Here is a 72,089-nt window from a genome sequence, read left to right as displayed (position 1 = left end):
TGCTTTAGATTCTTGGGATCGTCCTGTTGTACCCGTCTCTTTCGGGAACTCGGTACTGGAAGAGATAACACAGAGAACCAGGGATGTGAGGGAGGAGCTTCAATCAATAATGTGGGATTACGTGGGAATTTTAAGGTCCACTAGTCGACTGAAGATGGCAGAGCAAAGGATTGGAGAGCTAGAGGCTGAATGGGAAGAGTATCTGTTTCAGAAAGGGTGGGAAGTGTCGATGGTGGGACTTGAAGCAGGTGAAATGAGAAATCTGTTTTGTTGCGCGAAGTTAGTTGTCAGCAGTGCACTATCACGGCACGAGAGTCGTGGGCTTCACTTTACTATCGATTTTCCTCATTTAGAGGAGAGCAAGAGACGGCCTACAATCATCTTCCCTTGTTCGCCAGTAAAGGGTAGATGGAGTTCTCAACAACCACACAAACAACTTCATGGTTGAAATTAGCTGCGAAGGTAAAAGAAAGAAAGCAAAACGAAATTGTATTTGAATCATATACACATCTCATTCTTATAGTTTACCCATTTAATCATTTAAAAGCACAAAACTATTATTGGAAGCAAAACTGTAATTGAAATAACAGTAAAAATTGGAGCCATGGTTATCTTCATCTCACAGGACTATGAGCATACTGTTCATGGTTTTGTCACATGCTGGCTGCTGCATCGTTTTTTCTTAACAATGATGAAATCGCTTTTCAGTGGGCATGGAGTTAAAAATCTTATCCACGGTGCATCAATTATCACTCAATCAAAATTTTGTTTTCTTTCTTAACACTGGTACATTACAAGGCCCGCCCTTCAGGTAAAAGGTCTCTGGTCCCTTTATTAGGAGACCAAAATAAAGAATAAGTCACAGAGATGGAGTTTTACAGTCTCTCTAAATCTTTGGCGTGGCCTAATAGGCTTGGCACTTGAACTCTCCAGCCATCAGTTGTTGGTAGATGCATATTTTTTCCATCTATAAGATAGCGGCATACCACCAAATGTATTTTCACTTCCCTACTCTTGGATTGGCCTTCCACCATGAGACTTTACCCAATTATCAGGCATACCCATTGACCGAGGAACTCGCATAAGATTGCAAATTTTTGGTGCACAAGAACGGGATTGTTTGCTCCCTTCACAGCAAAGAATTTAAAAAAAAAGTAAAAAATGAAGCAATGAGAGTGGGATGCTGAAAAGGAAGAAGAAAGAAACAAAAAAAGACAATACGACCACAAGAAGTTACACCCAAAAATTAACATAGTTGGTTTAAGAAATAACACGAGCTGGTATTAGAGCATCTCCAACAGAGGGTTGAGAGTTTGTTTTTTTTGACACAGAATTTTAGAACCTCATTTAGATTAAATCCATCTCCAACAGTAGGTCTTATTTAGAAAAGGGTGTAAAAATAAATATGAAGGTCTTAAAGAAAGTCTTATTTAGACCTTGCGAATGACCTCCATGTCATCTTTTTGGCTATTTTTTTTATTAGTTATTATGTTTTAATAAAATTTTCCAAACTAATAGAAAAAAATGAATCACTTTTATCTTTATCCAAAAAAAATAATCCTAAAACCAAGAATCCACACTACTGGAAATGGTTCATGAAAAAAACATTACTATTTTCGCTACATATATATAACCCCACAAATAAGGATCAAAATAAAAACTCCACGTAAAACTTGTAGCACCCAATGCTCTTAGAAAGACAAAAATAACAACATTCAGGAATAAATGGAAATGTGGTTTTTGATGTGGGTTGCGAAAAATGTACTATTCCCAAATAAGGACGATATTGTTTTGAGAATCTGGCTAAGGATATTTGAGATCTGAATATACTTCATGCTTACTATTGGGATTTAGTCATTTGTGGTTGTATATTATGGAGTTTGAATACGGGAGTAAAGCAAGATAAGAGTGACCTTAAGTTATTCTGGTATCTATTAACAATAAACATATTAAATTATTTTTTTCATTATTGTTGGACGCTTGATCAATAGTCGTCAATAATTTTTAAGTGTTTATGGTTTTGTCCTTGTTTTTTGTGGTATTTCGGATGTCTATTCCCAAACATAATATAGATTTAAGCAAGGAAGATTTTCATCCTTTCACCAGACGGTCGGTTATATGATGAGAAATAAAGACAGAAGGAAGAGGTGAGCAATGTGATATTGCTACTCATTAAATGTCAGCGGTTCGTAACCAAATGGACAACTAACCCATCTTTCAAACAACATGATCATGTGGTTGAGAAGTCGATGGAAATATAAAAAAGAGGCGGTACATGCAAAATGCATCTCCTAATGACATAAAGTGTTTTTTGATCCACTTGACAACAATACTGTGTGTACTTATGAGAACTGTGTCTCAGAAAAGTTGCTGAATTACAGCAGTAATCACCAGATACGCTGATATACATTGTTGCCAACTAATTTTACGCTAAATATGAATCTTATACTTTAAAAATACAAAGAGGTATACGATGCGGAGTACTCAGAGTGGTGGAGTCGAAAATCTGTTGGAACCCCGAGATTGTTAAACATGAAGGAAAGGAGATGTGTGTGTCACAAGATCCCAATGCTTATGTTCATCGCTCATCAAGATACATTGATCCACTCCCCCTTACATAATGCTTTGGAAAACCATATGCTGTGGTAGAATACTACTAAATAATTCTCCACATTTTTGTCAACAAGATTGATAAAGGCGAAAAACAAGGATCGTAATGAATTAAAACAAAAGAATTATCAAGATTAGAGAACACATACCAGCTTTTATTACGATTTCACCATGTAAATTCAGTTTCATCAAGGGGATATATAGGTACAAGCACACCTACAATTCCACAGCCGCACTCGCCACAAATATATGACAGGTAAGCACATGTTCAAATTGAACTCTCCCCCATTTGATGTCATCCCCAAAATAACTACATGAGCAAACTTTCTCTAATCAAAAAAGAAAGATTTTATTTGGAATTAAAAAAATTTACTGGCAAGTTGCGAACAAAGTAGATCCGTATCCAATATTTTTCTCTCTTCTCGACAATTTCGAACAAATAAGTTAAACATAACGAGCATAATGTTAGAGGCACCAAAATACATTATTTTCATGTGAAATAATCATCGACACAAATTATTCTCTATCCAGTTACAAACAAAGAGGACAATTTATTATCATATATGGATGTAGAGATTAAAATTATCGATCTTATTCCCCGGCCTTTACACATTCAAGGAGGAAATGCGAGAACTGCGACCATGTTACGAAGTACATGCAACATATTCACAAAAGTGTAATCGTGGGAAGATTAATATTGCAATTATCAACATAGTTTACTCCTCTTTTAGCCAGTGATGAACACAAAGAGTTAAGAGCTTAACCTATGAGAACATATGAGGTATCAGTTCTAATCACCAGGAATATGATAGCAAAGAAGTAAGTATTGACTAAACGGGAGAACATATCACCGTAGTATTGCTTCAAAGTTGTGGTGCAATTGAACTTTGAGGAAGGTAACAATACTATGTTTTTGGTATAACAACCATTGAGTTCATTTATTTTACCACTCTAGAATAATCGGTTAGAGCTACTCAGGAATACTCGTTTAGAACTACTCGGGATTATTTTCATAAGTTGTTAACACTGTGGACCTTCAACAACAATGCAGCTGAAATGATCATATGCAGAACCATAGAAGAAATTGGAGAACAAATATTTCCAGACGATGTTGAAGAACCAAGGAAATCAAGCATAATGGATGTTGAGCTGAAATATCGATTTGTTTTGGATCCATCGGTATTGATAGTTTTGTCACTAAAATAGATAAAGGGGGGATCCTTAGAGCACTGCTCGATCAAACTCGCAAAAGTTGTTATCTCAATCTTGTTGTCAATATTAAATGCACAAAACTATACTTTGATTTCTATTCTACTTAAGTCAAGTCTCGGACTATGCTTGAATATGGTAGTTGAGTATCATACATCATTGAATAACCCTCGAAGATTGGACATCAAACAAAGATATTTGGAGAACTTCATCAACAAAGACGTATGTGAAGAATGAACCAATTATATCTATATGAGACTATGTTGGATGACTTATAGTAGATATTGCAAAGAAGAAGTTTCAAGTCAAGCTTGTCTTGTTAAACACCTCAAAATATGATTCAAGCAATGGATGTTCATAGGTTCTTAGGAATCTTAGAAACAATTTATTGTTCAAGAACTACATTTATGGATCATTTGAAAATTTTCCAAGCAATCATATCTATATATATGACGATTGGGAATATTTCAAATATCTAAAAGAGAGTTTTCAGGCCTAATGAAAATATGGACTTAGGGTAAATACGCATACCCAGTATTCGTACCATGGATATCTGAAATTCCAAAATATATGCAGGTAACATACCTAGTATGGCACCGTCGTGTTCTAAATTCGTGAATGAGAGAGGTACGCATACCCAGTACGTGTACCTCAAGAGTCTGAGTTCTTAAATATCCTTAGGGTACGTATACCTAGTACGTGTACCTTGGCCATCTGAGTTGACGAACTGGTTCATAGGTACGCGCACCCTTTCGCATACCTATGATGAGGTGTCAAACTCACAAAAAAATATGTTCCTTACTTTCTTACACTAATGAATAGCACAATGATAAGCAGGTTCTTTCCTAAGTGATAGTTGAGATAAAATTACCGATTTAATTTCTGAAAATATGAATAATGCAAAAACTACAAAACAAATATGGATGTGAACAATGAGAATGAGAATGATTAGGGGGTATTTCTCTACTAGTGAACATGAATCTTCTTCAAAATACGTTTATTAACAATCCTAGACAAGTTATACGTTCAACAAGTCCATTAAACTCCAAAGTCACTTTGTAGAATAAGTTCTCTACTCGTGTCTAGTCAATCAAGCCACTTTGAATAAGCTCTCTAATGTAACTTAACTAACCGGTATGTTCTATGAACCAGATTGATCTTAACCACATGCTCATAAGTTCGACATGTTAACTTAGGGTTGTCTAGTACACATCAAAGCCCACAAAATCCCATTGCAATGTTGATGCTTTGCTACTTATGATTATGTCATCTTAACAATTACGGATTAAGACTCCAAAATCTAGCATTAGCATTGCAAGCAAGTTATCTAATTGGCCATTCAAACAACTTGAAAACAATCCATGGTCATAAACGCGGTAAAAGACAAGCAATAAAATAATATAGAGAAGAAAGATTAACTCATAAATTCAAGTCAAGTAGTTTCGAAATAATCCCTAACCAAACAAGTATTTAGCTACTGGAGTTCATGGTAAACAGCGAAACACAAATTCTAAACCAATTAAGCAAACCCAATTAAATAGTAGGTGGACTGGTGGAATGGTGACAGCGAAGTAAGAACTGCTACTGACTTGGTGCTGTAGTGATGATCTATGAATTAATGTTGCTGTAGTTGGTGACTGCGAAGGTGTTGTAGCTCTCTGAAGGATCGGATGATGGTATGGAACTCGCAGCAAACTTGGTGATTGTGTAGCTAGTGGTATGCAGGTGATAATGGAATGCAAACTGCAGGTGTGAAGTGATCTGTGGATGTAGGAGATAGTGATGGGAAAAGGGTGTTATGGAGGCGGATGTGGTGGAGATGTGCAAGTGGTGGATGAATGAAAACTGGTAGATGTATGCAGGTGAGATGGTTGTATGCTGCGAAATGTGAGGAGGGTTTTGGAGAGGAAGGGGGTATGTAGCTCCTTTTATATCTCTTTAAGTCCTACAAATATGAATCGGGTAAAGACCCAACTTTCCTTATCACACACGAATTCTAAAACCTCTCTTGGAGCACATTCATTCATCCATAATATTCAACGGCTACAGTTTTCCTTTCACGGCCGCAGATTCATTCACTGGCGGCAGAAAAATCTTCCATGTCTTGTCGGCTAACTCAAACCATTGATAAGTTAAACTCACCTCAATCTCTTCCGGCAGCAACTCACTTCTTGCTGTCCTGTTTTCTTGCTGCCAAAACTGACCCAAAACCTCCTCAAACTCGTACCCAATCTCCGCGTGTTTCTTAGTTTCTAAATCCAGTCTTAACCCATTGTACTGCGGCATCACCTCAGTTGAATTTTTGCTTGAACTGCAACCTAAACTCGAGCCGCTTCTCCTTGGAACAAAGCCAGCAAACCCATGGATAATACTGCACATACCGGACAAACTTATAAAGAGCTTCAGTAAGTATAGTGGACAATCTATAAACTATGAGATATCAGGTATGGCATTCTCTTCTAAGATGAATAGTCATGTCAAAAGTCAGATTAGTAGTATTCTAAACATTAAGACTCTTGGGCTTAAAAATAAATATCTAGGAGTCCCTATTCTGATTAAAAAAAATGGAAACTTTTGGGCATTTACCAGATAGGTTTATGGATAGGCTTGCCATTTGGAAAGGTAAAAACATGAATCAGCCAACTAGAACTGTTATGGTTCAATCTGTGCTAGGTACTTTAGCTTCACACCATTTGGATGCCTTCCCAATGCCAAAGAAACTTACTGATAAATTAAATGGGATTCAAAGAAATTTTTAGTGGAACAAAAAACAAGGTGGCAAAGGTTTTTTTTCCTAAAAAGTGGGAAGTTGTAGCTAAACCCAAAGCATTAAGAGGCCTCAATATTTAAAAAAGCAGCTGAGTTAAATAATGCTCTTCTTGCAAAACTAGCATGGAGAATGCTTACTGAAAATGATGCTGAAATATTACCCAAATATCAATCCTCTTCATGCCTGTAGTAACAATGGATAGTTGGGTCTGGAAAGGTATCTGTAAAGGCCTTGAGATAATTAAAAGCAGTACTGTTGGGAAGTAGGAACTAGAAAAAGTATTTCTATTTGGAAAGATGTTTGGGTTGCAACCATTGTAGGAACTCTTCCGTCTAGGTTTATGTCTAGAAACATGGAAACTGTGGATCAATTAATGATGCCTAATAGCAACAGTTGGAATGTTGATTTGTTGAATACTTTGTATGATAGTAATGTAGTTACTGAGATTTATAAAATAAGAATACCTCTAAGTGGTGAAGACAGATTAATTTGGAAACCATCTGATAATGGTATTTTCTCAGTTAAAACTGCTTACAGAGTTGTTGATGTTGCAGGCAATACTGTTACTCCATCTGATGCTCCACCCAACTTCCCTTGGAGGATGTTCTGGAAACTGAATATTCCTCAAAGGATTTTTCATTTTCTTTGGAAGTGTGTCCATAAATGTTTACCAGTTAGGGAAAGATTGACCAGATATATGCATGATATTGACTCAATTTTTCCTCCATGTAATAGGGAAATAGAGTCCATGAATCATTTGTTTTTAGAATTCCATTTGACAAAACAAGTTTGGGATGGGATGGAAATAAACATTTCTGGTAGAAATGTAGGTCAAAATGTGGTAGAATGGATTAATAGTTGGATTAACAATAACAGTGGTCATAATGCTTCACATGTTCATGCTAATCTGGTTTGCTTTGCTCATGTTTTGTGGCACATTTGGAAAATGAGGTGTGCAGTAGTATTTGATAACATGCAGATTCAGGTAAATGTAACAGTTTAACGGATCAAGAAAGCTATTCTTGAATGGAATGAGAATTTGGCTACAGTGAAAGCAAATAAGAACCAAGTAAACAATACCAGACTTTCAGTCCAATGGACAGTTCCAGCTAAAGGATTCAATAAAATCAATTTTGATGCTTCTTTCTGTAAGGAAAGTAAATGTATGGGGTCTGGACTAATTATGCTTAATGATGCAGTGTATTCAAAGAGGCTTGGTGTATCCCAGCAGTAGCAGAAGATGCAAAACAAGCAGAGGCATTGACATTACTTGAAGAAGTTCAAATAACAAGAAGTAATGGACTGACTAAGGTCCATCTGGAAAGAGATTGTATCAATGTAATAAATGCACTAAATGGAAGCATCGGAACGGTTAAGTGGAAAAACAATGCAATATTTTTTTTCTTAACAATGAAATTTTATTAATAAACAAAGAATTTTCAAATTACAACAAAAGGAACTTAAAATGAAAAGCATAAGGAAAACACTCCTAGAAGATTGTTAACAAAATCTAAAATACACTTGAGCTGTGTTTTCTAGATCATTCAAAAAATATAGTTTTCTTTCATATACTCTTTGTTCACCTCTGCCTAAAAGAGCACCTCTCTTTGCAACTTTATCAGCAGAGAAATTTACTTCTCTTTAGCTATGCTTAAAGCTCCAAGAGATTACTTTAAAGCATATATTCTCCTATCTTGTGACTGCAAACCAAGGAAGATTGTTACTTTGAAATGCATTAATGACTGCTTGTGAATCTGTTCAGAACACCAGGTCTTTAAATCCATGATGAATGTGCCACTCTCCTGCCATTAATATTGCAAAAATATCTTCATAATAATTAGTTGATATACCCAGTCCACATGAAATAACAATTACAAAATCACCAGTACCGAGTCTTCCCACAAATCCATAACCAGCATACCCTGGATTTTCTCTAGATTCACCATCACAACACAGTAGTAACTTACCATGTTCTGACAACTGAAAGAACACTTCTTTAATGACCATAATTTTCACACTCCTTGTCTTCAGGCCAAAATGTTTGAAAACTTGTAGATCATATTGCTTGTTCCACATATTAGCTTTCAGTCTTAGATCACTGTCAACTATTGCTTGTTGAATTTTCTTCTTGATGACGTTCTGATCACACTTCCCATTCCCATAAGTACACTCATTTCTCAGAAACCATATTTCCTTCATAGTTATAAATGAACTCAACAACCATATTTATTTCACAGCAGGGCTATGGTTTTTAGCCCATTGACAGATGTCTTCAAATGATCTTGGATTTTTAAAGTTAACAATGCCACCAAGCCAGCTCCAAATGATCTCACTGAAGTTACAATACCAAAGAATATTCTCTCTAGTTTCCTCCTCCCTTCTACAAAATATGCATCTAGATACCATATTAAATTTTCTCTTTTTCATATTATCATCAGTTGCACATATATTTCTCACTAGTTTCCAAACATTACTGGATATACTAGGATGAACAGATTTGTGCCATACCTTTTTAGTCCAATGCAGAGAGGGGAGTTTGTCTCTAATTGTTTCGACAACAGAAGCAACTGTGAATTTTCCTGTTATTGTTCCAGTCCAGATTCTCTTGTCTCTGCCACCACCAACCACTGGTAAATCATTTACATTTATCATCTCCGATAATTCAGTTGGCACAATCCATTCACCATCAAGAATGAAATTAAACACTTTCATTTCTGGGAATTGTAGAATATATGCATTGTCTAGAAACATTTCTTGAAGATATTTGTCCAACACCCATTTATCCTTCCAAGCAGAGATATTGCTTCCATCACCTACAATCCATCTACTGTGTTCCTCTACTTCACCAATTACCCATTTTATTCCTGGACAAATTGAAGACTTTCTGTAATATGTAATCCATTCACCATTTTTATTATTATATTTTGCTTGAATTTTTTTTGACCAATCATCATTTCCATTTTGAATCCTCCATAGTAGTTTCATTAAAAGAGCTTTATTGATGATCTCCAACCTTCTCAGACCAAGACCACCTTCACTTATTGGAAAACATGTTTTATTCCATTTCAGTGTAATCATTTTTCTATTTGCAGGGTCACCTGACCATAAAAAATTCCTTATTATTCTTTCACACTCCTTTATTACCCTCTTTGGCCACTTATATACTGACATTGAGTAGATAGGTAAGCTGCTTAGCACAAATTTGACTAGAATTAGTTTTTCTTGAAAAGACAGAATCTTACCTTTCCATCCAGCCAACCTCTCTTGCATCATATCCACCACACTCCATACATGATGATCTTTCACACTTCCTTGTACTAACATCATACCCAAATATTCGTCCGGAAAGTCAGCCAAAGCTACATTGCACTCTTCTGAAAGTTGTATTCTTCTATTCTGACTTGTACCACCAATGAAGCACTTGCTTTTTTCCAGATTTATTTGTTTTCCAGAAGCAGCTTGATATATGTTTAAAAGATTCATTAATTTTCTTGCATTCCTCTTTTCACCATTACAGGATACGAAGATGTCATCTGCAAAAAATATGTGTGAAGGCTGTGTTCCCCCTCTGTTTACCGTTGCTTTCAAACTGCCATCTTGAATCATTTTTGATATGTTTCTACTCAGTACATCTTCAACAATTACAAAGAGCAAGGGGGATAATGGATCCCCCTGTCTTAAACCTCTCCCAACTTGGAAATAGCCTTCTGGACCACCATTGACTAATATTGATATTCTTGGTGATTGAAGTAATACTTACAGCCAGTGTACACTTTGATCTGAAAACCCAAAGTTTTTTAGTACTTGAAATAAGAATATCCAGCTAAGGGAATTATATGCCTGAGTAATATCCAGTTTTAAACCAAAGTTTCCTCCTCTCCTTTTTATTTCAATCTCATTAATCATTTCAGATGCTAAAAAAATTTGCTCTTGAATTGTTCTGCCTTTTATGAATGCTCCTTGCTGAGGTGAAACTATTTTGTTTATTATCTTCTCCAACCTTGTAGCCCATATTTTTGTAAAGATCTTGAAGCTAAAATTCATGAGACCAATTGGTCTGAATTGCTTTGCCTTTTTTGCATTATTCACCTTTGGAAATAACTTTAGAAAGTTTGCATTTAGACCATTTGGAATAAAACCTTTGCTCTAGCATAATCATGTTGCTCTTGTTAACTCAGCACCAATTATCTCCCATGAGAATCTATAAAACCATCCTGCAAAACCATCAGGACCAGGAGCACTTTCTGGATTCAATTCAAACACTGCTACTTTAATCTCTTCGTCAGATGGTATCGCATTTATCATGACATTGTCTTCAATTGTAATCACTTTAGGTATATTTGCAAGTATACTCTCATCAAATTAACATCTTTGTATTTAAATTTTTCTTCAAAATGATTGACTACTCACTTGCAATTTCTTTTTGCTCTGTGATGATTACTCCTGAATCATTTTCCAGTTCTGTTATCATATTTTGAGCTTGTCTTAATCTCATATGTACATGAAAGTATTTAGAGTTTGAAGCTCCATCCTTTAACCACATCACTCTTGATTTCTGCTGGACTATTTCTTTCTGTTGTTGAATAAGTACTTATTGTTTTCCCTTTTGCAGTTATAAGATTGTTAAGTAATGAAGTATCCGAAGGACTATTATCTGAAAGGGATGTGGCTTTTATTATTTCATCTTATAATTGCTTCAGTTTCTTGTTAACGTCACCAAAAACAGACCAGTTATATTCCTTTAAATCAATTCTAAGTCTTTTCATCTTTCTCATGTACACAAATATTGGATTACCTTCCATATTTTTCTCCCAAGACTTTGTAATAATGTTCAAGAAATCAGGATGGGTTTTCCAAACTTTTAATGCTCTGAAAGGTGTATTTTTAGGTCTTGGTATATCAGCATTCCCTCCATATAAAGTACTGTGATCTGAAATTCCTCTACTTCCAACTTTATACCCCCATCTTGAAAATTTGTCTAACCATTTATCATTAAATACATATCTATCAAGATTGCAGACAATTCTCCTTCTACCAGCTCTATTATTGCACCAAGAAAAGTCCAGTCCAGTTTTTGGTGCTTGAATCAAACCACAACTATGCAAGCAATTGTTAAATTCTAACATGGATATGAACAAAGGTTTCAGTCCTCCCTTCTTTTCATCTTCTCTCATAATAGTACTGAAATCCCCCATTACTAGCCATGGTTTATTCAAATAGCTAATATCTACCAAATCCTTCCATAAACTTCTTCTATTAACTGTTAATGATGCAGCATGAATTTCAGTTATTAAGGTATCTCCCACTTCAATTGTTATTGATTGATCAGATAAAAACACAATGTTTGGCTTTTGAATTGAAGAATTCCACAAAATCCAAATGTTACCTTTCTTACCATTTTTTTGAATTGTGAAGAATAATGTACTTTTGGTTCTGCAATAATTACTAAAGAAGGATTAGAAGATTTTACTAAATTCCTAAGTTTATCTTTGGCCTGAAATCTTCTCAGGCCTCTGATATTCCAAAAGACTACTTTCATTTAGGACTTTGAGCTTGAGAAGAGTTTCTTCTCTATAATTCTCTTTTACCACCATTTACCACTAAACGTGCTGCTTTTTGTCTTGTAGTAACCAAACTTTCTGTTTTACTTTTGGTGCATTTTCATTTGAAGCTTTCTTTCCAATTGGTGGAATAATTGTGTTGGACTTATTGATAGAAGAAGCACTAGTAGCTTCATTCAATAATATTTCTACTGATAGAGCAGGAAATTCTATATTTGAATTAAAAACTTCTTCATTCAATTCCTCTAATATATGAAATTTACCTGAATTGTTTGTTTTTTTCCAGAGGAGTTTCTAAAATCTGTAAAGATGAAGTACTTGGAATTTCTTGATCAACAGGAGGACATATATCAAATCCAATCTGAGGTTGTGGCTTCTTTTTTGTTACTCTCCTCCAAATTTGTTTAGGGGCTTTAGGAACCTCATTAACATCTTTTGAAAAACAACGCAATAATCAGATATTGTGCTGAATTATTAAAAGGTTTCAATAAATGGGTAATTAGTTATGTATCCAGAGGAACAAACTGTGCTGCAAATTTGTTAGCAAAAGATGCAATTAGTATGACATCTATTTCTTATTGGATTAATGAAGCCCCTATAGGGCTAGATTCTCTTATTAAAGAGAAACTCTATGTACAAGACTTTAAATTTTAATGAAACTACCTTTTCTATTAAAAAAAAAAGACCAGACCCTAGCCACTACAAACAATTCATCGGACCTGGTGCAATGGAAATAGACTTGCATTTGTACTCCCTTATATCTGGCATCCCTTAAACCATTGTAAATTACACGACACATGAACTCAAAACCCAAATCTGTGTACTGTCTCACCATTTGCGATGGTTTCAAAATTCCCTTAAAACTCAGTGCCACGAATCCTTGGTTGTTGGCTGTGAGAACTAGCTGAAACTGAAGTTGAGGCTGTGAATAATTAATCGTTCAGCTCTTTTGACAAACACATTGTGCGCCTGAATCTGGTAAACCAATGACATGCCTTTGCTGTTTATATCTAATCCATTTCATCTCCTTCCCTGCAGCAATGTCACATTCATACACAACCCATGTTCTTAATTCATTCACAACTCTAAAACACTTCGAAATCTCATTCATTCATTGATTTAAACATCGCCACAAGCATCACATCCTTTTGCTTATTTCGGGGGGTTCAAAACTCTGTTTAACCTCAAATTCGTACCATCAATTCTCTGTAACTTGAATCTTCACAAGCCCATGTTTCCATTTCTTCTCAAATCTCTTGTAGATCTTCGACAACGACATTTCAATGGCAGCAGCTTGTGTTTCTTCTCTTCTCTGTAGTTCCAGTGATAAACCAAACCAAACAAAAACTCTCATATTTTCCCTGGTTCGTATTCTTAACTTCAAATCATGTCCTAACCCATTGAGCATTTCACGAACCATGGTTGGATGGCGGCAGGACTTGGTGCAGCTGCAAAGAATAATCGACCAACACAACGCTGGTAGTGTAGTCGGCCAGGCTGTTAGGTTAAATGAGAGGGGAGGTGTCCCTGAGAGAGTGAGCAGCCTGTCCTTAACAATTTTCATAAGCACATCACTGGCAGTCCCTATTACTGGTTGTCTGGTGCTCCAGTAATTCTTTATTTTCGACATACTATAGTGTTGTGTCTTTACACGATTCGTATCCGTCAATTCCAAGTTCGCCAATGCATAAGGTTCCCAAAAAGCAAATTGAGATCCTTTTTCTCTTCTTTCTTATCACATGACTTCAAAATACCTACAAAATGCAAAACAAGCATAATATCCGAAAATACAAGAGAAAATAGCTAAGAAAAGCATAAGAAAGTGATACTCAAATGATATATTTTAGACACTTATCAACCTACCAAGTACGAATTAAGCAGATGTTCATGAACTATTTTCAAAATGTATTTAGCATTGTTATAACTCTAGTGGACATTCTAAGACATTTTTGATCACTAAAACACCTTGTGTATGTACATCATGATTCAAGTCTTAAGTTTTTAAAGGAACACGGTTATTGCTTATTAGTTCTTAAGGCATGCTTGCCATGACCTATGACTATATACGGTTCCGATACTCCGGACCATTGTCTATATTCTTCTATGTAATTTTAAGATGAATTTTTAATGCTTACATGAAATCCTAACAATAGTTTCATCTAAACTAAGAAAGTGTTTGCTTGAATCTCAAGTTATCTTAGCTTGAATTTTAAGCAACTCTAGTATTGAAAGTCTATAAATAGAGAGACTCAAACCACAAGGAAATTAAATCTCTGACACTTCTATATCCTAGTTGTTTGCTAGAGTCGTCCTCTATGAACCTATGTTTCCTTTGAGAAACATAATTAGGTTACAACTTAAATACTTCACTTAGGGATTCGCGAAGCCAGGTCCGATTATTTTTACATTGATAGTTTTTGTATCCTAATCTTGCTCTTTCTGTTATTGAGGTTTTAATAATCTCTTTCTGGAACGAGATAAATACAAATCACAGTTCTCTTTGTCTCAGACTTTGCGATTCCTCAAGATATATATCTAAAAGTCTTCTTTGTTGATCGGTTTAAGATTGTTCTTGAGAGGTGATTAATAAACTAGGTTTCTCAGCTAATTGAGTGTAAGTGTTCCGGATTTGTGAGGTTTGCTAGCATTTTTTGTTGCAACCAGATTTCCAAGCCTTGATGTATTCGATCTAAAGTAAAATTAAATAGGCTTATATGTTAGAGGCAGATTGGTATTTGAAATTACGAGGGTACCCAAATACAACACGCTTTTTCGTTTCAACTTATAAGTCTGATACCAAGTGTGATTGTCTATGGACAAAGTCGAGACAATACAACTACAAGGTATTCACTTGATAATAGTTAAGGTTCAAAACCGATTTACTATAGGATCAAAATCAAGTGATTAGGATTTAACATACTAGTGTATTTACTTTCAATTATAGTAAGATAATTATAATTGCGGAAAGTAAAAGTAAATCACACAACAATATTTTGTTAACGAGGAAACCGCAAATGCAGAAAAACCCCGGGACCTAGTCCACTTTTGATTACTCTCATAATTAAGTCGTTATACAAAGACCAAAGCCAACTTCGTATAGTTGAGACTAAGTAATCTAGCCATAGTTACTTAGTTCCCTCAGTATCCCTGCGTCTACGACCGTCTGGTCACGCAGGTGAATCCTAAGAAAGAAAATCACTATCTTGAGTTTTTTTATCGATGTAAAGTCTTAAGCACTCAACTCCTTTTGATCGTCTTCCAAACAGTAAAAGAACAAAGTTTTTTGGCAACTACTCTAGTAATCTTTTAGAAAAAGATTCGTTGAGTTTTGACAAAGGCTCTTCTGTTTAAACAAGTAAACTCCCTTGTCGGGTAAGATCAATCTAAATCAATAACTTAGATTCGGATTCGCAATTATCAGATTCAGATAGTTGTCGATCTAAACGATTATATGATCAAATCTATCAAAGATCAATCAGATCTAAGTCGGATCTCATCCGATCAAGATGTGTGCACAAATCATGAGATACGAAAACCAATAAGAAAATTATTTTTATCTTCAAATCTTCAATTTTCTTCTTTTGCACTTGCACAACACAAACTTGAATCCATTTATGACCGATCACACACATAACAGAGTCTGTTAACAACGGATGATCACAAGTTGTCTTCAGATCTAACAACAGTTATAAATATCCCGTCAATACTTTGAACTAGTTTGAGTGACCCTTATGTCAAAAGAGAAGGATCTCAAGAATAATCAAACTAGGTGCAATCAAAGTTTCAACAACAGTTTTTCAATCCAATCAATAATCAAAAACTAAAATAACAATGCAGTTACCTAGTTTCCCACCAACAATACTCGTAGAGATTCTTGATCCCACAGAAGTATTTAAACGAGAGGTTGCAAGAGATTTCACCTAATTAGGGTACTTTCCTCTCCGAATAGACGACTCCACCAGAAACAACACAAATGAAGTTTGTCTGGCTCTTAGGATAGTTTGCAAGAAATGCAAACTCAACTATTTATAGACCAAGGTTGTTTAGACAACAAGGAAATTCCAAAACCGAAAATATTCTCAAGATAAGCAATATATACCTAATTTAGATTTTCATATTTCCAACTAATATCCAACCTGTAATTCTGAAATCTCTCATTAGAAAATATCTAGTATTAGTTTAACACTTAACTAGTCTAACTTTCCAAGAGATATTTTTTGATTTGCTGGAAAATCAAAAGTATATAACCGAAAATCTTAATTCAAAGATTCTAAATATTTTGGATTAGGATCACCTCGAGTATCAAGGAATATCTTTGGACAATAAAGGAAAAGAATTATATTCATGTCCAAATTACATTGACATCCAGAACTTTCCTATTTAGCATACCCTAATTGCAAACTCACACAAAATTATAAAGTAATATGTGAATATAGAGGATTGGTTTTGCTCTTGGGACTGGTTCTACCATGACTCATAACATAGGTTAAGATCGGCTCTACCAAGTCTCCAAATATAAGTAGGGATCGGTTCTACCATGACTCCCAACAAAAGATAAGATCGGTTCTACCAAGTATCCCAATATAGGTAAGGATCGGTTTTACCAAGACACTCAGCATAAGTCAAGATCGGTTCTACCGCATATCCCAAACTAGGTAAAGATCGGTTGTATGATAACTCTCAACATAAGTCAAGATCGGTTTTATCGCATATCCAAAACTAGTTAAAGATCGGTTCTACTGTAGCATTTAACATAAGTCAAGATCGGTTCTACCATAGTTATTACCTACGTTCGAACTGCTCATTCAAAAGATCTTCAATGAAAACCAGACTAAAATGCTTATTGATTTCCTTTTACTTCCTTTAAACATATATAATCAAACATAGTTTCCTATGATGAAATCACACATATATCCAATATACAATTAAGTAACGAGTTACATAAATTATGTCGATGTCACATTTACGAAGTTCAAAAGATAAACATTATTCTTTTTAATCAAATATTCATCTTTGACCCTTCGATCATAATAAAATGACCAAGTATAATACTAGATTATTAAAGATAACCTTGCATGTTATGTTTTCAGTCTTAAACGACTTGAAAGTAACGATATGAATGGAAACAAGTTAAGTCAGTATCATTATACCTCAAGTGGAAGGATGATGTCTTCACTGTAGTCGATACGTCTTCACAATCTTCAAGGTAATACTTGTATGTCTCGACATTTGTAGACTTTTTAGTCTAACCTAAACGAAGTTGACTCTAGTCCGTTTAATCAAGAGACTCTAATTGAGTTTTGATACTAAAATATGACAACGAAAACTTGTTAGAGCATTGCTCGGTCGAACTCGCATGCGTTGCTATCTCAAGCATGTTTGTCAATGTTAGTGATCAAAACTATAAGTCCTGATTTCTAGTCTATTATAGCTAAGTCTCGGACTAGAATAGAAATTGTAGTTGAGCTCAAGGACTTCATGGCGATTCATCATACAAGTAGAAGAACTACTCAAGGAATCGGTGGAACTTCTCGACAAAAAGGTATGTGAAGACTTGAACTTATCTATCACTCAAAAGTCTATCTACTCTATCTCCTACTCTTTGAGACAAGAAGTCGTATGCTATATATATAGACTTTGATTATACATATTTGGTATTTCGAGCCGAGTATACCTCGCCTATCTACATCTCGAAATATGAGTTGGTAAGCTTTTAGATTTAACCAAGTTTATCTTTACCATGTGACGAAAGTCATGATATGTTTCAATCATCTTGAAAATTTCTTTGACGAGAAATGGTGTAGCAACTATATAACGTCCTCTAAGAATGTTTCAATGATTGAAATTAGAGTTTAGATTACATATCCAATGGTGGAAATAAGCATTATTATGGAAACACATTTATGTATAAGTCTTATTCCTTGAACCAAAGTTTGCGAACTTTGTTGATCAACAGAACCGGAAGAATGGCGTGAGCCAAGTCCGCGAACTCAGTCCGCGAAACGCCTAAGTTCTCAAACCCGAGAATTTCTGCTAGAGTTGACAAACTACTTGCGTGAAACTAAGTCCGCGAACCTAGTCCGTGAACCGGCGAAGTTCTCATACCCGAGAATTTCTGCTGGAGTTTGTAAACTCTGCCCGGTAACTTAGTCCGCGAACCTAGTCTGCGAACTTGAGAAGGTTATATACCTGAAGATGATTTCTGAACTTAAACTTAAAAAAGACTAAGGAATGCAATTTTCAAACCATCGCTATAAAAGTTCATGAACTGATTCAAGTGAATCAAATCATCTTTGCTTCAATTGTGTCTTGTGTAGTACATGAGATTTCCTTGCAATTGAACAACTCTCTAACTAGTTCATTTGAAATCATTTGAACTAGTTATGGTGAAGAAGAACGTGGTTGATATGGAATGCTCATATGGCTAACCTTTTTGGTAACTATTGTTGAACCAATAAGTGCATATGTTTGGGTACGGTTAACAAACCTAGAAGCATGCATTGTCAAGTGTGTGTAACAAGCTAAGTTTTCGATCCAACGGTTGAGAAATATTAGCTTGAATCTAAATCAGGTTTTCATCTAACGGTGGATATTGATTGCTTTATTACCAAGGTAACTTAATTGCAAACCCTGATTTGAAAGACTATATAAGGGGAACTCTAGTATCTGTTCAAAACTAATCCCCACACCTTACTGTGATACTAGTTTGCGTGCTAGAGTCGGTTTTCCTTTAACCTTTGGTTTTCTTCTTCCAAAACCAGGTTAACGACTTAAAGACTTCATTGGGATTGTGAAGCCATACCGATACTACTTTTATCGTAGTTGTGTGATCTGATCTTGCATCTTTTATCGTACGAGTACAATCAGATTGATTGGCTTGAGATTCATATCTCCGATAGGCAACATATAAAAAGTAATCAAAAACATCTTCGTCTCATTGTTTGTGATTCTGCAACATCTTGTTTCGCTATTAAGATTGTTGTGAGGTGATTGATAACTCAAGGCTGTTCTTCGGGAATATAAGACCCGATTATCAATTGGTTCCTGTTCACCTTGGTTATTATCAAAAGACGTAACAAAACCTTTTAGGGTTTATCTGTGGGAGACAGATTGATCCTTTGATAGACTTGTCTGTGTGAGACAGATTTGTTTATTGTCAAGTCTTCGACTTTGGGTCGTAGCAACTCTTAGTTGTGGGTGAGATCAGCTAAGGGAATCAAGTGCGCAGTATCCTGCTGGGATCAGAGGCGTAGGGAGTGCAACTATTCCTTGGATCAGTGGGAGACTGATTGGGGTTTAACTACAGTCCAGTCCGAAGTTAGCTTGGAGTAGGCTAGTATCTGTAGCGACTTAATACAATGTGTGTTCAATCTGTACTAGGTCCCGGGGTTATTCTGCATTTTCGGTTTCCTCGTTAACAAAATTTATGGTGTTTGTGTTATTTCTATTTCTCATTATATTTGTTTATATAATTGAAATAATACAGGTTGTGCGTTTGAATCAACCAATTGGAAATCCGACCTTCGGTTGTTGATTGATATTGATTGATCCTTGGATATTGGTCTTTAGTACCATCCAAGTTATTCCTTGTATTTGATTAGAACTCGCAGTTCTTGCTTGAGTAAATCAAATCAAAAAAGAGATATAAACTCGTTGATATACTTTTAATTGATTGAGTCTTGTTGATTCTCATAAAAGTATATTCGAGTTTGTCCATACAGATTGCTAAGCGAAATATTGGGTGGTGTTGTTAGACCCCCGCTTTTTCAATTGGTATCAGAGCAAGCAAACACGTTTAAGACCTTACAAGTCTGTGTTTGAAGCGATCTGACTCTATGGACAGAGGTGTTATCTCTATTAACGTACCACCAGTCTTCGATGGCTCTAATTACTTACGGTGGAAATTGCTATGCGATATTTTCTTCAAGCACGTGATTTTCAATCATGGATATATGTTGTTAATGGCTATGATGCTCCCGTTATGGCAGTTGGATATGTAAACGTTCTCAAGAATATTGGTGAATACAGTCCTGCCGAGATACTTGCTGCAAAGCAAAATTACGACGGTTTGAATGTCATCATACATGCCATTACCCCAAATCTTCAGTACCATGTATCAAATCCTTAATTTTGATTGGGAGAACCTTTGTATAGCAGATGAAGATACATTTGATGAGTTTAATCACATAGTGTCTGAAATTGTTAATTCATCTTTTGCATTGGGTAAGACTATTCCTGAAAAGGACATTGTGATGAAAATTCTCAGATCGCTGCCAACTAGATACAAGTCTAAGAAGCATGCATCGTTGAGGCAAATAACCTTGATAATGTTTCCAAAAATACATTGGTTAGAAATCTAAAGATCTTTGATCATGAGCATACATCCAAAATCGTAAAGGATGTTGCCTTTAAAGCACAGAAGAACACTAAATTACTTGATAAAAAAAGTGTTTATGTCTCTGAGGATGATCAATCTGAGGGTGATTTTTCGGATGGAGATCTTGACAAATCAGTCTCCTTGATCACAAGACAGTTTAGGGATCTTCTATTGAAGAGAAGTAAACGGTTTTCAAGAGATAAACCTAGGTCATCAGATAAACCTCACAATCGCGTTCCTCCTAAAAATAAGGATGCTGACGAGGCTGATGACGAGGATATTCCACAATGCTTTAAGTGTAAAGGTTTTGGTCATTTTGCAAACGAGTTCTCAAATCGTAGAAAATACACTGGGAACAAAGGTCTTATTGTAACACTTGATGAGATGTCTGAGATCTATGATTCTGATGAAGATAGGAAATCAAGTGTTGGTCTTCTATGTGAAAACATTGATTTTGATAATTGTAGCAATACATATATCAACCTTGATGGTTTCAGTGAAGAATAGAATCCAATCAAGCTGGAAGAATAAATTGACCCATCCTTTGGAAACTCTGTCTGTAATGTTTCAGGATCTACTATGTGTCTAGCTGCTTTCACACCACAGATGCCTGAATACTATCCAAGATTGACGTGCTCGTTTTGTTTTCAGAAGGGTCATGAACTAACAAGATGTTACAAGTACAAACATCAAGTGAGGCACGCCAACAAACTTCAACAAAGAGCAAATCGATTAGCAAGGAAGCTTAAACTTGCTCAGAAGACTGCTGAGGTATGTAGGATTTTATCTTCGTCTAAGAAGTTGGTTTCCAAAGACAAAATGAGTCCATTAGAGAAGAAGTTATGGTCAAATCGCTTTGATAGACAGAAGTCATAGGATTCCTCTCAAGAGGAAAATGGTGGACAAATTGTTGTTCACAACAACACAAATTAATTGTGTTGTTTGGTAAATCTTGTCTCATGTGCCTGATCAAAAGAGATAAGATTGTGTACCGCTCAGGCTTTAGGAAAAGTTTTTTCTTAGGTTTGTGTTTCATGTCTATCAAATAAAATAAAGGGTTATTATCGATAATTCTACTCTTTATAGGGTTTAGAGTTTGACGTCCACAAACCTATTTAAAGGTTGCGAACCCTACATTCCTTTTTCCTCTCTGATATCCTTTATATCTTAAGACTGCTTGATGAGATTGTGAATTCCACTCACAAAAACCAGTTGTTTATAACTGTTCTCTAAGCATCATGTCTTTGGATGGAAAAAATGTCAACATGATTGTTAAGCCATCAATCAAGGAAAAAGGGAAATCTCCAGTAACTCCGTCCTTAAAAAGAAAGAGGAGGAATACAGGAAAGCCAAGGGCTGTCCCTTCTAACTCTCAGAAGTTTTCCGATATTCTTGATGAGTTGAAGGAAGTAAGAAAGGAGATTCGTGAAATACAGGCTTGCGTTTTAAGATCTTTGGAAATTCAGAAAGCCCTGGTTCGACATCATCAGCCAAGACGGTTTGTTGATATTAACTCCTATCTCCACGAACCTTATGTTCCAATGGTTGTTGACGACAAGGAGTTCAGGAATGATAAAGAATTTCTCAAAGATATTGTTGCCTAGTATGTCTTCTTTTTTGGCTTAGTTGAAAGAATAACTAGTGCTTTGAATAACAATGATTGTGACTACACATAGCTATTATTTTTCATCTTCTTGTTTTTTTTAGGTTTATTGGTTTAAATTTTAAAAACTATTTGGAAGATGATGTTTTTGCAGTATTAATCTTTATGATTTGTTATATTGCAATTCGTTATGGGATATTGGTGTTTACGTCCGTGAACTATGTTTGTCCCATACTTTATCAAAAGTAAAGTCGTTCGTGATCGGTATTCATGTATTGATAAAAGAATGAATGGACTTTTGACAAATACAAAAGTTAAGCCTATATTGTCAACTTTTTATGGAAGATAGGTTAAAATCTTTTGTTTTCAAGGATTATGTCTATTAAATATCGTTATGCAAATAGTGATGGAAAATAGAATGAATCTTTGTGTATTCCGCTGTATTGATCATCCCTGATCCATATTTTATGTATTACTGTGAGGCTCCGTAGTGTATCTTATGTTGAGCACTATACAACCAAGTTTATTTTTTAGCTTAGTTGTTGTTCCGTGAGATATGTTATGTCGAGCATATTGAACTAAATTAATCATCTTGTTTGGTTATTTAGTTATTGCTCTGTAAGTTTTCTTATGTCGAGCAAAACAAATGACAATTAAATTGATTACTTTTGTGATTAGTTTGGTTGTGTATTCCAATTAGATTAATTATGGGTTCTCTTGTAATTAATCTAGTTGAGTATCTTCGTGTCTCCATAAGTTCTTTTATGTTGAGCATAATCAATTGAATTGATCACTTTTTGTGTTTAATTTGATTGCATATTACGATTAAATTAATCATGGGTTTACTTGTGAATAATTTGATTGAGTTTTTGGATATAGGAAATCATTCTCATGGTTTTTTGTGTCCAATAAAAATCCTTATTTTCCTTCGAAATTAAGGTCGCTCTTGTTGTTCCTTCGGGAATGACATCAAATGAGGGAGACTTCCTTTGAACTTGTGCTTAATGGTCATATCTTGAGGGGTGTGCGGCTGTGGAATTTTAGAGGGGTTATCTTATATCTTTAAACTCCTTGATGAATGCATTTAGCTTCGGCTTTATGATTGCATCTAAATTAGTTGGTATGTATTTTTTTTTCTTTTTGTCATGAAATGTCTCTCTCGAAAATTTCATTATGATCCTGTTCTTGTACCTTTGCCAATTTTATTGACAAAAAGGGGGAGAATTAATATGTAGTTCATACTACAAATACATATGATTTTCGGATCATTGTGTAAGGGGGAGTGGTTTCCATGTGAGATGGAGTATTGACTAAGGGGTAGTGATACATATCACCATAGTATTATTGTTGAAGTTGTGGTAAAATTGAACTTTGATGCTGTGTAATAATACTATGACATTGTATAACAATGATCGAGAACTATGTTTTCTCATTGTTATAGCTACGGATCTTCAACAACGGTGATGCTAAACTTACAACATTTGGGATCATTGGAGTACTTGGAAGTGACGAATATTTCGAGGAATGTTGAATATTAGACATGTGGAATAGGAGCTACTAAAGTTTCTTTATCTTTTTTGCATTCCATATGTATTGATAGTTTTGTCACTAAAATTAACAAAGGGGGAGATTGTTAGAGCATTGCTCGGTCGAACTCGCATGCGTTGCTATCTCAAGCATGTTTGTCAATGTTAGTGATCAAAACTATAAGTCTTGATTTCTAGTCTATTATAGCTAAGTCTCTGACTAGGATAGAAAGTGTAGTTGAGATCAAGGACTTCATGGCGATTCATCATACAAGTAGAAGAACTACTCAAGGAACCTGTACTTCTCGACAAAAAGGTGTGTGAATACTTGAACTTATCTATCACTCAAAAGTCTATCTACTCTATCTCCTACTCTTTGATACGAGAAGTCGTATGCTATATATATATATACTTTGATTATACACATTTGGTATTTCGAGCTGAGTATACCTCGCCTATCTATATCTCGAAATATGAGTTGGTAAGCTTTTCGCTTTAACCAAATTTATCTTTGCCATATGACGAAAGTCATGATATGTTACAATCATCCTGAAAATTGCTTTGACGAGAAATGGTGTAACAACTGTATAACGTCCTCCAAGAATGTTTCAATGATTGAAATGAGAGTTTAGATTACATAACCAATGGTGGACATAAGCATTGTTGTGAAAACACATTTATGTATAAGTCCATTCCTTGAACCAAAGTTTGCGAATTTTGCTGATCAAGAGAACCAGAAGAATGGCATGAGCCAAGTCCGCGAACTCAGTCTACGAACCGCCGAAGTTCTCAAACCCGAGAATCTCTGATGGAGTTAACAAACTACTTGCGTGAAACTAAGTCCGCGAACTCAGTCCGCGAACCTGTGTCTCATACCCGAGAATTTCTGCTGGAGTTTGTAAACTCTGCCCGGTAACTTAAGTCCGCGAACCTAGTCTGCGAACTTGAGAAGGTTATATATCTAAAGATAATTTCTGAACTTATACTTAAAAAAGATTAAGGAATGTAGTTTGCAAACCGTGGCCATAAAAGTTCATGAACCGGTTCAAGTGAATCAAATCATCTTTGCTTCAATTGTGTCTTGTGTAGTACATGATATTTCCTTGCAATTGAACAACTCTCTAACTAGTTCATTTGAACTAGTTATGGTGAAGAAGAACGTGGTTGATATGGAATTCTCATATGGCTAACCTTTTGGTTAACTATTTTTGAACCAACAAGTGCATACGTTCGGGTACGGTTAACAAACCTAGAAGCGTGCATTGTCAACTGTGTGTACCAAGCTAAGTTTTCGATCTAACGGTTGAGAAATATTAGCTTGAATCTAAATCAGGTTTTCATCTAACGGTGGATATTGATTGCTTTGTTACCAAGGTAACTTAGTTGCAAACCCTGATTTGAAAGACTATATAAGGGGAACTCTAGTATCTGTCCAAAGTTAATCCCCACACCTCATGTGTGATACTAGTTTGCGTGCTAGAGTCGGTTCTCCCTTAACCTTTGGTTTTCTTCTTCTAAAACCAGGTTAACGACTTAAAGACTTCATTGGGATTGTGAAGCCAGACCGATATTACTTTTATCGTAGTTGTGTGATCTGATCTTGCATCTTCTATCGTACGAGTACAATAAGATTGATTGGCTTGAGATTGATATCTTCGATTGGCAAGATATGAAAAGTAATCACAAAAATCTTCGTCTCATTGTTTGTGATTCGCAACATCTTGTTTCGCTACGATACGATTAAGATTGTTGTGAGGTGATTGATAACTCTAGGCTGTTCTTCGGGAATATAAGACCGAATTATCAATTGGTTCTTGTTCACCTTGATTATTATCAAAATACGGAACTAAACCTTTTAGGGTTTATCTGTGGGAGACAGATTGATCCGTTGATAGACTTGTCTGTGCGAGACAGATTTGTTTATTGTCAAGTCTTCGACTTTGGGTCGTAGAAACTCTTAGTTGTGGGTGAGATCAGCTAAGGAAATCATGTGCGCAGTATCCTGCTGGGATCAGAGGCGTAGGTAGTACAACTGTACCTTGGATCAGTGGGAGACTGATTGGGGTTCAACTACAGTCCAGTCCGAAGTTAGCTTGGAGTAGGCTAGTGTCTGTAGCGGCTTAATACAGTGTGTGTTCAATCTGGACTAGGTACCGGGGTTTTTATGCATTTGCAGTTTCCTCGTTAACAAAATTTCTGGTGTCTGTGTTATTTCTATTTCCGCATTATATTTGTTTATATAATTGAAATAATACAGGTTGTGCGTTTTCATCAATCAATTGGAAATACGACCTTCAGTTGTTGATTGATATTGATTGATCCTTGGATATTGGTCTTTGGTACCATCCAAGTTATTCCTTGTATTTGATTAGAACTCGCAGTTCTTGCTTGAGTAAATCAAATCAACAAGAGAGATATAAACTCGTTGATATACTTTTAATTGATTGAGTCTTGTTGAATCTCTTAAAAGTATATTTGAGTTTTTCCATACAGATTGCTAAGAGAAATATTGGGTGGTGTTGTTAGACCCCTGCTTTTTCAACACTTGATATATACTAACGCTTGGTGGGTTCAACCGACCAATGCTCTAACATATGTAATCAAACATAGTTTCTATGGATGAAATCACACCTATATCCAATACACAATCAAGTACGAGTTACATAAATTATGTCGATGTCACATTTACGAACTTCAAAAGATAAATGTTATACTTCGTAATAAATTTTGAAAAGACGAGGGTAATCGAATACACCACAATCTTTTGTTTATTAACCTATAAGTCCTCTACCGAATGTGATCGTCTATGGACAGAGTCGAGACAATACAACAATGCGGTTCATACTTCGTGTGATCGTCTATGGATACGAGATCGAGATAATACAACAACAAGATCACTTGTGTGATTGAATATGGATACAAGATCGAGATGATATGACAACAAAGTGTGTACTTGATAATAGGTTAGGAAATAACTAAAACTGCAAAGGATCAATATCAAGTATTACGGAGTTAATGTACTTGTGTATTTTACTTAATTATAATAGCAATTATAATGCGGAAAAAAAAGACACAACAAGATTTTGTTAACGAGGAAACTGCAAATGCAAAAAAAAAAAAAAACGGGACCTAGTCCAGTTTTAAATACTCTCAGAATTAAGCCGCTATACAAAATCAAATACCAACCTCGTATAGTGAGACCAAGCAGACTACCCCTAGCTACTAAGTTCCCTCAGTATCCCTGCGCTTTTGACTTCTAGAGCCACACACGTGAATAGCAAGTCCTTTGGATCGTATTCCAAACAGTAACGGAATAATCAATATTGCTAGAATATATATAAGTCCAGGACAAAGGCTCTTATGTTTAATCTAATAAAATCCTTTGTCTGGTTAGATCAATCTATCCAATAACTACCAAAATAGTCAAGTATGGATTTGCACTCAATCGTTATAGATCTCAAAGATAAACTATAGAGAATGCCGATCTCACGCAACTAAACAATCAGATATATCAAAGATAAACTGATTCTAGTTGGATCCCAGCCGATCAAGGTTTGTGCACTAAATACCCAAGATACGAAAACTAATAAGAATTGTTCTTCGTCTTTAAATCTTCTATTGCCTTCAAATACCTGCACAACAACACTTGAATCCTCCTGTGATCAATCACACACAGAACGGAGTCTGTTAACATGGATTATCACAAGATGTCTTTAGATCTAACAATAGTTCTAAAGATCTCGTTGATACTTTGATCTAGTCTGAGTGAATCTTATATCAGGAAAAAAGATTCTCAAGAATAAAAAAACTAGGTGCAATCAAAGTTTTAACAACCGTTAGTCAATCAAATCAAATCGAAAACTAATAACACTGCAATTATTTAGTTTCCCACCAACGGTACTCGTGGAGCTTCTTGATCTCATGGAAGTCTTTAAACGAGCGGTCATACGAGATTTCACCTAATTAGGATATTTTCCTCTCCAAATAGACGGCTCACCAGAAATAACAAGAAATGAAGTTTGTCTGGCTCTAAGGATAGTTTGATAGAAATGCAAACTTAGGTATCTATAAACCAAGGATGTTTGGAAACCAAAGAATTTCCTAAACCGAAAATATACTTAAGATATGCAATGAATGCCCAAATTTGGTTTTCCTAATTCCAATAATGCAGTCCAATGTTTTCCAAAATTTCTCATAGAAAATCTCCAATTAGTAAATGCACATTACTAATTTTTATTCTCTAGAGCTATGCATTAATTGCTGGTAATTAAAGCATATAAAACCAAAAACCTTAATTGAAAGATTCTTAATTTATTTCGGTAACAGGATCACCTTGAGTACCGAAGAATATCTTTGGTCAATAAATGATAAGAGTTAATGCTCGTGTTCAAAGTATGTTGACATCTTTACAAACAAAAAACCCTAATTCTGAAACTACTCAAGTTCATGAAGAAAATATGTGACTGATGGAAAATCGGATTTGCATCTTGGAAACGGTTCTACCACACTTCCAAACAAGTTTAGAATTGGTTCTACCAGAACTCCAAGACTACTATGTGATCGTTTATACCAAGTCACAATGTTGTGATCGGTCATACCAAGTCATAATGGTTAGTTGTTTTCGGTCCTACCAAGTCACATACATGAGTTCAGATCGGTTATACCAACCACATGGATCGGTTCTACCTATACAAGGTACCTACTTTAGATCGGTCTTACTAGTCACTAGGATCAGTCACACAACCTCTTATGATCAGTCACACGAATTACCAGAATCGGTCACACAAATTATAAGGATCGATCATACTATCTCATGGTGATTACTTAGGATCGGTTACACCAATTACCAGGACCGGTCATACCAAATCATAAGTCTAGGTATTGTGATCGGTTATAAAAGATACATAACCTAAGTTAAGATCGGTTCTACCAACTCACACATATTGGTCATCAAAGAATATACAATGAATAGCCTGACCAATATACTTTTTGATTTCCCTTTCGATTCATGAAACAAGTTCACGAACTCACTTCCTTTAAACAAATGTAAAACATTTTCCTAGGATGAAATCTTCACCATACACCCATACACATAATCACCAAACGATATACAAGATTATGTCGATGTCATATCTACAAAGTACAAAAAGATAAGCATTATACTTCATAATCTAATTCCTTAGTACTACGACCATATTATTATGATCATGTCTCTCCACTAGAGTATTATATACAATATATACAGCTTCCCATGTTATGTTTTTAATATAGCACGACTTGAAAGATATGTTAGGAATTTAAACAAGTTCAAGTCAATATTACTAACCTCAAGTGGAAGGATGATGTCATCGTTGTAGTCATTACTTCTTCTCAATCTTCAGGTCTTCGGAGTAATACTTGTATGTTTCAATATTCTTAGACTTTCTAGTGTAACCTAAACGAAGTTGAATCTAGTATTTAATCAAGCGACTCTAGACAAATAAACTTGACATACCAACGCTTGGTTAGTTCAACCGATCTATGCTTTAATAATCTCCCCGTTTGTCAATTTTAGTGACGAAACTCTATTTACATATGGAGCTAACCGAATTACGAAATAACTCATTCTTCATATGCTTGATTCCAAGTTTCAAAAGCATAATAACCTGCATATATTCAATCAATAAATGTTGTTGACATTTGAATAACAAAATCTTTTATTCCCCCTTAAGGCAAGCTAGGTAAATATTCAATCTGAACATCTTTGTTATTCCCCTTGTAGTATGAAATACTACACAACAACATGATATGTTTCTCCCTCTTTAATGCATTACTCTTTCTTTAGATATAACGTTTAAGCCCAATTGTCCTTTCCTAGTGATTAAAAATAACTTATTTACTCCATATATTTCTCCTCCTGTTTGTCACAAAATGATAAAGGTTCGAGCAAATAAAGGACAAACCGAAAGGATCATCAGGGCATTGAAATATCACCAGGCTCTAATTATTCAGACAATAACTTAGACCTTTCCCTTTAGAAAAGAAAAACACTATGTTAGTTAACTAGATTTTCTTGTCAAGGCATTCAATTAGACTTGAATAACCGAATCCTCCAATTGATAAGTCGAACTAAGATCAGAATTAACTTAGTTTCTCTTATCCGGAATCAATTGGACTAAACAAATGATCCCGTAATTTGGTTAAGCAAAAAACAATAATACAAACCAAACAATTGACTTGCAAAATTATTTTCTTTAACCGGAAGCAACTAAAACAAATATATACATTACAGCACTGCAATTGCACCGAATTTTGTTAAGCAAAAACACTTGATATCCAACAATAAAGAAGATACCAAACCATAAGTCAGATAAATTGACACAGTTTTTCTTAACCAGAAACAATTGAATCAAATAAACAATCCATACCCAAAATGGAACATATCAATTGTACCGACATTTTGTTAAGCAAAATAAAAATACATGCAATATAAATAGGCTTTTCTTAAACAAGAAAAAACGATTAACTAACAAATAAAATTGTTACCTCAATTTCCGCAGCCACTTCTCCCCAGAAAGGTATATCATTAAACGCAAGTTTAAAGAATAAATCCCCCTTGTGTGTTGTCATCCTCTCGCAAGAATAAAAGAACAACAAAAAAATCAACCTTTACCAGAGAAAGGTTGAATCGGTTTTAACTAATGCGTTCCAATAACAAGAGTCTAAAACCCAAACACATACGTTATGCTAAACACAACTTATGTAAACAAAAATTGATATCAACATATTGTGACTTTTCACATATGAGTTTCAATCGGAACACCTTACGATCCTTTGATAAATCCTACCAACATGAGATAGAACTTAGTCCCCCTAAATGAAAAAGGCACACAAATTATAAGGACTCAATTCTGTGAGACTAGAAATTAGGGTTTTGTGAAAAACCGAAATACATCTCATAAACTCAATTTGCAATACACCATAAATATTCAACAGAAAATCACATATTGCAATTACCCCAGTCTTGAAGGAATTTAAATTAAGAAACCAACACAAAAAGAATGAGGTCATTCCGAGTTCGGACGAAGAAGTTATAGGCAAAACGATTTTACACTCCTTCGTATGGGCCAATCACATGGTTCCTCACCGTGATTACTTGTGATGGGTCACAACATGAATACACACACGAAACTGTTTTAGATATAACTTTTGCATACAATGTCCGAATTCAGTGATTTTTGGCTCGATTTAATCGTAAAAACAAGAGCCACACATATATGACATGTAATATCAACATCTAAACTAAAAACTTCTGCTTCTATCAAATGCTCAAATATAGATAGAGAAGATATGAGTATATAAGGAAAAAAAATCCTTGAAGGTTTTAAATAGTCATATAATAACCGAGAGGTCATGTGCTAAGTTTCATGTGCTTCCTCACCTATCATAAGATTGAGCACATAGGTGAGCATGCTCATTCCAACACAACTAGGTTGTGTTGAGTTGAGCCTTGTCTTGTATGTCACAAGTGACTAAGACGGAATCATTCTTGACCTCTTGATTGGTTTGCTTATTCTTGTTCCATCTCTTGTTTTTCTTATTTGACTTGTGATGAAGAGTGTCATTATCACAACATTCATTCGTCCAAGAGACTTTAGACAACAAGGAGTCTTTCCTTAGTCTTTCAAGAAGACTCTCAACATTTATTAATCGAGTGACATTCTTGTGACTAACTTTTCGTCCCTCTTTGGACATGTAGGACTTCAGGCCCCATTTGTAGATGGGTTTCGCATGAGCGGCTTTATCCTTCATACCATTAGGAAAATTTCCCTTTTGGATACTTTGCGAAACATCCTTTCCCTAATTAGGAACATAAGATCTTATCTTCGCATTTGCAAAGTCATCTCTCTTTATATATTCGGCTATTTTATAAGATGACCTTGTCGAATGATAGGTAAAATTTGAAATATCATTATAATAATTCTTTTGTTTAAACTTAGGACAATAAATATCTGAGTTCTTTCGGGGAGCAAACTTAGTCAATTCGTTTGATACAAAAGAAAGTGCATCTTGCATCTTACGAACTTTGCATCCCCATTGCAAGTGTCCTTTATTACCGCAAAAATAACAATACCTAGTAACATTGTTGCTTTCTTGATATTAGCAGAAGTATTTTCTTTGATAAGGAGTATGAGTTTTGATGTTACCTTTTTGTGGATCCACTTGCCTTGGAGCTCGACGATTTTTCTTCTTCTTATTCTTCTTCTTCTTCTTCTTCTTTTTCTTCTTCAATATTGTTGCTTTCTTGATATTAGCAGAAGTATTTTATTTGATTGCTGCTGGTTGAACACAATTCTTAGGCTTGAAAATCTTTTCTTCTTTACAAGAAACAGGAGCATCTTTGACATCAGTGGAAGCCTATGGTTGAGAAGAATTTGTAGCTTTGACAAATTTTACATCTTTGCTAATATTTGAAGCATTTGTTCCCTTATAACCCAATCCTCGTGTATCATAATGATTTCTACTTGCTTTAAATATTGAGGTTAACTTGTTTGAGATTTCATTGGACTTTTAGGTCCAAATTTTCTTCTCCCAACATCTTGATTTTATCAATGGCACCAGTTAGATCAGCCTTAAGGCGTTTCTCTCATGAGAGATATTCACCTTCTTTCTCTTCAAAACTCTTTTGTTGAGAGTTAATCCTTGCTTCGGATTCAATAAGTTTCTCTTCCAAGGATTGAATCTTCAAGGAAGATGTATTCTTGAGAGAATCTAACTTCGCCGTCAAGGAGGAAAGATCACGAACAAGTTGTTCATTTTCATATTGCAAACAACTTAAATCTTCTAGAAGTTTTCTTTCTCTTGCTAGTCCAAGGGTGACTTCAGTTGTACAAAATAAATAATTTTCTTTTATCTCTTGTAGCTCAGAAGTTTTTATACTCACATGATCAACAATTTTTTTTATCTCATATAGAAGGTTTTTCAGAATCGAGGTCATTGATCATCAGTACAAGACTTAACTTAATCACATCTTCAGAATGTTCAGAAATATTTCAACTGAGCCGGGAGAGCTCAGTTGAATAGCCGGACCAATATACCTATTGATTTCCTTATTTGATTCATGAAACAAGTTCAAAAACTTACTTCCTTTAAAAAATGTAAAATATTGTTTCCTATGATGAAATCTTCACCGTACATCCATACACATAATCATCAAACTATATACAAGATTATGTCGATGTCATATCTACGAAGTTCAAAAGATAAGCGTTATACTTCGTAATCTAATTCCTTAATACTATGACCATACTATTATGATAATGTCTCTCTACTAGAGTACCATATACAATATATACAGTATATACAGCTTCGCATGTTATATTTTCAATATAGCACGACTTGAAAGATACGTTAGGAATTGAAACAAGTTCAAGTCAATATTACTAACCTCAAGTGGAAGGATGATGTCGTCGTTGTAGTCATTACTTCTTCTCGTTCTTTAGGTCTTCAGAGTAATACTTGTATGTCTCAATATTCCTAGAGTTTCTAGTCTAACCTAAACGAAGTTGACTCTAGTATTTAATCAAGCGACTTTAGATGAGTTTTGATACTAAAATATGACAACCAAACCTGACATACCAACTGTTAGACCATTGCTCGGTTGAACCCACCAAGCGTTGGACTGTCAAGTTTGGTTGTCATATTTTAGTGAATAAAAACTCATGTTAATAGTCGCTTGATTATGTACTAGAGTCAACTTCGTATAGGTTAGCTTGAAAGTATTAGGATAATGAGACATTACAAGTATTGCGAAGACTTGAAGATGTGAAGAAGCAAGGACCTACAACGACAACAATCATCATTCCACTTGAGGTTAGTGATATTTGACTTGAACTGTTTTATTTCCTAACGTATCTTTCAAGTCTGCATATTGAAAAAAAAACTGCGAAGCATGTTTGAACTCTAGACAGACATAGTATTAAGGAATACAATACGAGGTTTATTTCTTAACCATTAAACTTTGTAGATAAGACATGCCATAATCATTTAAATTCTATTGTGATTATGTATGGGTATGAGGTGAGGATTTCATCATAGGGAACAAATGTAATAAGGAAGTAAGTTCATAAACTTGTTTGTGAACCGAAAAGGAAATTGTCAGGCGTTATTGGTTTTGTTATTCATTGCATATCTTATGAACAATCAATATGTGTGATTGAGTATAACCGTTCACGACTTGTTTGTGTTCTTGGTAGAACTATTCAAAAAGGCCTGACTTATGTATTGGTATGAATTTTATTAGTGAAACCGATCTTAAGTAATCACTTGAGATGGTATGATCGAGTTTGTGTTTTGTCTGACCAAATTTGGGAAAGGGAACCGATCCTAGTAAGAGGTGCAGTACATCACAAAGGGGAACTGATCCTTGTATGAGGTGCAACAAGGTTTATAGCATAAAGGGGAACCAATCCTATGAACATGTGCAACACGTTTTTAGGCAAAGGGAAACCGATCCTATGGACATGTGCAACACATATAAGTTAGATACCATATATATGTGGGGGAACCGATCCTAGTACCTAGTCAACCGAATTTCGGAAAGCTAGTGTGACTATGCACAATACTCACATGGAGGTAGAACCGAAACTTTTTTTGGTAGAACTGTGAAACCCATGATTTGTGACTGAGTGTTCTTGATCAATCATATAGTTCTTGAAAGTCAAATGAACCAATATTAAACTTTTTTGGAAGTGTGGAAAATCAGTTTCAAGGTTGTAAGTATGAAAGAGGACTTACAAATAAGGATGTCAACATACTTTTAACATGTGAAATAACGCTAATCTTGAGAATATCTGGAGAATATTTTGCTTTATTATGGAAACCGAATTTGTTCTTTAATGAATATCTTGAGAATATTTTCGGTTTTGGGAATTCCTTGGTGTCCAAACTTCCTTGTCTATAAATACTTAAAGTTTTCCTTTCTAGCAAACTAATCCTTCGTAACAACAGACTTCCTATTTGTTGTTGTTACTAATGTAGCCGCCTATTCGGAGAGGAGAGTAACCTAATTAGACGAAATATCTTACGGCCACTCAGTTTAAAGTCTTCTTTGGGATTGAGAAGCTCTAGCGTGTACCGTTGGTGGGAAACTAGATAATTTCGGTTTATCTTTTGTTTTCGATTGATTTGATTGACTAACTGTGGTTGAAATCTGATTGCACCTAGTTTGTTTATGCTTGAGAATTTTCTCTTATGATATAAGATTCACTCAAACTAGTTCAGATTTTCGACAGGGATCTTTAGGCTGTTGTTAGTGCTAAAGACGATCTTGGGATAATCCATTGTTAACATTGTGTGCAGGTTTATATTGAAGATCTAAGAAGATTTGAAGACGAAGAATATATTGAAGATTTCTGATTTGTGGGTTCATAATATTTGGTGTGCACAAGATTAATAACCGGTTTATCCTTGTGGTAGATTGGATTGATTAATTGAGTAGATCGACATCAACATAATTCTTTGGATTAAGAGTGTTGTTGGCTTAATATTAAACGATTACTTCAGTAATTGAACATAAGATAGATATAAGGACCTGACGAAGGAGTTTATGTTAAGATAAACGGAAGAGCCTTTGTCCGACTCATATCACTTGGTTGAAGAGAGTTGATACCAAACAGGTTTGTTATTCCTTTACTGTTCGGAATACGAACCAAAGGAATTGTTCCAAGTACGTGACTTATTTATAAGTTTGAGGCGTGGGAATACAGACGGAACTAGGTGAACTATAGGTTTAGTTGCTTGGTCTCAACTATACGAAGTTAGGTGTAATTTTGTGTAGCGGCTTAATCCCGAGAGTACTCAATTCTTGACAAGGTCCCGGGGTTTTTCTGCATTTGTGGTTTCCTCGTTAATAAAATCTTGCTATGTTATTTATTTTATATTTCCGTATTATAATTGTTTTATTATAATTAAGGTAAATTACACAAATGTTAATTCCTATTTACTTGATAAGTGAATCCTATTGTGTTTGGTTAAGTCCGAACCTTTTTATCAAGTAACATACTTTGTTGTTGTATTGTCTCGATCTCGTATCCATAGACGATCGCACGAAGTGTGAACCGGTTAGTTGTATTGTCTCGACTCAGTCCATAGACAATCACTTTCGGAGAACCCACCAAGTGTTGGTATGTCAAGTTTAGTTGTCATATTTTAGTGAATCAAAACTCATGTTAAGAGTCGCTTGATTGTGTACTAGAGTCAACTTCGTATATGTTAGCTTGAAAGTATTAGGATAATGAGACATTACAAGTATTGCGAAGACTTGAAGATGTGAAGAAGCAATGAGCTACAACGACATCAATCATCCCTCCACCTGAGGTTAGTGATATTTGACTTGAACTGTTTAATTCCCTAACGTTTCTTTAAAGTCGTGCATATTGAAAACAAAACTACAAAGCATATTTGAACTCTAGATAGACATAGTATTAAGAAATACAATGAGGTTTATTGCTTAACCATTAAACTTTGTAGATAAGACATCGCCATAATAATTTCAATTCTATTTTGATTATGTATGGGTATGAGGTGAGGATTTCATCCTAGGGAACAATGTTTTACATGTGTTCTAAGGAAGTAAGTTCATAAACTTGTTTGTGAATCGATAAGGAAATCGCCAGGCATTATTGGTTTTGTTATTCATTGCATATCTTATGAACAACCAATATGTGTGATTGAGTATAACTGTTCATGACTTGTTTGTGTTTGGTAGAACTATTCACAAAGGCCTGACTTATGTATTGATATGACTTTTATTAGTCAAACCGATCTTAAGTAATCACTTGAGATGGTATGATTGGGTTTGTGATTTTATGTCTAACCAAACATGGGAAAGGGGAACCGATCCTAGTAAGAGGTGGAGTACATCACAAAGGGGAACTGATCCTTGTATGAGGTGCAGCAAGGTTTATAGTAGAAAGAGGAACCGATCCTATGAACATGTGCAACACATTTTTAGGCAAAGGGGAACCGATCCTATGGACATGTGCAACACATATAAGTTAGATACCATATATATGTGGGGAACCAATCCTAGTACCTGGTTAACCGAAATTTGGAAAGCTAGTGTGACTATGCACAATACTCACGTGGAAGGTAGAACCGAAACTTGTTTTGGTAGAACCGTTAAACCCATGATTGTGATTGAATGTTATTTGATCAATCGCATAGTTCTTGAAAGTAGGATGAACCAATTCTAAACTTGTTTGGGAAGTGTGGAAAATCGGTTTCAAAGTTGTAAGTGTGAAAGAGAACTTACAAAGTAAGGATGTCGACATACTTTGAACACGTGCTATGAATGTTTATTTCTTTAATTGTTCAAAGTTATTCCTTAATAGCTAAGGGAAGATAATCCCAGGATCGAAACATAAATAAGTTAAGAATCTTTTAATTAAGGTAATTAACTTTATTTTTAGGAAAATAAGAATTAGTAATGTGCATTTACTAATTATAGATTTTCTGAGAGATTTCGATCATTATTTTTGGACAGAGCATTTCCAGGAATTATGGAAACCGAATTTATGCTTTAATGAAGATCTTGAGAATATTTTCGGTTTTGGAAATTCCTTGGTGTTCAAACTTCCTTGTCTATAAATACTTTAAGTTTGCCTTTTTAGCAAACTAATCCTTCGTAACAACAAGCTTCCTTTTTGTTGAGTTATTATTGGTGTAGCCGCCTATTCGGAGAGGAGAGTAACCTAATTAGGCGAAATCTCTTACGACCGCTCAGTGTAAAGTCTTCTCCGGGATTGAGAAGCTCTAGCGTGTACCGTTGGTGGTAAACTAGATTATTGCGGTTTATCTTTTGTTTTCATTTATTTGATTGACTAACGGTGGTTTAACTTTGATTGCACCTAGTTTGTTTATGCTTTAGAATTTCTCTTCTGATATAAGATTCATTCAAACTAGTTCAGAGTTTCGACAGGGATCTTTAGACTGTTGTTAGTTCTAAAGACGATCTTGTGATAATCCATTTTTAATAGACTCCGTTCTGTGCGTGATTGATCACAAGAGATTCAAGTGATTGTGTGCAGGTTTTTATTGAAGATCTAAGAAGATTTGAAGACAAAGAAGATATTGAAGATTTCTGATTTGTGGGTTCATAATCTTTGGTGTGCACAATACTTGTTTCGGTAAAAGAAGATCCAATTAATAATAGGTTTATCCTTGTGATAGATTGGATTGATTAATTGAGTAGACCAGCATCAACACAATTCTTTGTATTAAGAGGGTTGTTGGCTTAATATTAAACGTTTATTTCGGTAATTGAACATAAGATAGATCTAAGGACTCGATGAAGGAGTTTATGCTAAGATAAACAGAAGAGCCATTTTTCGACTCATATCGCTTGGTTGAATAGAGTTCATACCAAACAGATTTGTTGTTCCTTTACTGTTTGGAATACGAACCAAAGGAATTGTTCCAAGTACGTGACTTATTCATAGGTCGGAGGCGTGGGAATACAGACGGAACTAGGTGAACTATAGGTTTAGTTGTTTGGTCTCAACTATACGAAGTTAGGTGTAATTTTGTGTAGCGGCTTAATCCTGGGAGTATTCAATTCTGGACAAGGTCCCGGGGTTTTTCTGCATTTGCGGTTTCCTCGTTAACAAAATCTTGCTGTGTCATTTACTTTATATTTCCGCATTATAATTGTTTTATTATAATTAAAGTAAATTACACAAACGTTAATTCCTATTTACTTGATAAGTGAATCCTATTGTGTTTGGTTAAGTCCGAACCTTTTTATCAAGTAACATACTTCATTGTTGTATTGTCTCGATCTCGTATCCATAGACGATCACACGAAGTGTGAACCGGTTAGTTGTATTGTCTCGACTCAGTCCATAGACAATCACTTTCGGAGAAAGGACTTACAGGTAGGAAAAGTTTTAGATTGAGGTATATTTGGGTACCCTCGCCTTTTCAGAATTGGTTCATCTAACTTCCAAGAACTATGTGATTGATTATCCTATCAAATCACCAAACATGGGTTCCACGGTTCTACCTCCATGTGGGTACTAAAATTAGTCACCCTAGTTACCAAAACTTGGTTGACTAGGTACTAGGATCCGTTCCCACATATATATGGTATCTAACTTGTATTTGTTGAACATGTCCATAGGATCGGTTCCCAATATCTAAAAATGTGTTGCACATGTTAATAGGATCGGTTCCCAATACCTAGAAACTTGCTACACCTCTTACAAGGATCGATTCTCTTCTTGTGATCGGTTGCACCTCTTACTAGGATCAGTTCCCCTTTGCCTAGAGTTGGTCATACCAATTACAACAAATCGATCATACCATCACAGGTGATTACTTAAGATCGGTTTCACTAATAAAAGTCATACCAATACAAAAGTAAATCCTTGTGAATAGTCTTACCAAGAACATAAGCAATTCATGGCGTTTTACTAATCACACATATTGGTAGTTCAAAAGATATGCAATGAATAACAATACCAACAAGCCTAGCGATTTCCATTTCGATTCACAAAAAAAGTTCATGAATTTACTTCCTTTAAACGAATGTAAAACATTGTTTCCCGGGATGAAATATTCACCTCATACCCATACATAATCACAATAGCATTCAAACGATTATTTCGATGTCTTATATACGAAGTTCAAAAGATAAGCGTTATACTTCGTATTGTATTCCTTAATACTACGTCTAACTAGAGTACAATCATCCATAGCTTCGCAGTTGTGTTTTCAATATGCACGACTTGAAAGATACGTTAGGGAATGAAACAGTTCAAGTCAAATATATTACTAACCTCAAGTGGAAGGATGATGTCGTCGTTGTAGCTCCGTACTTCTTCACATTCTTCAAGTCTTCATGTAATACTTGTAATGTATCATATCCTAATACTTTCAAGCTAACCTATACGAAGTTGACTCTAGTACATAATCAAGCGACTCTTTAAATGAGTTTTGGTTCACTAAAATATGACAACCAAACTCGATATACCAACGCTTGGTGGGTTCAATCGAGCTATGCTCTAACAACATCAAAGTCCAATATATCACAACTTTGGCAATAATACTACGGTGATATGTATCACTCCCCTTTATTAAATACTTCATCTCACAATGAAAACCACTCCCACTTACATAATGATCCGTAAATCATATGTATTTGTAGTGTTAACTACACATTAGTTCTCCCCCATTTTGTCGATATAAATTGGCAAAGGTACGAAAACTAGTGGGATATTAATGAAACTCTCATGGAGATATTTCATGACTAAAAGAGAACATATCAACTTTGTTTCGATGATTTCACATAGTCGAAACTTAGTGTATTCATCAAGGAGTTTATAAAGATACAAGAAAACTCCTACAATATTCCACAACCGCACTCCCCACAAAGATTTGGCAATTAAGCACAAGTTCAATTAAGAACTCTCCCCGATAAAATGTCATTCCCGAAAGAACAACAAGAGCGACCTAACTTTTGCAAGAAATGAAGGATTTCTTTGGACATTAACAAATCATATGAAACATGAATTTGTATCCAGAAAACATAATTAAATTAATTGACCCCAAGAGAACCTATGATTAATTTAATCAAAAATGCTCAACATAAGAGATCTTACGGAGCCATACAGTACTTTCACATAGAAGTGGATCAGGGAAAGATCAATACTGCAAAATATTCAAAGATTCATTCTATTTTTCATCAATATTTCACAATGATATCATAAACTTAATCTTTGCAACCAAAAGTTCATCATATCTTCCATCAATATTTGCATAATAACATAATAGGCTTAACTTTTGACATATATGCGACAATCATAGTTCACGGACGCAAACACACATATCCCATAACAATTTTTGCAATATATAAAACCAATAAAGATTAACACTGCAAAATCATCTTCCAAATAAACTTTAGGGTTTAAATAAATAAATCTAAAAACATTGCAAGATGAAAATCGTTGGCAATAGAAATGTGTAATCACAATATAGGCTATTCCAAACCCTAGTTATCCTTCTTAAAACACAAGAATAAATTCTCATAAAAAGTTTTCTAGACATAATAAAAACAAGCTAAAAACCAAAAAACTCATAAACAATCAAAACCGATCATGGACTGAAATCAAAGAGCTTTTCCGGAACCCTCACGAGTCTTGATACCTTTGAGCTTGTGATTGACAGCATCCACTGCTTCTTTAGAGAAGATGGAATCATTGAGAAGATATTTAACATGTGTTTTCATGAGAACTAGGTCAGAGTTAACCTTTTTCAACTCAGTTCTTAACACATCGAGACCTTTCATAGTATCAACGAGCTGCAACTTTGCTTCCTCAAAGTATTTAAAAAAATCATGAACCACTTCAGCTGAAACCATCTCATCATTCTCAACATCTTCATGAGAATAGGCATATTAGCATGAGGTATCAGGATTTTGACCATCAACTTCTACTAGGGTTCTTTTCTTCCTCCCTTTTGACTCGAAACCGATACCTTTATCGAGAAAACCTCTTGCAAAATCACAAGTGTGAGAAGGTGAAGACATTCTTGACAAAAAGAAAATAACCTAGAGTACGCGTACGTGAGGTGTTTAAATGGTTTCTTAGGGACAATAAATTTTAGGGTTTATAAAGAAAGTTCGTGACAAGTAAACCATGGGTACCCTTACGAATACAACTCGAACCCAAGGAGAAACAAAACTAAAACCGTAATGTACCCTTTTACAAGGTAAAACAAATACAACATATTTTTTCTACGTGAAGATTTTCTTTCATAATTTTTGGCTCAATAAATTTTATATTTCCACAGAGAGAAAAATTTAGAGCACAAGAGCAGCAGGAAACTTAGTTGCAACAAAAGCTTTTACAAAAAAAAAAGAGCAATCGAAGAGATTCTCGAGACACAAACAATACTTAGGCAAAGCTTATCTGTAGACAATAGTTTAGCTATGAGCATTAAGAAAATAACTCAACTAAGCAGAAAATATTTTACCAATAAGTATACCTGGTTATTAGTAAATCTTACTCAACATGATTTTTGTGAGTAAGAATTCAACCCTTGTGATTAATTAACACAAGTATGAGCTTTATGCTCATCAAATGAATATTGTCCATGGTTGATCCTCTTTTTCCTTCTAATTTTTGGAGGAAACCCTTTGTGATGTAATAAAGTATCATAAAACTTACTATCATCAAAGTATGAGACTAAGTTTGAATCCTTACCATAAGTAGTTTGTAAGGAGGACTTTGATAGCCTGTTGATAAGATCCTTATATCCTTCAATTATCAGATTAAGGTTGTCCTTCATATCCCCACTGTTGCATCCTCCTACTAGTACCTTTTTCACATCTTGAACAACATTCTTCACATTAGGTTGAGAAGAACCTCTCTGAAATCTTCTAGAACGATTTGTAGTATTGCCACAATTAGTTCGAACATTCGATGAGCATATTGAACTGACTTTCCTGGAAGATTTCACAGGGAGAGTACTAAAACCAATAAGTTTAGACATCCAAATGTCAGTTACACCTTTGAGTATTAAATCTAAGGTGTGCTGAAGTCGACCAAAATAATTGTCATTCTTCAGTTCGCTCTTTCGTTGAACATGTCCTTTTGAATCACAAAAAAATACATACTTTCTGATCACCGGAGTGATTAGAGTGTGTCGCAATAGACATATCGTTAGAAGATTTCTTCCTTCCATGCGACGTGGTAAATCCATGATGAGTGGAAGAACCAAGCACCTTTGTAGCTATAGGAAGGGTTTGCAGTTTAGCTTCTGAAGCTGTTTTCATTATAGAAACATGATTAGAAATAGCCACGTTTTCTAATATCACAACGGAGTCAGAGGTGATGGGTATGACGGACTCCATAAAACTACTTTTGTCTTGAATAGATATATTACTCAATATTCGTTCTATATCAAGGGAATTTTCCTTGAGTTTATCCTCGAGTAAGGTTCTGGAAGAACAAAGAACAACATTTTCCTGACGAAGAACCTTTAATTAGGAATCACGGTCTTTTACTATACCAATGATAGTATTGACCTTGTGTTTCAGCCTATTGATTTCAACTAACTGGATTCTAACAAGTTTTAGAATCGCTGCACTTTCTTGTGATGCTTCCCTTTCTACTTTAGAGTCAGACTCGTCAGTAAGATAGTTAGGGTAACACATACTAATACTTGTCTGTTTCGTGTGAACTTCATGTTCATCTATATGTGAGATTGACAAGTCTTTCTCTTCCATAGATTTCATAGAAAAAAATATTTTAATTCTAGTGATGCGTTTTTCAGAGATAGCACTACTTTCCATAGAGTCAGATTGCTACAAACACAGACTTATGAAGTTTTAAACGTGTTTGCCTACTCTGATACCAATTGAAAAACCGCGGGTCTAACAACCACACCAAATATTTCGTTTAGGAAATATATATGGACTAACTTCAATATATTTCCAAGAGAATCAACTAGACAGTCAGACTCAATCAAGGAAAATACATCCAAGAGTTATATCTCAATTTATCAAATCAATCTATAATCGAACATACAAAAATCTGTGAGCCGGATTAATATGAGAAATAACTTGGATGGTACCAAAGACTAATATCCAAGTGTCAATCAATTTATATCAACAACCAAAGGTTAGATTATCTAATTGATTGAACTACGCACAACTTGTGATATTTCAATTATATAAAAATACAATGCGGAATAGAAATAACACAGGCACCAGAAATTTTGTTAACGAGAAAACCGCAAATGCAGAAAAACCCCGGGACCTAGTCCAGATTTGAACACCACACGATATTAACTGCTACAGACTCTAGCCTACTACAAGTTAACTTCCGAATGGAATGCAGTTGAGCCTTAACCAATCTTACACAACTAAGAGTTGCTATGACCCAAAGTCGAAGACTTGATAAAAAAATTTGTCTCACACAGAAAAGTCTATTGAATAGATAAATCTGTCTACCACAAAATACCTACGAGTTTTTGTTCCATCTTTTGATAAATCAAGGTGCACATGAACCAATTGATACACCGGACTTATTCTCCCGAAGAACAACCTAATAATATCAATCACTTCACAATAATCTTAATCCTATGGAAGAGAAACAAGATATTGTGGAATCACAAACGCTGAGATGAAGATGTTTGTGACTACCTTTTATCTTACCTATCGGAGATGAAATCTCGAGAAAATCTTAGAGAAGATAGTACTCAATACGATAGAACAAAGTAAGATCAGAACGCGCAACTATAAAGAAAATAGTTGGGTCTGGCTTCAGAATCCCAATGAAGTCTTTAAGTCGTTAACCTATAATGGTTTTAGGAAAAACCTAGGTTAAAGGAGAATCGACTCTAGTCGCAACTAGTATCACACATGAGGTGTGGGGATTAGGTTTCCCAGTTGCTAGAGTTCTCCCTTATATAGTCTTAAAATCAGGGTTTGCAATCAACGCTACATTGGTAACAAAGCATTCAATATTATCGTTAGATGAAAACCTGATTAGAGTCAAGCTAATATCTTTCAACACTTAGATTGAACTTAGCTTGTTATACACAAATGAAATGGTACTTCATTTAGATATGAGTAACCATACCTAAACGTGTGCACATAGTTGGCTCAACAATAGTTAACCGAAGTTAGCCATGTGAACACTTTCATATCAACCTTGTTCATCTTAATCACAACTAGTTCAAATGACTCAAATGAAACTAGTTATGAAGTTTTTCAATTGTTTATATTTTCATTGAAGTATACGAGACACAATTAAAGAAAAATCGATTTTGATTCACTTGAATCAATTCATGAACATTATAGCCATGGTTTGCAAAATATTGAATTCCTTAATATATAAATGTATTTGTTCATGAACAAACCGATTTTAAAAGTTAACCCACTCAAGTATGTAAACGGGTACGCATACTTAGAGTCCCGGACTTGGACTGGGTTCGCCAGTATGCGAATGGGTACGCATACTGTCGTACGTGATCAATTTCAGTAGAATTCCCGGACTTGAACTTTTCATCCGATACTCATACGATTAGCATACTAAGTTCCCGGACTTCAACTATCAAACCAGTATGCATACGAGTATGCATTTCATGGTTCCCGGACTTTGAATAGCTTGCAACAGTTAGCATACAAGTACGCATACTGTTCTATATCCAATCAATGGTTATTGTTCTGAACTCCATATTAATCATTGAAACATTCTTGGAAGACGGGAATAGCTGTCTCACACAAACTATTAGCTTCAAAACAATTTAAGTGATCAATAGATCAATACGAAACATTCTGAGTCTACATCAAATGACTGTCTCACACAAATAATGTAAGATGTTACTAGACGGTTTTCACATGACCATCTTTTGATATTCGTCAAGAATAAAGATGAACTTGGTTAAAGCGAGATTTTACCAACACATATTTCGAGAAATATGTAAACGAGTAAAACTCAGCTCGAAATATCAAATGTTTATAATATAAAGTTTATATAGTTATACGACTTTTGTCTCAATAGGAGATATACTTCTGAGTGATAGATGAGTTCAAGTCTCCACATACCTTTTGTTGATGAAGTTCCACAAGATCCCCTTAGTAGTTCTTCGTCTTCAATTGATGAACGCCGTGAAGTCTAAATCTCAACTACACATTCTATCCTAATCCGAGACACGGATATAAGTAGACTAGAAACTAAGACTTATAGTTTTGGCAACTAAACTTCGCAAACAAGCTTGAGATAGCAACGCTTGCGAGTTCGACCGAGCATTCCTCTAACATTTACACTATATTTGAAGTTAACATATCTAACTTATTTTTCTTTAATTTTTTGCTTTAAGTTTTCAGAAAACTGTAGCTGGTTTAGAATACTCAGAAAAAAAAAGAAAAGGAAAGGAATTTAAGTATGATGAATATGATGAACCTTTGAAGAAAAATATTGCACACTACAATTTTGATGAACGATTACATTTGAATATAATGTCTTTTCTTTATAAACACTTATACTGATTTGTTGTAATATCAAGACCTCAACGGTCATATAAAATTGTGTTTGGATACCTACGTAGCCTCTTGTTTCCATTTTAACAATAAAAATCCTATTTGTATAACCGCCCCAGTACTTTGATCCACATTCACAAACTCTTGAGCATAATTGTTGTACACCTACTCCCCTTAAAATTCTTTCAATTGTCATCCGAGGAGCTCTGTGACCATAAATCCTTCTTTGGATTTCAATGTACATTGATAGTGTCTTTTGAATGTGAGCAAGCCTATTTTGTATACCTTTCCTAGTTCTTCGATGACCATTGATAAATTGTTATAAAAAATTACCACGCGCCCGCATCCAAACATTAATTTTAGAAATTTGGTGTTGTACTACATTAGACAAAAGCGCAACATTCACATAGGTAATTACATCATCTTCTTCTTCGACGGAACATGCAACCATAAAGTTATTCTCATAAACCTTCAGAGGAGATGAAAATATATTTATAGAGAAGATGAAAATAGACTTCTAAAGGAGATAGAAAGGACAAATTTTTTGATTTTGGTGTGTGTTTTTTGGAGAAGAATAACACAGTTTATATAAAAGATTTTTTTATCAAAAGTATCCATTAGAAAAGAACCGTCGGAGACCCGTTATATGATTAAATGAGATTAAAAATAATCAAACTTGAGTGCTAAAAATTGAATTCAAATTATTGTAGCTCAAGTTGTAAAGGGACATGAAATATAACCATTGGTATTAATAAAACAAATAGAAAAAACAACTAGGTTACAAGTTCATTTAAATAAAAACATTAAAATTTAACCCCAATAACTTAAACATTAAAATAACAACTAGATTACAACATCACTTAAATAAGAACATTAAAATTTGACCCCAATAACTTAAAACTAAGAAAGGGTTGGTCGTCACCATCCAGAGCGATATTGGTAATTGGTGTTGTGCTGGTAATGGAGGAACTTCATTTGCACTTAGCTTTTGCAATATTACTTGTCGTTTTAGTTCATAGTATCTTCTTTTCATTTGAGCCAACGGATGAAGATCCTTTTCCTATTGTACACCTTTCCCTCGTATCTATAGTAAGACGAGTTTTTTACATGTGTTGTTAGAAAATTTTGCAAAATTTCATTTTGTTGTTGATGACGTACGTTTGCTAATCGTGTTTCTTCAAGAAACTTTCAATAATTTTAGTACCTACATCGTTCATTTGTGATTCTTACGATGATGGTGTAGGGGGTGTGATTGAGGGACCCTTATTTTAGGTACGGTCTTTTTAGGTTGAGCTTTTGACTTGCATTTATCAGGTACAATTGTGGTATTGTTACCCTCATTAATTAATGATCTAGTCATTGTATATTGGCTAGTCGTAGGTTGAAATCCTTCTTGCAAAGGGATGCCATAAGGGATGTTAAACGAGTTTGGAAATTGATTACCAAATGGGAGTTTGAGGAACTTGGCTTGAAATTTACTTGAAAAAATATTTTGGTTTTACTAGGTTTTGTCTTTACAAAGGAGTAATATACACATTTTCCTCCAAATATTTATTCTGATCTTATGTTATATTTTCAATGTCTTTAAGCAACCCAAATTCTACATCGCGATTGAAGCGTTAGTTGTTTTCCATGTAAAATTCGCTTCTCTCCATTGTAATCTTCATTAATATAAATGAGGCATAAGTTAGCAGAAATAAAAATATGAACAAAAACTATAAAATAATTGTTGTGAACAACTCTATATAACACACCCGGTTATTATAATCCAAGTTCGGATTATCTGAGTTAACAATTGCAAGACATATAAAAAATTTATCCACTTCTTTCTTGATAATGCTAAATCTAATTTGAAATAACTAGAGTACGATTTCAAGGATTTCCGCTCACAAGCTTGTATAAACCTTTCCATAATATTTTGCGAATGCGAATTCGTATCCACAAAATACATACCTTCTTTCTGCAGAATAGAAAACACAGTGACAATACGCAAGTCTTTATAGGGTAGTATTTCTTTCTCGTTTTATTACCGAAAATTTTGTCTACAAAGAGATAGAGAAGAAAAATGGAATAAATTTGTAAGTTGAGAAAATGATTTAAGGAGGTTTGAGTGTAAATTAAAGTTATAACAAGAAGATTTTTAGTAATTTGATAAGAAAAATTATATATTTGTCAAATTTTTAAAAAAAATATCAGTGGGAATTCGATGGTGGAGAACATGAAGTCGGTTATGAATAATGGATGGTTAACATCGGGTATAAGAGAGGTATAAAAAAAATTCAAACAAATATAGTTACGAAGACGAAAACTAAGTTTCCGTAATTTTTGTGATGGAAACTCAATATCTGTCTGAGGGAAATACATAAACTGAGTTTTTGTCAGGTATATCTTAGCTAGAATGAGGAGAAAATGTGCTCCCTTCACTAGATAAAGCAAAACTCTCCACCACATTGTATCTAAGAAATGAACCATAGTGTTTGCCTTTAGCTATAACGTAGCTAAAGCTACGCGAAATACCTCACTATAGTAATTGGCCTAAGGGGGCTTGAATCTCAAGTTTAATACGAATTGTATATATATACGGAGTAAACTAAAACACTTCAAACCAGATCATGGATGCATGCTACAGGGGTACCAAATTCCATGTGGTGAGAGATGTTTTTTATATGAATTTGATACCCTATAGCCATGGTTTTTAAAAGCGTACGCTTCGCTTCAATTTTTTTCCAGAAACACTCTGAAGTGTAGTCAATCAACTTCAATGACTGTGAAGCGTGTAGTAAATGATTTTGACCCAAGTCAGAAGCGCAAAATGGTCAAACTTCAAGAAATAATGTTCTAAAAATTAAAAAAGAATGGTGGAAGTCAAACCTACCACTTCATGTGCGGTATGTGAATGCTCAACTGCTGTTCTACATGGTTATTTAGGATAATATTTGGGTATATTTTATATTTATCAATATTTTCATACCTTTTAAAATATGTATAACTTTATATTTTACGATTCACTGCCAACCATGAATCGTCGCTTCACGTTTCAACCTACACATCGCTTCTCAAAAATAGAAAACGAGTCACGCTCTGCTTCACGCTTTCAATACCTTAACTGTAGCAGCCTTGGACCCTAACTTTACTCTCTCTTAGAAGTGTAAAATCCACTAAGTTTTTTTTTTTTTTTTTGTTTCAGTCGCATGTTAAAGTATGTATATATGTAGTCTAAAAACAATGGAAAATAAATACAACTAGAAATTAATGTTCTTGAACCATGCCCACTAAGCTACAAAATTATAATTTGATAACAACCATTTAAAGAAGGAAATCCCCACAAAGGTACATATGCTACTTTGGAAAGCCTTCCATAAGTCCCTACCAACTCTTTCCGACCAACAACACAGAAATATCGTTATACCAGATGTCATTTGTAAACTATGCGGTAAAGAAGATGAATATAGATTGTATTGTTCTTACATTGTGAATGTGCTAGTGAAGTATGCCGTTACTTGATAAAAGCTATCCGGATCTCGTGGTGTATATGCAGAATAACTTGGAAAATAATTTTGAAACTTGAAAGCATCACCATCTTTCTGGCATGAACAAACAAATCCGAAAATGGTTACCATTTGCAATGGCAATGTCCAAAATACAACCCTCGTTTGGGTTAAATGCAACATAAACTAATTACAACCTCGCAGATTATGTTTACAGATAAATATAACCTTACAAAATTTTGACCGAATTACACATAGAAAATAGAAGAGAAACAGTCGAATGAAGTAAGATGTTTATACAATCTTTTTGACTCCGCGTTGTTCAGTTAATCACACTTGCACGTCAAAAAAAAACCAAACCCATATGTAAGAAATACATGATCATTTGAATGCCTTATGCATCATCATCTCGACCTCAAATTGCAAATCAGAGAGTTTATAACAGATTACTAGTAGCAAGAATGTTGGGTAAACAGGAAGTTGTAGTGCCCAAGGAAAAAGCAAAAATAAAAATCAACATCGATAGCAACAACAACAACAAATAATGATATTCTTTATCTTTATCTAAGCCATGACAATCTAATCAGAAAAGTATCATCTAAGATTCGGCTATCACACCGGTCCATCATGTTGCTTTTTAATATTTCTTCTCAACACAAATACTAAGAGACAAGGTTTTTGTTTATTATTTTTCATTTAGCCAGACTGTGATAGAGTTAATGGAACAAGCTATAAAGAGACGGCAAGAACAACAAGAAGATGATCAACTATCTGCCAATTTATGTCAAAATAGAAATGCAACATTTTGACTTTCAATATTGACCGGTGGTTGTATTTAGTCATTAGCAAATTAAAAGTGCATTACATTTACAAAGTAAAATAAAGGTTGTATTTAACCTAAATTGGGGTTGTATTTAGTCACTGCCTTTGCAATCATATGGATCAATTTAGAAGGAAAGTAACTCGGGTATTTGGTTCAAAAAGTAAAAAGGAAGATGGCATTATCCTTCTGTTTAGGTATTACTGACACTACACCAAATTTAAGGATTAGTAACTAGATTTCGCAACAGCTTAGCCCCTGTTGCAAAATTTCTATTGTGAATCTCAGTTGCAAAATATTTGCAACATTGTTTCCTCGTTACAAAACTCACAACTATTTGATTCTGTTACGATTCGCAACTAAACTGAGTTGTACGCGTGCGATTCGTGTGTGTGTCACCCCACACTTTTAAGCTGATACTTTTGCAGCCCATTCAGATGTTTAGTCAGCTTCAAAACTGATTCGTGTTAGATAAACTAAAAAACGGACCGAGCTATCATTCTCATTCTTTCGTCTCTCTCTCGTTCTCTTCTCTTATTAGGGTTCAACTTCTTCTTCTTGGTTTGAGGTCAAATAATCATCGATCTTTGTACACACAGGGTGATGATGATGATTACGATTATCAGAAATCTTTCTCTTCTTTTATCTTTCTTATCTGAATCTCATTCAATTTGTCTCTCGTTCTCTTCTCTATTACGAGAAACCCTAAGCTCTATTGGCCAAATCCAGTAGCCAACAGTTGAGGTATGAAGATCGCTTGATTTATTTTTTGATGATTTTATTTTTGTTTGATTTTAACCTAATTTTTTTTTAACTTTTTTTTATTTACCCTTTCTCCAGATGAAGAACTAATGAACAAGAAGAAGACTTCCAGAACTTCTAAAAGGTATATTTTCTGGAACCCTAACTCTGTTTCTCTTCTTTATTGATGTAAATGTTCAATTTTTGTTCTTCTTTGGTGTTTTTTTTACCCTATTTTAAACTAGGGTTTTTCAATTTGGGGATTTTTTACTCGATTTTCAATTTGGCTGATGAGAACCTGATCTTTTCAAGATATGGTACTCATGAGATGGTTGAGGCTACATGGAATTGCATCTCTTTACATTTCGTCTTATCTGCTTAAGTGTTCAGTTCTGTTGCTAATGCTTTCCAAGATATCCTTGATAAACGTATAGAAATTTATGTAGATTTGGTGTGTCGATCAGTTATTCAGTCTAAGCTTTGTATGTCACTGGTGATTGTACAGATTGTGGGATGTAAGGAGTGGGAAGATTATGCACACAATATAAGCTAGTTCACCTGTGAAAAGTACTGAAGTTAGTCAGGATGGTCGTTATATCACCACCGAAGATGGTTCCACTGTTAAATTTTGGAATGAAAACCAGTAAGTTAACTAGTATTGTCCCTTGTCTTTATAAACCTCATACATACATGGATTTTGATTGTTCATCTTGTTGCATTTTAGTTTTGGACTAGTGAAGAGCTATGACATGTCATGCACTTTGGAATCGGCTTCAGTGGAACCGAAGCATGGCAATAAGTTTGTAGCTGCTGGAGAAGACATGTGAATACGATTGTTTGATTTCCATACAGGAGATGAGGTTGGTGAGTAGTAGAGTATTTAACAAATTATGCATCAAAAGTCTATTATACCTCCATATAACTGATCATGTGTCGTATCCTACTACATTTAATGAGTAGTTCAATATGTGCTGAAGCATTTTTGGTTGTATCCTTTATACAAAGCACTGGCTTTTGCACGCTCTGCGTTTCTTTAAGTGGCTGGAAAATTGAGTGTTTCTGACAGGCTTAAAAATTGTGAAATGGATGCTAATGAAGGGGTACTTCTCTTAAGTGGAGGAAGGGCCAGTTGTTTTTAATCTGTGATTAATTCATTTATCATTGTTTGATAAACAGAAGTTGGTCTTTCACGGTTGTGCAACTGACTCACTTGTTTAACTTGTATTTATTGTTTTGGTCTAACCATTCACTACACATCTTTTTTTTACTTGATTTGTTCTCTCCTGTGAGAAAGACTATGTGGTGAAGATTTGGGAGGTTGGCACAGGGGAACTAGTCAAACAATACATTGGAGCTACACACAAACAATTGTGTTGCCAGGTACTTGATTTGCAGAACCATCTTTGTTTCACGAGTTTAGGATTCATTGTGTTATCTTCATTCTTGCCTTGATCACCTTGTTAGAGGTGAGTTTAGGATATCATGCGTGCGAATTGCTTTCAATTAGGTTGTAGAAATTCTTAGGATCTGATATTTATTTATGTTGCTTAAGCTTTTGGGGTATTCAGTGTCTATTATTCTTATGTTGCTCAAAGATCGGGGGCCAAAGATCACACTATAAAGTAAGATTTAGTAGCTTGGGAGCTCAGAAATAAACCTTTCCTTCGGAAGTTTCTTAGCTTATAATTTATTTCCGTCGGCTTTAATTCAGGTTCTTCGATTTCTCAAAAATAGTGGAGAAGAGAGCTTATCAAGTTATTCAGGTTCACACCTCAATATTTATTCTTTATTTTAAGTACTCAACACTCCTTGTGGGGCTTATTACTGAGTTCTTATGTAGATATTTGGTTTTCGATGCAGGATACTCACAATGTGAGATCTTTATCTTTTCATCCATCAGGGGAATTTGTTTTAGCAGGTATTTGTTGTCTTTTCATCCATCAGGGGAATTTCTTTGATCACCTACTTTTTTCTCCTGTCATTTTTTTTTCTTCTTCTTTGCGTGATGGAGAGTGTTGTATTTTTGAATATAAAGTACTCTTTTGGGTAATGAAAGGCTTAAACATAATTGAGTTTATCTACCCTTGTGCAGCTATTGTATTATGCAACTCATTGTGGTGCCTGAGAACCAGTTGCATCTGTACTTCAAGAAGGGGCAAGTGGGAGATGATGACAAAGCTGAAGAAAGGCCTTTCAACTTGACCCTGATGATTATGAAGCAATATGCAAAAGATATGTGGTAAGTTCAGTTTATATGCATATTGGATTTGGATTCATAACTGTGTTTTTTTAGTTTGATTGCCACTTTCTTGTAATTTCTGTTACGCTTTGCAGGGAGTCTTGTTTGCTGGGTTGTTTGTCTGTTGAGATATATGGCTACTTGTCATTGTTGAACTACTTGTCCCTAACCTCAGTCATATCTAACTTTATCCGTATCATCTTTGTTGGTGCACATTCAGGTTGGAGGATCACCAATTTATAAAGTTGATAGGCTACTTGTTTGCTGGGTTGTTAATCAAATGTGGAATGCTTAACCTTGTTGATCTTGCTGGGTTTGAGAACATTTGACGTTCTGGTACAGGAGAGGTATTTATTGTTACTTATTTCTATGTATTTGATGTTCCGATTTTTTTAATGTCTAGTACTTTAGAGAGTTAACCATTTTCACTACTGTCCAGGATATGACGGAGAAAATATAGTGTATGGAGCTTAATTCGAAATCCAAGGACAAGGTACTACTACAGTTGCCAGTAATTGAAACAGGATGTAATATGTGCTAACATGATGCAAGAACATATAACATCCTTAAGTAGAGTTTAACTACCAGTAATTGACGTAGATTTTTTCTCACCAATTATTGATATGTACTGAACAACAATTGGAAAGGCTCCAGGAACTTCATAATGCTCAGTTATTGTTGAAAGCAGAGTTGAGTGAAAAACTCAAAAGACTCAGGTAATTTACTAATGGAGTGGTTATGCTCGAAACCTTTTTTTTTGTCTGTTCGCTTCTTCTCTGCAGTGCAAAAACTTATTGTATTTTCTGTTACTTTTCTCCTGCAGAATAAACTCGAGAACACTGATCATGCAGTTTTCGATCTAGAAGAGAAATATAGAAAAGTAAACGCAACCATCAAAGAAAAAGAATTTTTGATATCTAATCTCCTTCGAGCAGGTGAGCGAGAATCTATTTTTATTTCTTCAGTTAGCTTATTGATGCATATGAGCAACATAGATTCCTATTTCTTCCGTACCCAAGAAAACATTGGTGTTGGATGCTTAATCTGGATTGCCTCTTCATATTCCCACCTCACAACCTTTGTTTTGTGCATGCTTGTTGTCTTTTTGCCTAGTAGTCTCAGTGCCATTGGTTTATGCTTATTGTATTGTTACATTCTTGATGTTTGACCTAGTTGAATTGACAAGTTTTCTTTCTATTTGTCTTCATTGTCATTTGGTTTGGTTATTTACAATTGACTATCCTTTTGAATATTTTTCCAGGAATTGGAGAACGAACACACTGGAAGGTGTACAAGCAGCTGAAAGCTTTTTTTTTTTCTTTTCTTTTGAGTGTGTTCGTAAGTTCATTAATTAGGTAGTTTTGGTTCTAAAACAGTGGTAACTTGATATTGTTGGATTAATATGATTATAAATGAACAGGGTAACTTCATTTTGGTACAGGGAATTCTAGTTATGAACCTGATTTTGACCGGTCAAAACCACTATTTTTTGTAAGTTGCAAAACTTCGCAACTGCAGTAAGATGTTGCGACATATTTACGTTGCAACAGTCGGAAAATGTTGCGACCGAAAACTCGCAACTGCTTCTGAGCCGATACGAAAATTTGCAACAACGACTTTCGTAACAGTGCCAAACTGTTGCGAACCCATTTTGCAATTGCCAGTTGACGTTGCTAATCACTAAATTTGGTGTAGTGTGATGTTGTTGGCCTTAAAAACTGATATATTTAGTTTAATTCATGTTGGTACGTAGCGCCTTTTATAATTGGAAAGATGTGGTCTCATAGTATCTGGTCCTCTTTTCTTTTCTTATTTCTTTCTATGTGATGGTTGTAACTTTCTTTTTCATAACGCTAAGTTTTATGGGCTAGATTTGTCTTCTAGATTAGACAAAAAGCATTGTCTATTCTTCAACACTACTACTCTCTCTAGATATATTTCGGATTCCAACTAGTAGCGAGATAGTTGTGTTGTTCACTCAGCGCAACCAAAATTCTACTTTTCGCGGAATGGTTTAGCGAAATTGATTTATTTTTTGATCCGACGGCTGAGATGATTGCGCTGTTCCATTCAGCGCGGCCACAGAGATGGTTCAACGCATCTAGGTGCTAGATTATAATTGCCATAAGACTTAGGAGGTTATTCTATCTGACATGGACTTCCGATCTAGATACTAGATTGGAAGAACATAGGACTAAGCCTAATACATGAATTCAACCTATTCGTCAAAAAAATAAAAATAAAAACATTGCTCGGGAAAATGAAGTCATTCTTCTTGATACCATTGATTTACTCAAAACTGTCAATAGTTGGTAGTGTAGTGCTATTCCTAGATGATGCAATAAAACAACCAATAAAGTTGTAAAATTTTAGTTGAAAGTTTAATATTTCAAGGGATTGGTTAAACCACTAGATATCCTTGTAAACCAGTTGTTAACAGATAACGTTCTTGTTTCACATTTTTAGCATCAATTTATATACCACGTCCACATGTAATCGTTCTCTAGTTTGATTTTTTTACGATCCGCTGACCTCATATTTGATAGTCAGATTCCTGACAAAAATTTCATGCTTAAAGAAAAGAAAAATATAGTATCAATTAAGAAAAAGGATAAAAAAGCTGCAAAACTATATTGCCACCTATTGTACTGGAATGTAATACTCTTGGGCTCATGGCTTTGTGGTTGTTGTTTTTTAGTCGTGATAAAAACAAGGGTTATTTGGTTTTTGGTAATCAGTTTTTGACCAAAACTTGGATTTGGTCTAACATTTGTCCAGCCTTTGCGTTTGGTCTAAGGACCAGCGTTGACTTCCATTGACCCAGTTAAGTCTAAATATTATTGATTTTAATTTTATTATCAGTATATATTTATATATATCATATATGTATTTACTATTTTACCCTATATCTCTTGCACATTTACATAAGATATTTGCACCCTTCTTTTATGTATCGCCTCCACCAGTTCTTTATTTTCTCTATTTCTTCTCTGCACCAGTTCCTCATGCCGGCAAACCTAGGATCTCAATGGGTCGTGTCCTCAGGAAAAAGAGTATCTTGGAAGCTGAGAAGAAAACGGAGGTATTGATTGATTTTTGAGTTTGGTTTAATATCGAAGACAGGGAAGAAGACAAGTTGTGACTGCCATTGATTGTGATATTGGACGTTCGAGATATTGAAGTTTTTAGAGTTAATGAAGATGGGTATGTATGGATGTTGCTTTTGAGCAGAATTGAAGACAGAAATGGGTTTGCTTCTGAAGTTGGTGGTAGTGAAGATTTAGCTGTAGAAGATGGATGTACTGTTGTGAAATTAGGGTTTGATTTGAGATGTAGGATTTGATTGGTTCGAAATGGAAGAAGCAATTGGATCTAGTAGTGCTGTGAAATTAGGGTTTGGATTGAGATGTAGGATTTAATTGATTCAAAATGGAAGAAGAAGGTTGGTATTTGTTGCTCGAATTACAGAATGGGTGAGAGATTGAAATGGATTTGTGTTGAAATTAAGGAGATTGATTCTTAGAACATGGAAGAAGATGGTAACAGATGATTGAATTGGAGATTATGGTGTCCATGAGTTTGAGAATTTGAGAAGATCTGTTACAAAAGAAGAATGAAGAAAAGATTTGTTGCCGTAATTGAATTCCTTTTGAGTTTATGAGGTTGGTTTATAGCTCAGATTTGAGATGGTATTGCTTCCATTGAGCTGTAGAGGTGAAAAATTAATCATTGATGAGTTGCCTGATTATATCTTCAACCTTCCCAATAATTCTGGTACAAGGCTCGAAGAATTACGTGATTCAGAGGACGTATAGATGGTACGATGATGATACCTAGTTGGAATCAGTAGCTAATGGGTGAAGAATATTTATGACATTGAGTTTCGGTTGTTATTGGGGCTCATTGCAAGCTGAGTTGTTTACTGTTAGGAGTTGTCGCTGCGACGGAGAATCGAGATATGTGTTGTTGTTTACTGTTACTGGTGGAGAATAAGAGATTGGTGGTGGTATCTGGCAGAGTTTTATCGCTAGAAATCAGCCAAGGAGGAGTAACTGTTGTATTGATTTGTGATTATTAATGGCTGTAATTGATGAATGTTAGAATTTTGAATGAGTACCAGTTATGTGCCTGTGTTAAACTGATGCGCAGGGAAGGAGATAGCTAAATGCGCAGGGAAGGAGATAGCTTGAGAATCAACAGCAGTTCATAACTATCGCTCTGATTTTTGTCTGTTCTCTTTTCTTTTCCTTTGTTGGGAAGATGAAGAGTAGACAAAGATAAACCGTTTGATTTTTGACATCACAGCCGTTAGAAGCTAAGCCCACATCAGGGGTCTATTTGTAAATTCATCTAATTTATTTTATAAAGTTAATTAAAATCTATTCAATAACAGTCAACTTGGGTCAACGTTGGTTTTTAGACCAAAAACAAATGCTGGACAAATGTCAGACCAAACCCAGTTTTTGAGTACCACAAAACAAATAACCCTAAAAACAAACAAGAACAGATGGAGAGAAACAAAGAGAAGAAGTCTTCCCCGCGTTTAGGGAAGATCTAATTGATCTAATTAGGGATGGAATGAAACAAACTGCTTAAAATCGAGCTTGATGCAGCAGAAAGGACATGCGTATTAGGATAGCTAAAACACCACAAATTCTCAGCCATGGGTGGCTGCAAAAACTTCTCCTAAATGCGAATGGTTACAGTTAGATCCTAAGATTGGAAAAGATAATTATGCACTTTTAAAAATTGTCCATTTTCAAAATCAATGGATACAAAGTGTTTAATCAGTTACTGTTTTCTAGGGTAAATTTAACCACAAATTCTCATCCATGTAGATCGTTGAGCCCTTTCTTCTTTGAAGAAAAAAAAAGAGGAGAAAGCAAAACAAGTCACAATTAACACAGACAGGGTTCAACATGGGGAGTAGGAGGATTATCCTTTCCCTACTAGTCATTTCTGTTTTGGCTTGCTTAGGGAAACCCACCTCTGCAACTAAAAAAGTAAGTTTTATTCATCGTTAATGACGTTTTCCTCGTTATCCATAACCATGTTTTCTGAATTGTGTTCATCACATTTTCTCAGTTTTGTATGCTTGTGAATTTTCACAACTCTCTGTAAATCGACTTACAATTTAAGCAGAACCTTACTGATAGATTTTTGATTCTCAATTTCGGTATAGGCTTATGTGGTGTATTTAGGGTCACATGATCATGGTCACCCGGAACCCAATGACGAACATTTTGCGAAAGCAACCGAATATCACTATGAGCTTCTTGCATCAGTATTGGGAAGGTGAGAAATCCTCATGAATTTTAATCATTTCCTCCCCCTGCATAACATTTTTATGTTTTGTTGATCTATTTTTTTCTTCTTTCTATCATATGTGATTTTCCAGTAAAGAGAAGGCGAAAGAATCCCTCATTTCTTCGTATACTAAATACATTAACGGGTTCGCTGCAAATCTCGAAAAAGAAGAAGCAGAAAAACTTGCAAGTAAGACCAGATGGATTTCTGTCAATGTCATTTGAAAATAGACTTATAATAATAACATTCAATGCTGACTTGTGTTTGTTTGTGCAACTATTCGTAATCGGAAGAACACCCTGATGTTGTATCAGTCTTTTTGAGTAAGAAAAAGACATTGCAAACAACCCATTCTTGGAAATTTCTTGGGATGGATAAAATTGAAGCAGAACCAAAGTGGAAAACATCGGAAGGCAGCAATCTAATCATCGGTGCCCTTGACACCGGTAAATTCAATTATGTGTTACTCCTACACTTGTTATTTCATTTATAATAAAATTCTTAGGTATGGAGGTTACTGTTATCAATGTTCTTAGGGGTCTGGCCAGAGTCTGAGAGCTTCAGAGATGATGGAATGGGACCTATTCCATCTAAATGGAAAGGATCCTGCGATAAGGGGATTCCTTGTAACAGGTTTAATTTTTCTCTCATTTAGGTTCTTAACATTATTTTTAGTCTTGGGAGAAAGTGTAATCGAATATTTTTAACTCGGTGACGATATATTTCTCAAGGAAGCTAATAGGAGCTAAGCATTTCAATTATGGAAACTTAGCAATGAAGGCTGATATCTATAACATAATTGAAGAAACTGACCAAACAACGGCTCGTGATACCGAAGGCCATGGCACTCACACCCTTTCGATAGCAGCTGGATCTCCCGTACCAGGCACCAGCATTTTTGGTTTTGGCCAAGGCACAGCCAGAGGGACACTCCCTAATGCAAGAGTTGCTGCTTATAAGGTCTGTTGGCCACCTGTTGATGAAAATACAATAGGATGTTGTGATATAGATATCCTTGCCGGTTTTGATGCAGCCATACATGACGGTGTTGACATAATATCGGCTTCTATTGCTACATCCTTTGCGGCCGGTGAACCACAACCTGAGTATTATATGGATGCCACTGCTATCGGTGCATTCCATGCTGTTAAGAAAGGAATTGTTGTTGTTTGCTCGGCGGGTAATGGTGGACCTGATGCGTCTACTGTTGGAAATGTTGCACCATGGATCATTACTGTTGGAGCAAGTGTTATGGATCGGGGTTTCTCTAATTATGTTCAGCTTGGTGATAATAGGCGCTTCAAGGTACATCTCTATTTCCTTTCGTGCCTTTTATTTTCCAGGCTGAATTGGGAATTTTGAAACATCTTTCTAAGAAATGAAAATTTGACTAAAATATGGCTTCCAGGGACAAAGCCTAGCAACAACAGCCTTGCCAGAGAAAAAACAATATCCTCTTGTTAATGCTGCCAAGGTTAAACTTCCTGAAGCAGATGATTATGACGCGTAAGTTTTTGCTGTTTGCACCCAGCCTAGTCTAACGTTCATTACACTTTTGAACTCGACTTAATCCGGATTATTTTTTGTTATATTTTTGGCTTTATATATAGACTTGCATGTAAAGAAGGTACATTGGATCCAGAACTAGTGAAAGGAAAAATTGTAGCCTGCGTAGACGGTTATATTCCGAGAACTATAAAAGGGCAAGTCGTGGCTGATGCTGGTGGCGTAGGAATGATTGTTCTCAACGATATGCCTTCTGACTGCTACGCCGATCTCCATCTCCACCCTGCTTCTCACCTATTCGAGAATGCTACTACAATTATAGACTACATTGCTGACTCTCCGTACGTATGTTCCTCCTTTTTCTTTCAAGATACTTATTTTCAGAGAAAATCGGATCTTATATCCTATTAGCATATATATTACGGTGGCAAATTTGTGTACTTTTTATATGTCATATTTCCTAGTTTATTGATTTTGAACTTATGAAACTACGATTGCTGTAGGAATCCTACAGCCTGCATATCGAACCCGGAAACTGATTTTGGTCTCAACCCTGCTTTAGCTTGTTTTTCCTCCCGAGGACCTAATTCCCTGACATATGATGTTCTTAAGGTACATATAATGTGTTTCTCTGGTAAATTTCAGCATCATTTGCTCTAATTCTTTTATTTTCCCTGTCTTTAATCAAAAGAGATATACCATATTAAAAGTGCCAAAAGCTAAGGACGAAGTAAAACAAAAACTGGGTGTTAAGATGTCAATAATTTCATAATTAACCTGATATTTCGTATTGTTCTTTGTTTGTTCAGCCAGATATTATTGCCCCAGGGATGAGCATATTAGCTTCATATTCTCCAGAAGGTATGGCTACAGAGTTGGCAACAGATAAGCGTAGACTCCTCTTCAATGTACTCTCTGGTACATCTATGGCTAGTCCTCATGTCGCAGGAATGGTCGGCGTTATCAAATCTGCCCATCCAGATTGGACTCCTTCTGAAATCAAATCAGCTCTTATGACCACTGGTGACCAATTACTCTCATAGTTATATCCTAAGCTCATTTGTCATTATGTATTTGTTACCACAATGGGTTTTGAAACTGCTCCTAACTATTTTCTTGCATTTGTAATTTATCCAGCAAGAACTCGTGATCACTTGGGCGAAACACTTCGTGATCAATGTATTAACAATGTGGAGGCCGATCCGTTTGGGTACGGAGCTGGTCATGTTAGGCTGGTACGCGCCCTAGATCCTGGCTTGGTGTATCCATTAACAATGCATGAGTATTGGAACTTCTTTTGTTCCATTGGTTACAACGAAAGCCAGTTTGCCAAGTTCTTCAAGAAGCCTTTCGTGTGCCCTAAACAGAGCTGTACCTTAGACTTCAATTATCCTGCAATTACTATCCCGGGTCTAAGTGGATCCGTAACCATATCTAGACTACTTAAAAACGTGGGTACACCCGGAATTTACAACGCGTCAATCATCGAACCGTGGGGAATTTCAGTCACAGTTGCACCAAAAACATTGAAATTTGAGAAAGTCGGGGAGAAGAAAATGTTCAGGCTTACTATAAAGGCTAAGGATGGAATGAAACCTAAAACCTTTGTTTTTGGTAAGCTTAAATGGTCTGATGGTGTTCATAGTGTAAGGAGCCCAATTTCAGTGAGTCTAGAGCAAGCTACTGATTCCTAAGATTTAAGATAAGGTCCAACCTTAAAACTCCATTATGGTTCGCCACTCGCATATACAGATACACGCATCAAATGGTCCACTTTGTTATGGCATTCATAATCTTGATGGTATATTTTCTTCCTGTTGCTTAGAGTTTAAATGTTATATATACAATGTTTGTATACAAGAAAACCACATCAGATCGATGGCAGAAAAGCCTTGTAATGTGTAATACGTGAATTGGTCATGAAGACCTATACTAAAAATATATTTAAATTCGGGTTATTTTTCTGATGGTATCCAGATCCTCAGTTTGGTACATAGTTCTTCTAAGAGCAACTGCAGTGGTGCGAGTATAACCAAAGACCAAAGAGGGAAAGAAAGATCAAATTTTGGGTTTAGTATGGTGTGACACTACGGTGGAAAGACTAAATTTTGTCAGACGTACATTATACGTTCGCCTGGTGTGGGGTGTAGACTATACCAACGCCTGATGGTTAGATCCTAAAAAAAAATAAAAAAAAATGAAAGAAGTGGGGCGGAGGTATAAAGCCCGCCCCACTAAAATGGTTTTGAAAACAAAGAATGGGGCGGGGGTATAATGCCCGCCCCATACAAAATAATAATTAAAAAGAAAAATGGGGCGTAGACTTTGCGTACGCCCCATGTGGAGCGTAGACTATACCAACGCCTGATGTGGGGCGTGGAATATACGTCCGCCTGATGTGGGACGTGCACTATTCGTCCGCCTGGTGGTGGGGCGTGAAGTATACCAACGCTCGACTATATTTGGGTTTAGTCTTGGTCCCAGACCAAATATACTCTGGGTTTTAGTCGTTTATCAAAATTTGATCGATAATACGTTCCACTACGTCTGTTCAAAAGACCAAATATTTGGGTTTACTCTCCCACTGTGGACGCTCTAAAGTTAGCCGTTGGTACCTCGACTTTCAGCCAACTGTCAGTTACAAAATTTGACTTGAGAAACAGATACCCCCCAAAAAGGATGCAAAATTAGATTGACAACCATCTGGCCTCAGCTCGAAATAGATAGCAAAGGTAACTTTCTAGAGCTGAGAATACACAAATTGAGACGCTGTCAGAGTTTTGTTGATGAAGTATAGAGGATTTTCTTTGTAATCTTCTACTCTTACTTGCACTGCACTTACAACTGTTGAAGTGTTAGCTATATAGAGATAAAGCTCTCCACCTGATACTGGTGGAGAGAGAATTGGTACTGATAAGAGATAAGATTTGACCTGGTCAAAAGCTGTTTGACACTCAAGATCCTATTCAAAATCTTTCTTCTTCTGAAGTATATTTTTGCACCTGTCAGATAGCATGGAGATAAAAGCGATTTAAAGCAGCAAGTTTTCCAGCCAATCGTTGGATATCTTCTTTGCAAGTTGGAGGTGACATTGTCTTGTATAGATCTGATCTTTAGCGAATGAAATTCTGTTCCATTTCTGATTACCATGAAATCTTGGGATTTTCCACTCTGAATTCCAAAAGCACTCTTAGATGGATTGACTTTAATCCTATAGTATCTCAGGACAGAGAATGCTTTCAGCAGATTGCGGTGGTGATCAATTTCCTTTAAACTTTTGAGTACCATATCATCCACGTAACACTCCATAGTTTCTCCAATAAGATCTTTGATATCCTATTGATTAGCCTTTGATAGGTCGGGCCTGCACTTTCTCAGACCAGGTGGCGTGACCTTGAAACAGTATAGTCCTCAGTCAGTTATGAATTCAGTGTGCTTTTCATAGATGCGTTCACAAGTATTTGATTATACCCAGTACCCATCCATGAAAGATAGAGGTCCATACCTTGGATTGGCACCATTATTCTGTCCATGTCAGGAAGTCGGAAACTATCGGGGGGAAAACTTTATTTAGGCTGGAGATAGGGGGAGATTCCTTTTCTCTTGTGGTGTAACCACTGGTCCCACCAAAACAACAACTAGTTGACCCTCTGGGATTAAAGTAGTTGACGGTGTAATATGTGGTTCACCATGTGGAGGTGTTATTTCAAATCGAGATATTGCTGATAAGTTTACTCAACCTGGATGAGATTGATGCACAATTGGTGTAATAGATGGAGATAACACCTCTTGTGTAGGTGGAGATGCAGATGTAGTTGCTCGGCCTGCTGAAGTTACTCCAGGTCGGGGTGGTAGGACTTTTCTTTGTGTTAGAGTTGTCATTTTGCTTGTAATACACAAGATGAAAAACAACACGTGATTATGTGGATCTTACGATTGATAACAAATATTTTAAATCTGAACTTAATATTTCTTTCCCAAAACAGAAGGTTTTTTAAAAGTAAAAGTCATCCGTATCAATGAACCATGCATATTTGATACTTTCCAGATCAGAAGCTCGATATTTAACAAATGAATAGGTTTAATAAAAGATTCAAATTCAAATATTCTATTTTTTTTAAAATTGACTGTGATAAGAAACGGTTTGTTTCTTATTCACAGCCAGCAGGAACAAGCTCAAAATGTCATGATTTTAGGAACCAATGAACCAAACAGTAACACTTTTCTTAATATTTTTCTTGTTAATTATCAATGAATGGAAAAGGCCTATTTATAGGCTACAATACTTGTAAAATAAGAAAACAAACTCTAAAACAAATCCTATGAGAAATCCTAATAATAATAAAATACTTATTTTAATTAATACTAATAAACTCCTAATAAAACTAATAATAATTATCAAGTTCTCCATAAAATCCAAATTCTTACATTCCACATTCACTAGCCAAGGCGGCTTCCATAGTTTGTCTAGACATGACCCGTATAATGGACCAAGAAGAACAAATATGCTTAACCGACGTACAGGGTCAACAACGACATAGCCGATAAGACATGGTCTTATCATTCCACCCTCCTTAAATTGGGCTTTGCCCTCAAAGTCCACCTTATACGCACAAATAGGCTCCGCACAGGGTCTTATTATTCCACCCTCCTTAAATAGGACCTTGCCCCGAAGGTCCGATCTCGATACAGCTACAACCTGTTTTTCTTTCGTCTTCGACTCGGCACATGTTACTTCGGTTTTATTAGTGTAACAAACATCTTTAACAACCTCGACAAATATGCGTGATGATACAGAGTTGCAATCATTAACTACTGCAATTTGATTATATTTAGCTACTTTAGCCGCCTGATACCCCTCATAAGTCGTCTCTCCAAACTTAGACAATATACCACATAAAAAATTATACCAAGTTCTCATATAAAGAGTTCCCCACTTGTACCATCTCAATGCATCCCCTTTGAAATGTGAAACTGCTATTGCATTTTTCCTATATGGTGGGACTTCATTGGACTCAAAATATGATTCAACTTCAAATAACCACTCCACTGCCACTATACCATCAAAAATTGGAAGGACTGGAGATGGATTTTTGTTTCGGTATTTACTATACCAGGGCATACTTGCAATAGATATAGGAATATAAGATGGAATTGTTCGGTTTATTGTTGGCTTAACAGTTGGGCTTCACAAGTAATGGGTTGAGAGTTGGGCTTCACGGGTAATGACAGATGGGTGGCGCTGGTGACTAAGTCACTAAACTAATGGGACAGTAAAAGAATGCAATGACACATTTTTTTTTTGTTTTGGTTTTTTTAAAGCAATGCAAGACACCTACGAGATATGCAAACTATGCTAGCTTAGTGATGTGAAAATACGACGCAGTGGATAACGTGTGTATGCGAAGAAAAACTAAGAGCTAGGGTTACTAATGGATTTGTAAAGATGACAGATGCATGCAAAATATTTGGTGATAGAAAAGCTCTAATGGGTGATGTCATATGTGGAGATGCGTGACTGTTATTATATGTAAGTAAAGTAAAATAACTAGGGTTTGGACGGACAAAGTGGAGACAGTATTAAAAACTCGCGGAACAAATTTCCAGATTCAAAATACGTATGAAGCTGCTGACGGTAACCGACTAACCGGATAATCTAAGCATACAGAAACTTCACAGTTCGATAGATAACCCTTGTTTGTAAAGACTCAGCGGTGTATTCCCACGGTTTTTTTTTTTTTGATACGTTGAAGATGGGGTGATTGATGATGTTGGTGGTTGATGGTGATTGTGGTAGCGGAAGTTGGGATAGGAACGAACTTCTCTGATACCAATGATAAGTAATGGTTTGTTTCTTATTCACGGCTAGCAGTAACAAGCTCAAAAGATCATGATTCTAGGAACCAAAAACCAAACAATAACATTTTTCTTAATATTTTTCTTGTTAGTTATCAATGAATGGAAAAGGCCTATTTATAGGCTACAATACTTGTAAAATAAGAAAACAAACCCTAAAACAAACCCTATGAGAAATCCTAATAATAATAAAATACTTATTTTAATTAATAATAAACTCCTAATAAAACTAATAATAATTATCAAGTTCTCCATAAAATCCAAATTCTTACATTTCACAGTCACTAGCCAAGGCGGCTTCCATAGTTTGTCTAGACATGATTCGTATAATGGACCCAGAAGAACAAATATGCTTAACCGACATACCGGGTCAGCAATGTCGACATAGCCGATAAGACATGGTCTTATCAGACTGTTTGTGTCAGATCTGAAGGATAAAATATACTCTGAAGCAGAAAATTTAAAATTCTCATTTTAGAAAGCTAAATTTCGACAATGAGATATATCGGTTAAAGTTATGCTTAAAAGATGTAATATTAATTAATCAACTCAGATCTACATGATTAACATTAAATATAATGATACAATTCAGATCGGTTAAAATCCGTTAAAGATATGATAATAACTGCATAGTTTCATGAAACTTTTTACTTTCCAAGATCATCATGTGAGACAGGATGCATGCAAGGTATTAAAATTGCTAAATCAATGAGACTATGAGGAAAAATCAAATTATGATGCATCCATAATTAGCACCAATGAAGATGAATGTTTTTCGATCTATGAATGTTAATAAAATACATACATACACAAGATTGCAATCTGATTACTAGTTTGATTCTATCTCCTAACTTGATCCAATTACTAATTTTCGTCTGTCGCTTACTTAGTTTTTTTCCAACTGAATTTACCAATTATCTTTTACTTGGTTAATACAATTGAGATCTTAATAAAGTGGGAAAGAGAACAAAGGAAAATGTCGGAGCACTGCTCTGTTAAACCCACAAGTTTGGCTATCTCAAGCTTGTTGCCAATTTTAGTCTATTGAAATTATATCTTGATTTCTAGTCTACCAAGTTAAGTCTCGAACTAGGATTCTAAGTTGGTAGTTGAGTATCAGACATTACTGAATAACCATCGAAGATTGAAAATCAAACTAAGACATCAACGAGGAATTCATCAACAAATTTATGTGGTAACTGATTTCATTGGAACTCTTGTTCAATTCTACCTTTCTAAACCGTCGAAACAAGTGCTCACTCTATGAAATAATTCCTATGATGGTAAATACAAATTTACGTATAACTCGATCATATTTGACCCAAGACTTTAGTGAGAATGACCTATGTCCCTATAAAGGTCCCCTTTTGTAGTGAATGAGCATACGAATTCAACGAGCCAAGAATCACTCAATTCCGAGTTATAACAAAGAAGTTATGATAGATTTATTAAAGCAACATTTATAAGTGTTGTCGTTGGTGTTGCAGTTCGTGAATAGGAAACAATACATGAACTATTTGTAACGGTTCAAGGACTAAACTGCAAACACGTGACTAGATGCCTTTTTTAATCAGTTTTTGATGTTTCTTCTTCTAGGGCAAGATGGATATTCTTCCGCGCGCAATTGATTGCCATATTAAAGTGTGTGTGATGTTTTAAACTCATTCCTAAGTTAAATTGTAATTTATTTTACAAAAATATAATATATGCTAAAGTAATTATTTATGCAAGAGTTGTAACTTAGGAAAGACTCTCAAAATAAGGAGAGTCTTGTAAAAGGAAATAGCTCATGAACTTGCTTAGAATTCAAGCAACCGTTCACTGTAAATAAAGGGTTCACGTAAGCTACACAATTCATCAGTTGGAAAATATGTGTGTGCTTCATAAGCTTGTTTTCCACTACATCTGTTCTTCGTGAATAATAAGACTTTGTTTGGGGATCACAAAGCATGAGTTGGTAATAATCTTATTGAAGTTACAAAACTTGTAATATAGGTTAATTCAATAATTCTTATCTATTCCAAAGCCCCTTCTGATATAAGGCCATTCAAGGATTGTTGATCATAAACACTAGATTTGATAGATTTCAATCTAAGATCGTATACCAACACTAGTTCAAAATATGGGTTAAAAAGAAAACTACATCTAAGGTGTCTCATAAATACCTTATGAAGTTTCAATAAGATATCTCTAGATTTAGTCTAATTGTTCTTGTTGTAGAATAATTAGGTATCTCTACAAGTTTTGAAGAGTATAAACCCTAATTCTACAAGTTTGTTTTGATATTAATTTTTACCTAGTAGTTGTTCATAACAAACAAAAGATTTCCAAAACCTTGATTCACATCTAAAGGGAAATCAAACCGGTGTTTTGTAAAAGGAAAATATCAAATAGTGTTCACTTAGGCTGAAGCAACTCTTAGGTTGTAAAAGACGTCAGCTAAGGGAATGAAGTGCGTAGAGCTTTGCGAAGTTCAAGAGATGTAAGGAGTACGGTGTAACTGAATCGTCTGTGTTAGAGCACTGCTTGGTCGAACTCGCAAGCGTTGCTATCTCAAGCTTGTTATCAAGTTTATTTGCCAAAACTATAAGTCTTGATTTCTGGTATACTTATAACTATGTCTCGGATTAGGATAAAATGTGTAGTTGAGCATTAGACTTCACAGCGTTCATCGATTGAAGACGAAGAACTACTAAAGGGAGCTTGTGGAACTTCATCGACAAAAGGTATGTGGAGACTTGAGCTCATCTATCACCCAGAAGTGTATTTCTATTTTATCTCATATTTAGACCAAAGTCGTATGGCTATATAGACTTCACATTATACACATTTGATATTTCGAGTTGAGTTTAACTCGCTTACATATTTCTCGAAATATGTGTTGTTAAGCTTTCGCTTTAACCAAGTTCATATGTATTCTTGACTGAAGTCAAAAGATGATCATGTGAAAATCGCCTAGTAGCATCTTACATGATTTTTGTGAGATAGTCATTTGATGTAGACTCAGAATGTTTCATCACTTGAAAATTGCTTTGAAGCTAATAGTTTGTGTGAGACAATTATTCTTATCTTCCAAAAATGTTTCAATGATTAAGATGATGTCTAGAACGATATAACCATTGATTGGATATAACACCAGTATGTGTACTTATATGCAAACTGTTGCAAGTTACTTAAAGTCTGGAAACCATAGTATGCATACCCGTATGCGTACTAGTTTGATAGTTGAAGTCCGGGAACCATAGTATACATACCCGTATGCGTACCAGCTGAGAAGTTCAAGTCCGGGAATTCAACTGAGGTTGGTCACGTACGACAGTATGCGTACCCTTTTTTATACTGGCGAACCCAGACCAAGTCCGGAACTCTAAGTATGCGTACCCGTTTATAAGTTCTAAAATCGGTTTGTTCATGAAAAAATATATTTATATATTAAGGAATCCAATCTTTTGCAAATTGTGGATATAATTTTCATGAATTGATTCAAGTGAATCAAAATCGATTTTGCTTCAATTGTGTATTGGATGCTTCTATGAGAATATAAACAATTGATTAACTCCATAACTGGTTTCATTTGAGTCATTTGAACTAGTTGTGATTAAGATGAACAAGGTTGATGTTAGAGCATTGCTCGGTTGAACCCACTAGCGTTGGTATGTCAAGTTAGTTATCAAATTTAGTTACCAAAATGCATTCTTGATTTAGTATACTATAGATAGTATCGGACTAGATTAAGTCTAAGAAGTAGAATCGAAGCTATCCTTGACGGATGAAGTTTGAAGACTACAAGAAGACATCAACAAGGACTTCATCAACAAAGGTATTTGGTAATTGATTTCACTTGGATTCTTTTTCAATTCTACCTTTCTAATCTATCGAAACAAATGCTCACTCTATGGAACAATTCCTATGACGGTAAATGTACACTTATGTATATATACTTGAGGTTATTTGAGCCACGACTTTTGTGAAAATAACCTTTATCCCTGGAAAGGTTCTTATGTTATAGTGAATGCGCCTACGAATTCAACGATCCAAGAATCACTCAATTCCGAGTTATAACGATGAAGTTATGACTGATTTATTGGTAACAGTTATAAGTGTTGTTGTAACTGTTACAGTTTGTTAGCATGGACTGCTTGTAACGGTTCACGGACTTGGACCCAATTACGTGAATAAGTCTTTTTTAGTCAAATTGGTGATGTTTCCTTATCTAGGCAAGATGGCTATTAATCCAAACATAATTGATTACCATATTAAAGTGTTTGTGATAACTTTTAATTCCTGCCTAAATTAAAATGTGATTTTAACATAAATACAATATTTTCCAATTAATTATTTATTTAATTATTTTGGCAAGATTTGTAACTTAGGAAAGACTCCCAAAATTAGGAGAGTCTTGAAAAAGAAAAATAGCTTTGCTTAGTTTTCAAGCTATCTTTCACTATAAATAATGGGTTCGTGAGTGCTACACGTGTTTTATCCCCTTTGGAAAATTGGTGTAAGCTCATAAGGTTGTTTTCCATGTCTTATGTTCTTCGTGAAGAAGAGTGAGATAAAATTCTTTGTATTGGGATCACAAAGCCGAGTTGGATTTAATATTCTTGATTGATCATACAACTTGTAATCTAGGTTTTTCACCTCTTGTCTATTCTTAGGTCTTCTCTTCTAATATAATACCATTCAAGAGTTGTTGATCATAAACCCTAGGTTTTGATAGATTTCAGTTTCCGATCGTATATCAATACTTGTTAGTCGAAATCGGAAGCTAGAAAGAAAAACTTCGATTAAGGCATCTCGTAAAAATCCTTAAGAAGTTTTAAACAAGATATCTCTAGATTTATTCTAGTTGTTCTTGTTGTAGAATTATTAGGGTTTTTTTAACTTGGAAATTGATCTTTGGAATCTTTCAATTTCACTTACGAAAATCAGGTTCACGGACTTCTTGTGAGTACGCATACTGATTGTAAGTTAAAACCCTAATCTACAAGTTTGTTTTGATTTCACTACTTTTTATTTGGTAGTTGTTCAAAACAAACACAAGATTTCCAAAACCTTGATTCACATCTAAAGGGAAATCAAACCGGTATTTTGTGCAAACAAAAGATCGGATCGTATCAATCGTGTTGTTGTATGTTCTAAAGAGAACCTTGGGTTCTGCTAGAAGATTTATGAGAAGAATTCCTAAAGACAATTGGTGTTGTGCTAGGAGTTTTATAAGTGCTTGAATACAGCTGAAGCAGGTATTACATCTAGTATGAATAGGTAGTAGGAAACTGGTGTAACAACTTATAATTAGTGTGTGTTTATTCGGGACTAGGTCCCGGGGTTTTTCTGCTTTTGCGGTTTCCTCGTTAACAAAATTTCTAGTGTCTGTGTTATTTCTTTTCCGCATTATATTTTATTTATATAATTGAAATAATACATGTTGTATGTTAATCAATCATAGTTGTTAATACCTTGTTTGTTGGATAAGACTTGATTAATCTTGAATAATTGATTTTGTTATTTTCACATTGTTAGACCAGTCTGGACTAACCCTGTTTCAAGTGGACACTGTGTTGAAATATTCCTTTAGTGATTGTATCTTAAAGAGGTTTATACATGGTGGATATTGAATAGGTTATGATTAACACAAAAGATATTGGTTCAAGAGCTTCACACTAAAATCAGGTTTACAACCCTGTTTCTGTTTAACTCTGATTGTGTTGAAATAGAGATATAGCTATTTGATATACTTTCCTATAGATTGAGTCTGACTGTCTATTTGATTCTCTTGAAAGTATATTGAAGAAAGTCCTCTTAGATTGCCGAACGAATTGTTGGGTTTGGTTGTTAGACCCCCGCATTTTCAATTGGTATCAGAGCAGGCAAACACATTAAAGACCTTATAAGTCTGTGGTTGTATCGATCTGATATGGACATAAGTGTTATCTCTATAAACGTACCGCCAGACTTCGATGGCACGAACTATTTATGGTGGAAAATTTCTATGCGTGCTTTTATTCAAGCGCAATATTTTCAATCATGGGTTCGTATTATTAATGGTTATAATCCTCCATCAGTTACAGTAGATGGTGTAACTGTTGCAAAGGATATTGGTGATTATGATGATCTTGAGATTCTTGTTGCAAAGAAAAATTCTGAAGGATTAAATGCTATCATCCATGCCATTACTCCAGATCTCCAGCATCATGTGACTACTTGCACAAAGTCTAAAGATGCTTGGGATATCTTAGAAACTGTATTCGAAGGGAATGCCGCAGAAAAAAAGCAAGGCTTCAAAATCTAGCTTCTGACTGGGAAAACCTTCGCATGTCTGATGATGAAACCTTTGATGAGTTTAACCAAAGACTCTCAAATAGTTAAGTCCTCATATTCATTAGGAAGAACTATTCCGGAGAAATTTATTGTGTGCAAAATTCTCAGGTCTCTACCATCAAGATACG

The 72,089-nt window shown here is 35.2% G+C and overlaps 2 protein-coding genes and 1 long non-coding RNA gene across 8 annotated transcripts in view; all 3 read left to right on the top strand.

The window, feature by feature from the left end:
* Positions 1–656, top strand: part of LOC113318236 (L-aspartate oxidase, chloroplastic-like) — a 4,405-nt gene extending 3,749 nt beyond the window's left edge. For all 3 annotated transcript variants that reach the window (XM_026566372.1, XM_026566371.1, XM_026566370.1), the window contains exon 9: positions 1–656. This exon is cut by the window's left edge and continues 564 nt beyond it. In XM_026566372.1, coding sequence (XP_026422157.1) covers positions 1–448 — 448 coding nt within the window. In that variant the 3' untranslated portion in view covers positions 449–656.
* A 49,859-nt stretch (positions 657–50,515) lies between these two features.
* LOC113319551 lies at positions 50,516–54,409 on the top strand. 4 transcript variants are annotated; one of them, XR_003345616.1, is made up of 13 exons: positions 50,516–50,735; positions 50,832–50,877; positions 51,238–51,375; positions 51,457–52,112; positions 52,301–52,354; positions 52,444–52,495; positions 52,593–52,650; positions 52,825–52,971; positions 53,192–53,318; positions 53,411–53,464; positions 53,619–53,687; positions 53,795–53,906; positions 54,233–54,409. It is a non-coding gene; the product is annotated as an uncharacterized LOC113319551 (long non-coding RNA). The 4 variants fall into 4 exon arrangements; XR_003345615.1 differs by having other exon boundaries at positions 52,285–52,354; XR_003345617.1 differs by lacking the exon at positions 52,301–52,354 and having other exon boundaries at positions 53,626–53,687.
* A 3,151-nt stretch (positions 54,410–57,560) lies between these two features.
* Positions 57,561–61,756, top strand: LOC113317936 (subtilisin-like protease SBT5.4). Its single transcript, XM_026566049.1, has 11 exons — positions 57,561–57,974; positions 58,154–58,266; positions 58,370–58,467; positions 58,572–58,724; positions 58,815–58,911; positions 59,010–59,583; positions 59,687–59,784; positions 59,889–60,125; positions 60,288–60,396; positions 60,594–60,807; positions 60,922–61,756. The coding sequence occupies exons 1-11, from the start codon at positions 57,891–57,893 to the stop codon at positions 61,476–61,478; spliced, it is 2,334 nt and encodes a 777-aa protein (XP_026421834.1). The 5' UTR covers positions 57,561–57,890; the 3' UTR covers positions 61,479–61,756.
* Positions 61,757–72,089: the final 10,333 nt, after the last annotated feature.

Source organism: Papaver somniferum, chromosome 10 (genome assembly GCF_003573695.1).
Source record: "Papaver somniferum cultivar HN1 chromosome 10, ASM357369v1, whole genome shotgun sequence".
NCBI classification, from domain to species: domain Eukaryota; kingdom Viridiplantae; phylum Streptophyta; class Magnoliopsida; order Ranunculales; family Papaveraceae; genus Papaver; species Papaver somniferum.
The sequence above is the reverse complement of the archived record's forward strand: the minus strand, read 5'-3'. Positions and strand labels throughout refer to the sequence as shown.

Bases quoted from the DNA above. Each gene is read 5' to 3' on its own strand.
- LOC113317936 (XM_026566049.1), top strand. From the start codon at position 57,891: ATGGGGAGTAGGAGGATTATCCTTTCCCTACTAGTCATTTCTGTTTTG. The intron at 57,975-58,153 runs GTAAGTTTTATT...ATTTCGGTATAG, and splicing joins CCACCTCTGCAACTAAAAAA to GCTTATGTGGTGTATTTAGG. The intron at 58,725-58,814 runs GTAAATTCAATT...CAATGTTCTTAG, and splicing joins CATCGGTGCCCTTGACACCG to GGGTCTGGCCAGAGTCTGAG.